The following is a 53,379-nucleotide window of genomic DNA, read 5'->3' as shown; positions in this document are numbered from 1 at the left end:
TACAGGTGATTAAAAACATGATAACCGCTGGTGATACTTTACAGTTACTTTTATTGAGGCAAAACCATAAAAGTCTTAACAAAGTATATGAAATGGGGAGAAACAATGACCAAAACCATAATTAAATGTAAACTATTCCATACACAAAAACACTATTATTTAAACACTTACATACATTATAAATAATAAGTTAATTTGAAACTTAATAATGACTTGACTGGAAACTTGTAACAAAGCTTATTAGAATTGTACTTTATCAACATGATATAAGAGCAAGAAAATGTTAAAGCCCAAACACTTGAAATATTAAACAAACATCACAGGCTTATCTGCAGGAGGAGTGTGTTTGAAATCAAGTGAACACCAAGAGTGTGTGAAGTTATTTAATATTTTGTTCTACTTAATTTTAAATCCTACACTAAAAATTTAACAGTGCAATTATTTTCTGTTACCATAACTTAACAATTTATACAAAAGAGCAGTACAATTTTTATACTGAAAAGTTAACAGATAAAGTACTTTAAAACGGCCCAATATTTAAAGAAAATGGAAAAAAAGTTTTTGGACCCTTAAATAATATGAAACTATTTCAGTAGACCTTCAGAATAAAAATATAAACCTGAAATTATGTAAAATATGGCCTGTTGGAACCAATATGGGTGTTTTTACTTATAAGTGGCATTATTAGAGAAATTGCACTCCAAGCGTTCAGGCGCCGATAATTACTATAGTGACTGTCCTTTCTCTTATATGCTAACATAGGCAGGGGGTACTCAATCCTGGTCTAACTATCCCTGCCCTACCTACTGCTGACCACCTGAATCAGGTGGGTTCAGTTGACCAGAAGCTGGAAGATACCAGTTAACTTAGAGTTTCCACATTCCAAACATTTTCTAAATAGGTATATTCCAGCTTCTGGTTGACGGAACTCACCCGATCCTGGTAATCAGCAGAAAGAAGAGCAGGGGTAGTTAGAAAGCAAGCACAACACGGATAGTTAGGAACAGTAGGTAGACCCTTCACATGTAAAGGACCTTTATCTCTGGATGACTGTTGTTGAATGGTGGGAGGCAGGTGTGACTGCAATATTATATAGTCCCAAACAAAAAGCCTGTGTTTCAAGTCATGTCTATCGTAACGTACCTTTGGAGATTCATGCCCACTGCAATCGACCTCCACAAACATTTATCAACTCCAGGTGAGCATTAAGAACAAAGTGTAGCCATTCATTGATAGTTGGGATGGGGGGACTGAATCAGAAGCCTAAGAAATAATTACCCTCATTGGTTGATTGAGAGTTGACATCAATTAGCATAGCTTAGCATCAAGACTGGAAATGAGGAATCAGACCTTACTAAGGCGTATAAATAATACTCACCACACTCCTAAACTATTACTAAAAATGTTTAAAAAAATATATATATTTTTTCCACCCTACTGTGGCTACATTCTTGTTGTAACCGAGTCATTTAATTAATTACACTCTTCATGCTGAATCTCTTACTAGAATAAATACTGTAAGGATGAAACATGGTTAGTGTATTTTCCTTTCAGCAGCCATAGTTTGGCAGACCTATTAAGATATTTTTTAAAATGATTAGTTCAACACAATAACAAACCCTCCATCATTGGTTCTGACTTATGTCAATAGTACCTATCAATGTATACAGTAAATGTTCCTATTTGTATTTAGGAAATGTAAAAGTGCTCAGAGTCTTTGTTCTCTTTTGTGTAGCGCTTAGTACCGTTGAGTGATGATGGAATCACTGAGGGATGTCTGTGATGAGGTGTTGCTTGGGTTGGCGCAAGACTCACGTAAGGAAAAACAAACATGACTTAGTGGTCCTTTTTCTGAAAAAGAACTCAACTTCATAGATTTGTTGTTTATCATGCTCCTGAAGGTGCAAGAGAGGAGTTCTTGGCTTGGTGCTTGATCATCGTTGTCCTTTTGAATGTCAGGTTTTGGACCATCATTCTTGGGTAGACTGGTGCTATTCGGACAGTTGCGGTGGGTTGAGATTGTTGTTTTTAGGTTGCGGTGAGACTGTGTAGGGCATTTAGACGTATCTGGATGTCTGTGCTGACAAACAGGACCTAGCTGAGGTGTCACTTTGTCCTTTAGATTGCAGTTGGCTTCTAACTTGAGGCGTTCCACTTCTCTTTGAAGCTGGTCAGGCTGGTTATTTACACTATCAGTCTCCAGAAGTGACCGACCTTCAGAGGTGTAACAAATTATATTTTGTTCTGATGGCCATGTTTGTGTTTCCACTGTGTGAATACAGAAGAAAGGTGTGCAATAGCATTATTTACTGAGGAATGTTTCCAGTTTACTTGGATCTAGTTTATCGTGGGTTTGATAATACTGTAATAATACTGTTAAAATACAGATTTTGTATTCAAACATTCTGTAATTTTCTTTATAATAAATCTCCCTATTTTTGAGGTTAACTCACTAACATGTTGTGCAAGTTATTGGCAAAGGGTTTTCTAATGTATGTTTGCTAAAATAGAACTAGTGGGCTGTGCTGTTTGTCATAGTGGCTTGTATCAATGTCCTTGTTTGGTGATGACCTGCCATCTTGTGGTGATAATAAATTACTGCAAAACGTTAAGCTCTTTCAGGCAAATACTATATTATTTTGGTGTTATATGACTTACCAGGTTTGCAACGTCTCCTCCATATGCTGACAGCCACTACACACACAAGTGCAGAAACTAAAATGGTGACTCCAACAGTGATGATGGCGGTGAGAAAGCAGGACTTCCTGAAGTCAGCTGGACAGACAATAAACACTCTGATGTAATCGTGATTTTAATAAATGTTCGATAAAGAAAACATGACTAGTCTGTGTACTGCTGACTAAGGTGCCAACTAAGTGAGTTCTACTGTACATGTAGGAGCCATGTAGTCAAAACATGTAAAACAAAATTATATAAATATTAAAAAGTTAAATACTAAAGTGACCAACAAACCTAGAAACATTTATTAATTGCATGAATTTTGTACAGCAAAAAGGGGTTAAACCACTACTGTGACACTATCTGAAGTTAAGCTTTATTTGAACCAGCTCCACTTTACCTGATACGCGAATCTCTGTGTGTCTGACCAGGTTGAACTTTGGCTGGTGAACTCTGCAGGTGACTCTGTCATGAACATTTCAGAATAAATAAACTAGAAATGCTACACAAAGGAAAACAAATCATAACCTTTTAACAGTTATGAATCTGTTTGATGGGTAACTACAAGTCAAATGAATGAGTAAAATGTAAGATTTTGTAGAAATTGATTTGAGAAATAAAGTGAAATGTGAACCTGTTGGTAGCAGAGTGGAGAGTCATTCTTCTTCTTATAGTGTAACTCCCACCGGCATCTTCATCTCTCTTTGGATCTTCGGCGGGAATTTTGTTTCCCTGATCATCCACAAACGTGATCTCAGGCTCTGGCAGTGAGTAGTTGGCCTCACACTGCAGAGTCAGTCCTCCCCAGTCAACTGAGACCACTGAGAGTTTCGGTTCAAAAACGGACCCTAGAAAAACCCGAAAACCAGCTCTATTAAAATCTATTTATTCTTTCAGTATTCATAATAATGATTGAAGAGCTCAGACTCATACTGGGGAAATAGGCATCAGGTAAATATATATTTTATTAGCTATTTAAGTGACTGCACGCACCCACAACCAGCTCCACTGTTGTAACATCTCGAGGGCCATTGCTCCAAAGCGTCATGCACTGGTACCTTCCTGCATCAGACAGCTGCACGTTGGAGATCCTTAATGAAATGTTTCCATTTTTCAGTTCCTTTGGTAGGAGGCTCGTCCTGTACTCAAAGGCCCGATCCTTCATCTCATACGTCTCGCAGCCATCCCGGTACAGGAAGACGATGTTTGGCTTCAGATCTTCCTTGGACCACTCCACTGTTGGAAAGTCACTGCTGGCAGTGATGTTGAAACTGCACGGCAGGATGACATCTCCACCCTCGAAGGCAAAGATATTCTCTGGTGGACCATGAGCCAAGGATTCACCTACAGCAATAGAAAATAGAAAAATCAAATGAACTGAAAAAGGGATCAACCATTTTAGGAGCTTTGATTATGCAAATGGAGCAGAGAGGTAGTAGGGAAGCTGGAGGGAAGTTTAATGGCAGTCATATACATATTCCAGTCAAAATAAAATGCAAAAGAAGCAAGTTAAATATCAGTGACAGTGTCCTTTAAGAGAGTTTGGTGAATCTGAATTAAAACAAACCTCATGAAGAAAAGTCTGATACATTTATTCCATGTTAAAACTATGCATAGTCCACAAGTGTGCATCAGGTCTGCGGCTCTGCTGTACCTAAGTCATATCTGTGACTCACTTTTCATGCAAAGGCATTAATGCATAAATTAGAATTAGAATCAGCTTTCGTTACCTTTGGGGGCGGTAAAAAAAGCAATGCAAGCTGCCCATCCTCTTTAAATTAAATGCTAAGCTAACTGGCTGCAGGTTCATATCTTTCATATTTAAAACAATAAACATAAAAACAATATCTTGAGGTGTGCAGTAGTTTGCGTCATAGTATAATGGCTCTTTTAATTGATGCACATTCCAAAGTCGTTGTTGGCATGTGTGCACAGCCACACAGTCATTTTACTTATTTTACTTTATTTTTATTATTATTACTCTTTACATGCCCTTATTGTATAGTGTCATTTATATTTATATTTGATCTAGATTTTTAAGCTCCACTGTTAGTATTATCTGTAAGCACCATGGATCCGAGAGTTGCACAATTTCAATTCCCTGTATGTATAAGTACTGTACATGTGGAAGAACTGACAATAAAACTTGTCTTGATTTTCTCACACGCAATAATTGCTCACACATCAACCAGTTTCACTTTCCTTCAGCTTTCTTTGTCTGCTTGTTGTGCAATCTTGGACTTTCCTCTATTCCAATCAGATGTCAGATCATCGTCAATAGTTAAATGTTCCTGACTTGTGATAAGATCGTCTTACACACACACACACACACACACACACACTCCAGCCCCCCCCCCCCCCCCCCCCCCCCCCCCCCCATCTATCTGTAGGTGAAAAGAGAGAGAGCATTTTTTTGTGGTGTCCTACTCCGCCCTTGTTCCTAGGTCGGTGTCTCTCTCATGTCAGTGGAATGAAGAACCGCCACGGAAAAGTACTGGCTCACAGATAACACACGTTACAAATACACTGATATGAAGGAGTGACGTTCGGCTTAAATAATTGAATGATTACAGTAGTTATAATTATTAAAATGTGACACACATGTATTGAATATCCTGGGATTTGTGTCAAGTCCTTTTTTAATTATGTCCTGTTCAGTGCTCTCTTGTTTTATTTGTTCTCCTGAACGCTGCATTAATATAAGCATGTTCTCTTTACTCACTCGCTGCAGGACTCTACTTTAAACCATCTCACCTACACACGGGGGTTTGAGAATGAAACACAAAAGACTTCAGTCATCATCAGTCAGTGTCCTCTGTATTACCAAGACACAGATCTGTAGCTGATATGTGGACCCTGGAGGACGACCCTGTGAATGACTACATTTAAAAGAAATTCTGAAAAAAGTCCCCACCTGTACAACCGAGCAGCAGAGCAGGAACCAGGAAAAGACGATGATACATGCCCAAAACACTTCCGTCAAAAAAGATAAAGAGTCATCATCCCACCAAAGAGTCTGCTTTTCTGACAAAGGTCAGTGTGTCTCTGCAGAGGCTGCGTGTGCTTTACCTCAGTGGGGGCGGACACACTTCACTTCATTCATAGTTGTTGTTTTTTTCTTTGAGTTGGGTCCGTGGTGCGTTCGAAGTCCATAGGAAGTTTAAGTTCTTTTGGTCCTTTGCAAAAACTTAAGTTGCTACTTTAAACTATTATTTAGTTTATTCTTAAATTACAGTACATTAAACACAAAGACACAGTTTTGTCTTTTAACTACTAACATTTATGGCTGAAAAAGTTGTGTGTTTCCCTAGTGTTTTTATGGCAAATGTCCACATCAAAGTCCTTGCTCACGAAGTAGTTGTCTTGCAGTCAAAATCCTTTATCACACAAATCATATCACTTCCGTAAAGATTTGATTTATTATCATATGTATTAGTTTTCAACCTCTAATCTTCTGGTGTCACTGACCTGAACAGATGGATGACTTTTTTTTTATGACATATGACTTTAAGAATAGTATTATCTGCAGAATTTACATAAAGCACCGAAAGCATTAGTATGTAGTATACTCACTTTAATGTTGCAGATAGTGAAGGTGAAGCTAAGTTTATTTCCTTTATTACTTATCTTAACTGATAATAGCACAGCATCATTGTTTTACTGATTATATTCTCTATAATTATTCTGACTCTCTAAGAATATAACTAATACAACTTGCTCGCCAGCAATAACATAACTCTTTCCTGTGATGCGTTAGTACTTAAATATTTTATTAGTAGTTTCTTCTGAATCATAGCATTTATGTTGTTGTCTAGAACCTGGTGTGACTTTGTTAGTCATCTGTGACTCTAACTGTATTTATCAGTGTGAGTGAATTCACTGTATGGTTGTGCGAGTCCTGATCTCTTGTCTTTACTCACTGTGAGGCGTTTTTTTTCTATTCGGGAATTTAGCTGTTGCATGTATCAGTTATTTCTTGTATTTGATGCTGTCTGCTTCTCCTATGCTGCAGCCTTGTGTGCACTTTGTCAGCATCTATGTGACAGCGCTCATACGTTTCACGGCTGTTTGTTTTTGGATAATGACTAACTCTGTGTTATTTCCCATGCAGGTTACACAGTAATACTGAATTGGCTCTTTCAGCACTTTTTAGAGAGAGGGAAGAAAAAAAACATACCACACATTTTCTAATAGTGTTTTTTTTTTATCGTGGTTTTATCGTTTTTAATTGTGCTGCTGCTTCTTTATCCTTACGTCCTCATATCATGTGACTGTCGTTCGTCAGGTTTCAGTGAATACTGGTTCAACCGGTCAAGCTGATATAAAAAACTATTGTGTATTTGTTATTATTGTATCCTATGTGTTGAGGCCTTACAGTACATGGAATGTACATTATTTATAGTCGTGACTCTAAAATGCAACTTTTTGATTTTTTTAGGAGGTTTGTACAAAGATTTGTGATTGTATAAATTTATAAGTGCATCACATGTTGTGACAAGTCAAACTCTCCACCCCACTACTTTCTGACACTCATAAAAACTATGCACATTTTTATGGAATGTGAGTTTCTACAAAATCAAAAGGTCCAGCAGTGGTGCAGAAATGTTTATTCTGCTGCCATGTTTCAGACCATGTGAGCATGATGATGATGTTGATGACATACAGCATTTCATTGTTCACTGTATAAAATATAAATAGTTAAAAATACATACGGCAAACTCCCTGACACTGTCCACACCACAAATGCTTACTACAGTCAATGAAATGGGACAGAAAACATCGCCATGTTTGTAAAATCTCCTAATGAGGTTTGAAACATGAGAAACTCATTATCATCAACACGTTTGTAAACCCAGAAACTGAAGAAATATTTGAAGCATTTGAAATATTTGGATAAGCTGCCTCGTGTACAAATTGAAATGATATGTTCTTGAACTGAATTGTCACATATTTTAAATGTCTACGTGTCACTCCAACTGAAAGCGAGGGCTGGGTCACCATGATTTGCTATACAGAGAAGAATAGAGTTGTGGTTTTTTTCCCCTCATCTGTGGAATGAAAGAGGAAGTGGTTCGTGTCATCATCAATGTTCACATGACTTACAGCACAAGAGCAGCATTCTACATACTAGCTTACAAGTACATACTACTTTCACCTCAGTGTTTCACCGCAGGCTCTTCATTAGCACCTGCACAGGCCTTAATGGTGAAGTCTCACGTTTCCTTCTTCACATTGAAATAGAATCTGCCGGTCTGGAGGCCTAACTGCAACCCGACCTGGTCATGTGGATTTTGGGATATCTGCTTGTGGTCTCGATGCACTTCTGGTGGTGTGGAGATTCCTGATTCATTGTATCAGTCTGCGTCATGTGATCTTTGTCAGTCAACATGCAGACCTGGCTTTACAGATGCCATGATCAGCTCATAGCATAGAGCTGATATGTCACATGAATTTATCCACTTCTCACATGTTAAACAACATTAGTGCATGTAATGCAATGATACATTCAAAGATAATCACACATCTTTAGGAAACACTTCCTTAAATCTTTAACCTTGCCTGTACATTTTCTTTTAATACCAACCTCCATCTCCTCCAACATTCCACAGTGTTGCTTCTCTGCATTTGTATTTAGCTTTTGGTGATGTCATCCCTGGTATTTAAGACACACAGCCGAGTTCATTCTGGCTCTTCAGTTGGACAATGGGCCTGTCATGGTTCTCCTCTTTCCTCTTTATTGCGCCGACATGTTTTTTATTGTGAGGCCTAAAAGGCTTTCTCTGGTTGCCATCAATGTCAGTTTTTCTGGCCTTTTTGACAACACAAATCGTATATTGTATTAGTATTTATGTAGTGCTTTTCATACAAACTTGACCTCAGTGGGCTTTACAGTCTGCCCCAAAATGACACTCTCTGCCTTTAGACATTTCTAGCTAAGATGAAAAATGAAGGCACTCTGATCTTTGCCTTTAGCCAGGTACCTCTTCCAAATAACCACAGACACCTTTACACCTACCTCTACATAAGACTCTTTGGTTAGAATTTGGCTTTCTACCTGATGATGGATATTAATCCTTAATTCGGTCTAACCTGGCCTTTATTTGCATCTTTCTTGATGTTTTATTAGGTTTATTCTTGAAATTACTTACAGTCCAAATAGTGCTGTAGCCTATTACTGATGCAACATGTTTAGGAGTGTAGAACTTAAAGTGAAAAAGCATTGGATTATACAGTGATCAGGCGTAAACATTATGACCACCAGTGCAATCTAATCCAGCAGCTCTGCCATGAATTCTACTTTTACAATGCGATGATACAAGGTGATAATTCTAATGTGTTTATTATAGAGGTCAACATGGGAGGTGGAGCCGTACTGAAGTGTATTATAAGAAGAGGTGGTTCTAAGGTTTGCACACCTCGTTCATTTTAAGTAGCGTGACCAAAACATTCTTATAATGCCCTCCAGTATGACTCCACCAGCCACTATGACCTCTATAATAAACACATAGTAGAATTATCACCTTTTTGGGCCTGGAAAACAATTTACAGGTCAAGCAATGAGCCACGAAATCAAGCAATGCAAAGCACCCAGTGTGTTTGTTTCGTATTTCTGCCTATTGGAACAACAAAAGTTTTTGCTTTGTTGTTATTTTCCTCACCTTACATCATTCCCTTTTTACTTCTGCAACTACTTTCTGTTTGGTAATAGTGTGATCTGCATAGATGTTGACATGCCTGTTTTGCTTCCATTGGGTTAGATGTTTTACGCTATGCAGTCGATCAGCTGATGCACTCAACAACAGCACCATCATGTGGACAGGCTGTGCTGCAAGCTGTCCCACAGGAGCAGCAACCAGCAGCTTTTATTGTAACACTGCTCACAGGTATGCAGGATACACAGTTAAAGTTCACTTAGACACATTTCTAGGAAAAAGCACATGTTTCTCTAGCTGTGTCTTGTTAGGAGCACTGATTAAATGTACACTGTATGGATGCTTAAGCTTTCCATTTAGCCGCATCATTATTCCAACACTTAAGTTTCTTCAATACATTGGTCAAAAATATTAAGCAGTAAACTGTAAACAATAGAAATATTCTTAACTTCAAGCTAATTGATAGTTTCAACATTTCCATGCATTTAAACATCAAACTGTAGTAAACATGATACATGATACATGCAAGCTGGTGTGTACATGAACAGCATATGTTGTATAATTCATTAGCAACATAAAACAAACAGTGGCCCCTCTCTACAGTGGGGATGGGCTAAATAACCAGAAAAAAATCTGAAGCATGTGTCTTCACTGATCTCCTTATTCCCTGTAATATTTATCAGCATATAAAAACACAGTTTAATATAGTTGCACTTTATCTTGTTGTGTATCATTCTGAATGTGACTCCTTATTCTTTGAAATGACCAGAAGTTTTCTTTTTGGCTCGAGCTGCATGAAGACAAGAACATATACTTTTCAAAATTCAATTTATATTTATCATTTTATGTGAAACACCTTTGGTAATTGACTGGAAACAAATATGAAAATAAGAAAAGGGGGGAAAAAAAGCTAAAATAGAATTACTAAACAGTTTTTTAGCTCTCAACAATCACAACCAGTGGAGGGAGATTAAACTACTGGACAGTCCATCCACCAACATATGACATTTACTAACTGTTATCAATCTAATAAAATAATTCTCCAATCTGTGAAATGCACATTCAGGCCTTCTCCAGTTGGTTCAGCTGGGACTTTAGAGGAACTTTACCAAAAAATGCAAAAAAGAGGTTTAGCACAAACGCTTGCTGAAACTGTGTTTTGTGTGTTTTGTTTTGTTTTTTTAGTTATCTGTCTCTCTGTATCTTTATATTTATTAAACATATTTTTGTTACATTTTTTAATATTGTATTTATATCTATCAAAATAGACATAGGTATGTATCTGTAAAGCCGCCCGGTAGGATTTCTTCTGAAATTCTTCGTTTTTTTGAGCAGACAGGTTTGATGTCACAGTTCGATGATCACTGCATTTGATTTGAAAAGCGTTCTTACCTCGAGTCCAGCGCCGGTATGTGTATATACACAGCAACATTGTGAAAAAGTACAGGAGGAACAGCATGACAGTACACATCACCTTGGGCACGGTCATTAAAGGAGGAGGAGGAGTATTGGCAGGGACACTTGTTGGCTGAACTCTGACTGTGAAGACAACAGTAAAAACAACAGTAACAGGCTGTTTACATTCACAGCATTTAAGAACATTTAGTGCTTTGCAGAGATATAACAAGAGCATCATGTCACCTTTCACTTGCAGCCAGCTCTGCAGTGATTTTCCTTTTGAGGGGTGTGCACACTGATAGAAACCCTCATCAGACTTGGACACAGCAGGAAAGACTTTTTTCCCTCCGTCCTCACTACCGAGGAAAACATCGTCTTTGAAGAAGTGAGCTAAGAAATTTGATGTAGATTCAGAATGATCTTGTTCTTTGTAGGAACAGCGCAGAGTCACTGTATCTCCCTCAGTCACAGGAAGGCAAGGACTCTCCAGGATCATAGAACCGGCTGGAATATGAAAGATAACTGGTCCATGTGTGTATTTTTTTATTGATTTAAAGCAACAATACTTAAATGATGTCTCACTCCAGCAAAATCATCCAGCAGCTCCATGAACGTAGGGCTATACCTGTCACTGTGACGTTGACCGAGTTGCTTCGCTCGCCGCGCGGAGACTCACACCAGTACACCCCAGTGTCTGATGGGTAGGCGTTCTCAATGGTGCAGAAGGACCCATTTGGGATGGCCCAGCCTTTCTGACATGGCTGAGACGTCTTTGAGGAGGTGTTTCTCTGCACTGTCCAGCCGCTGCAGTTTCCTGCACAATTCATGGAGATTTCCTCATAGTGAAAGAACTGAGATACGTTGGGAGTGATGCTCACTGTGGGATTGTGGGGAGATGAAATGAAATGATTCGAAAAAGATATTACTTCACAACTCGTGTTCAGGGTGCAGACTCACAAATTAATTTAAGCTGGTAGATGATAACTCTCAAACACTAAGTGTTTTTTACAATAAAGGTTTTTTACAACTATCCTTTCACACAACACAGTGTGGGTGTGGCGTGTGATGCCCCCAAAACACATACAGGTTTTGTGTACAGCTATTTAAAAAATCTCCAGGCTGAAGAGCAAAAAGAATGAGGATAAAAGTTAAAGGCTTTTTAGCCTGTACTGTACATTAGTGACCCAGAGCTGATCTTTCAGACACGGTCTCATGCCAACAAAATAAATAATGGTTGTGGTTTCTTTTTTTTTTTGACTCTCACAGCAGCAGAATCAGCACATTTCTCTGAATTAAGAGTAGCACGCGGTATTTCATTTATGATTTCTATCTGGTTAAACCTAAATAGTCTATGGTAAACTCTAATACTGTTCAGTCTCAGTGCTGTGCACCACCAGCCAACTAATGTTAGGCAAACAAGTCAGTAAACCGGGGATTCAAGCACAAAAGACAACACGGGACAGGAAGTGCAGAAGGAGATTTATTAACAAAGAATATGAATTCAAACTTACAGCAGGCAGGCAAAGGAAATAAAACAAGCAGAACACGCTCACTGCCAAAAGCAGTGATTCTAAAGCTGGTGGTCGGGGAAAACGAGTGAGAACAGGGAAAACAGGTTACATTGGGAGACTCACTAGCAACAAACAACAAGGATGGAGATCCTTATAAAACAAGAATAAATGGATGATGTGAACGTAAAGCCACGAGGGACTGGAGACAAACTGGGGTGGAACAGAGAGGTGGGAAGCCTCAGCTGGCAGGAAGGAGAACTGCGAGGACACATACAGACACAAGATGAAAAAAACAAAAGACACAGGAACAAATTAAATCTAATTAAAGAAGCGAAAAACGTCACTTCTGATAAAAAAAGATGTTTCTACACAACACATTCAGAAAGTTAATAAACTGGAGGATAAGTCTTAATAACAAGTGGAGAATCATAAGAAAAGCATATGTTCCCACACAGGTGCACTGCATCATGATCTGTGACACGTATAATCAATAATGCTTTTAAACGTCCCTATATGAAATATTCCTCTGCTTCTAGCTGGAAAACTAAAAGAGAAACAGATGACATCCCTCAGAGGAGTTTTTCATCATTAGGAGTTCAGAGGATGTCATCTGGAGGAGCTCTGGAAAAGCAGGTTGACCATGATTACAAACTCTGAACTGAACATGTAATAATCTGAACTGAAGTCTCCTCCAAGTGATGTCATCTGGAGGCATTTTTCAGCTAGAAGAAGAGAGATATTTTAATATAAGGAAGTCAGAGGGACATCTAATGGCATTTATGTGCATGTACTACCCAAGCTAGACCCTCAGAAGCAAGTTCAATATCAGTGAAGTCGTCCTTTAACTGTGATGTTTGTTCATTAGTGTGAAATGTACAGATTGACAGAAGAACAATGCTAACTAATACATAAAGAGGATTATTCTAGTGGGACTGCAATACATAAATCCTTCATTGTGAAGATGAATGCACATGTGAGAGTTCAGTGTGTGGTGTACTTTAAGATCTGGAAAAAGTGACGTGTTGTGATGAGTCACCTTCAGCATATTCTTGACAAGTGGGCGGATGTTGTGCTGTATTCTGAGGAACGGGTGCAGGGCTGAGTGCCTCACCCATCCTGTTTGGATGTGGGGGGCATCTTGCTGCTTTGGTCCACTTGTCCCCCTCCAGTCACCAGAACTCAACCCAACTAAACCCCCATGAACATTTTTAAATGACGTGCTAGACAGTGCTCTCCACCACCATCCTCACATCAACCAAATGCAGTAATATCTTTTGGAAAAAGCTGCAAAAACTTTTTAGCATCACTCCTAAAGAGCATCATTACCACATGTTTTTTCCCTTCATTTTTGTTACCTGTCTGCACTCTAATAGGAACTGGATTGCATTTTCTACTGCTATGTAATATAATATGTTATTAATTTGTATGGGCAAGTTGCAAATGTTGATTAGAATCTATCTTTAATTGTTCTTGCAACACAATATCACTTATATAATAGCACACATAGAAACCAGTCAGTCACAACATTAACACCAATTTCAAGAAACGTGGCTTAGATGCAAAAGAAAGAGCAGAATACAAATATTTTTTTGCAAATTACTCACAGAGCATTAGGCAGGCAGATGTGATCGCCATCCTGTCAATGTTTCTGTAAGTGATGTTTCTGTAAGTGATGTTGTACCACATCCGAAAACAATAACACAGGAAGTTATATGTATTTTCTCAACGTTGTTGGTATAATTCTGTTCTAAGGTGAGTCTACATCTGTCCTGCTGCTTAAAAACATTTCTCATGTGCAGGACCTGCTTCACAAAGGTCACAGCAATTGTTACAGGCTGATGGTTGTTCTCCTTTTTCAATTTTTGTTTGTGGACAACCACCCATTGATCTGAGATGTGCTATTGTTCTTGTTTTGGATGCAGTTGTGGCTGATGTGATAACTTTTTCACAATAAAATGTTACGTTTAGCTAGAGGTTATATTGCATTTGATCAAAATATAATTGAACATTATATAAAAACTATTTTTGCTTGACATACTGCATTTAATTAATTTCTGATATTATTACTATTTGTTTAAAGCAATGTGCAGTGAATCAGTATGAATCACTCTTGTGTGTGTGACCCAGTAAAAAGCCTGAAGTGAACATTTGGGAACTCTGTTATGCAATTAGTGACCAACTGTTTTACCCTCCAGACACGTCAGCGTTTGAATGGTGATAAAACACATTGGGAGATATCAGAAAACATATTGCAAACAGGCCTCAAACAGTGAAAATCCGTTTAAATAATGAGAGAGAGCTGTAATTGGTCTGGCTCTTGGGCGCCATCTGCTGTGTGGAATGTGTATTCTGGTTTCACGTTCACACCTAGAGAGAGTCCATGTGCAGAAAAATAAACGTGCTGGAACTGGAACAAAAATTGGTTCCTGAGACTGATGCCATATAACAATTTTCCAGGGGGAAATGGCCTGTTCAATATGCTGAACTATGCTGAAAAAAACAAAAAGTCCTTGAGAGAATAAAGTGTGAAATTATTATGTTATAATTATTTATATTATGATTATATTATTATTTTCAGTCCCCACAACATACACACAGTGTCACTTTATTTATGTATTTTTAATATACTGTAAATCAATATATCTGTTTTGACCTAAAGTGAATAAATGAATGATCAGGTTTCTGTATCATATATCAGTACCGATAAATGATACAATACGAGCGTCAGCATTTCTTTGCTTGTACGTGTGTGTCGGGGGGAGGAGAGACCCATGGTTCCTGTTTTTTTTTTTTTTTTCTTTTTGGGTAGTTTTGGCCAAACAGAAAGAGAAAGTGCATTTCTTTACCCGCAGCTGCTGTCGCCTTCACAATGAATCAAAACACTAATCAAGCTTATTTTCTCACTGCCGCAGGACTCCGCGTTCTTATTTCTCCAGCAATAATTCATTTAATATTAATCCATCAGTTGTGCGCTCCCTCCGCGGCACAAGTTACTGGTAGGTTACTCGTCTCTTTCCTCTTTTTTTTTCTAGCAACTTTTAGTAAAACATGTCGATCTTTTAATTTCGAAAGTAAAAAAAAAATGTGTTATGTGTGCGTTCGGGCACCGTTTGTTCAGTTGACCAGGCTGATGAACAGATGAACCGCTCAGTTTTCGGGCTTTAGGAGAAAACAAAACTGAAAAAAACGTCTCGCTGCTTTTTAGGAAGTCGTTTATTGAAACGGAAGGGTCAAAAAAACTTCAGCATGTTGTTAACTAACAAGCAGCTCCGTCAATGTTACCAGTAAATGATGATATTATCAGCTGTTGTGCATCTCAGCGATTGTTTACTGTGCTGTTTTTGGCCCCCATAATTAAAATGAATGAGGGGCTCATAACATTAGAACCACCTCTTAATATAATGCTCTCCAGCATGACTCCATCACCCACCAGCAAAAGCTGAACTATTTAGTCCAGTTTACTACAAATCTTAAAGCTGAGCAAGTTCTGCCGGACTTTCTGTCTGACAGGACCCCCCTCATCCCTCAGACCAGGGGACAGAGGATCATAGTGAAGTAGTAGTAAAATAGAAGCTCCTCTTAGTAGAACGCGACAAAATTCAACAGCATCTAACGCTACAGCCTCCAAAAGTATCATACTCCAGACTGTCAGAGACTAGAAATCTGTGTGATTTCAAGTGTTTGTGTGTTTCTGTACAGTTCTGCTTTAAAACGATTTACATCCATCATATGATAACTTATTCTTGCTCAGTTGATCTAACAAGGTGCTACTATCATTTTCAGGTTAAGCAGGTGAACGTGTGAATATGAATTTCCTTTTATTTTCAACACTTCCTGGATAACTTTGGTTTTGAACCTCAGAACATAAGAAACTATAATATATAAAATGTGTCTACACACATAAGCCACCAAACTCATGCATTTCTACAGAAAACATAAACACCGACTAAACACAGCTGAAACAATCTGGCTTCTCTTCACATCAACGTAAACATAGCTTACGTTTTCATGATCAAACAGATAAAAGATATCATGGCTAACACCGTTTTGAGTAGTATTCCTTTATCCCATATGTTCCTCTTAGCCCCTCTTAATGGTCTTTGTGTGTTTCCGTTGCGCAAAATGAACATGCACCAAATATGTTTTTAAGCAAAACATTAGGGTTAACATGATAGTCCTGGGAAGTATCCAATTAATATTAAACGGATACTTGGCAAAATAAGATGTAATAGCAAACTGTGGCTAAAGGTACAATCGAAGCAAACGTTAAAGTCATTCAAATAAATCATGATGCACAATGTACTGTACATGCCCACAACCATTTGTCATTGAGTACAGTAGCCAGTTCTGAATTTACATTTATGACCTTGATGTTCCCAACTCCTTATCCTTGTATAACGGTGTTATATGGTTGTGCACAAACATGTTGTTTAAATGAGCTTTAAACAACATTGAAAAATAAATGGTTAAATTATTCTGCAACTGTAGATTTAAATGCTGTGTTTCTTTTCCCCAGAAGAGTATGAAGTGGTTGGATCACAAAAACCAGTCACAGCAGAAGTCGGTGATGATGTTGTTTTGCCGTGCAAAGTGGAGCCTCCATTAGATGTGACGACTCGGACGGTGGAGTGGAAGTGCAATAAAACTGTTGTGCACATGTATAAAAGTAGGAGTGACAACCCAGACGCTCAAGACAAGAAATTCCGGACCAGAACATCTCTCTTCCGTGATGAAATGACCAAAGGAAACATTTCACTAAAACTGGTCCAAGTAAATGAAACAGATGCAGGAATTTACACCTGTTATGTTCGCAAACTGCACGATAAGGTCAAGAGCAGCACAGTGACCCTGATTGTTGGTGAGTATGGTTAACACATACAAAACAACATTTAAATGACAAAACACAAATAAATATTAGCAATTAAGCAATTTACTCCATTTTAATTTGCACAAATGTAACAGCTCCAGTGCAGGAAGATAAAAACGATGAGCTGCATGGTAATCCCAGTAAGTAAATATATTTCATTCTTTAAATATCTGTTATCACCAGAATAACTTTTATCAACAGAATGGCATTTACTTTTCCTGCATAATCGTATCACATATATATAAATTTTATTTCATTTTACTCCACAGCAACAAAGCCCAAGCCAGAAAACAGTAACTGTAAGTGAGGAAAGCTCCTATTGTTTAACTATTTTAGCTTAAAAAGCATCATCTTCCTGTTCTGGGTCCGTTCAACTGGGACAGGTCTTACTCAGCATGGTTTGAAATAACAAATGTGTTCAAATAAGGAATCAACTGGAGGGATTCAGAGAGGTCAGAGCACTGCAACTTAACAAAGCACATGCAAATCAACAAAACAGAAGCAAGTTAAGACAACTCCACCAATATGACAAATCAAAAAACGAGACTTAAGGAAGAATCCTCTAATGGCTCTTCTTTCTCTTTTTATGACTCTATATACATAGTATATTGATTGTGAATCTATATACATAGTATATTACTGCACAAAGTATTAGGTACACAGGTTAAAAATGTTCAGTATTTTCCAAATATTCTTTTTTTTTCATGTCCCCTACACCAGTAATGACTCTTGTGTCACCTATTTTTCCTTTTGAATTTTAGTAGAAACCTACCAAAAACATAAACTAAACAGAACAGAAACTAAAATGAGGCTGAAATGAAAATCAAAATGAAAATTGTGGTCTTGCAGTAGAAGCAGTACAAGAGCAAGCTTCTGGGAGTATAACAACTTGAGCAGGCCCTAGCATGTGGTTCCGAATCATTGCACTCTGGGTATTATTTGGTTTTTACATCAATCAGCCAAAACAATTTTTATCACCTGTTTTCTTTTTTTTCTAGCTTCTAAAAAAATATTCTGAAATGCTGGTGTCATTATGGGCTATATGAGCAAAATTATCTGTTGTGAAAACAAACTACCCATTATAATACATCAGCCTTAATTAGTTCAGCATATGGTTATACAAACTATGTAGTATTTAAGTTTAATCCACCATGTGTTATTAATGTTGTGGCTGATCAGTGTAAGTTGCAGTGCGTTGAGCCCTCGGTACCATCACATTAAATTACATTTAAGCTTCGGTGGGCGGATAGAAATGGACAGATGATATCTTGGCATCGTACACTAAAGAACAAATATTGTCTTTTCTTCTTTTAGGGTACTATCTTCTAATTCTTATCATTCCAATTGTTGTAGCTGTATTTTGGACGACCAGTAAGTTACAACTTTCTCCTCTCTTTACTTTACGAGTTTAAAATAATTTGTTGGTGTATGAAAAACAACATTCAAGTTCCTGTTGATTGTGTGCGGCTGTAATGTTTTTTTCTTTTACAAACTTCCCTTCTGAATACATATTGTGTATCTAGAGGTACTGTAAGGTTTGAGCAAGCAATTACATATGAATCGTTTAATGTCCAGTAATGTTTAGGACTCAACATACGTTCAGCCTGTTCAGTATACAGTTTGAAGACTAAATCTATATTTTGTTTTATCCGTACATGTACAGTACGAAATAACAAGAGATACAAAAGTCCAAACGATCAAGGCACTGTGAAGACAGGACAGGTGGATGACACTGACCCCTCAGACAATGCTGGAAACAACATGGAAAACACCAACATCACAGGTAATTAGTGACCCAGATTGGGAGGCATCAAGAAAAGTACAAATGGCTGCTGCTTTTCTGTGTAGTTATTATAAAAAGGTGCAAAATTTTCACTATTGTGTTCACATTTTACCTGTGAATGACAATATTCTTGATGCAGGTTGTTCAAAAGTTCCCAGTGCTCAGATCAATCACAACACAGTGTAAAATATGTTTTACTGCCAAGGCAGTGGTTCACATTGCTGGTCTTCAAGGTCCCCTGCAATGCTTGCTTTCGTGGTCCTCCAGGACCAGGAATGAGAACCACTCTGCTAAGATAAAAGTGAAACGTGCACTGCCAAAAAAATTAACAATGGCTTTATGTTTTTTTTTGGTACGTCAGGACAAAACTGTAGAGGACGCAAAGCCCAAACGGGGACCGTCTGGTGAAATAACTGGAGGAAACAGCTCTGAGGGGAAAGAGAAACACTGACAACACTGATACTGAAGTACATCTGTTAGTTCCTGGACTCAAATAACAGACTTTTACAAACTCTATTTCAAGAAAAGGACACTGTTTAAAATTTCAATAAGAAAGAAATGCAATAATTTGAAAATAATTTTAATTCTAATAAGCTTATAGTTCAAAGGCAACATATCAACAGTAATTGTTTTTTTGAATAATATATGTTCATTTTGAATTTGAAGATGTTTAAAAAGAGTGGAAACATGTGCAACGAGACTGGAAAAGACAGTGGTAAAACAAAAAAACAAAAAAAGGGTTGAATATTGAAGAGAATTGGCAACAGGTCAGTGACATTATTGGTTATAGGATGAAATATGGTGTAAGTTGGTGCATTACACATTAAAAAATACTTTATTAATTTAAAAAATATATAATATTATATTATATAATTTATAATATAATTTACATTTTATTATAAATAATATAAACATGCAGAGAAATTGGGAGTTCCATCATCTGTGGTTTACATTACCAGCAAAACATTAAGACACTATGTGATACATTAGCATTAGTAAACACACCTCAAGTAAATTTATTTTTTATGTATTTTCTGTAATTTTGGTGCTTTCTGCTTATCCTGCGAGTTCAGGGTCACCACAGCGAATCATGGGTCTGCAATCCACATTTTGCACATATTATTTTGCACAGCATAGCTCAATAGTAGTAGGCCTGCCTGCAGACCAGATCCAGGTAATTGCACTGGGGTAAAATGGGATACATGGTATAATGGGTAAAACGTTTTCTGTCCAGCTGTTATTTCAACTTTTTTGAACAACTTTTCATGATTAAAGGTACCTTACATACAGTTTACACTAATGTGTTCCTGTCGGTTCTTCCATACCATCTGTTGTGTACAGCATGTAAACAGTATGAACACAAATGCTCTTGACTCTACATGCTTCCTATGTTACACTCCCCATGCAGACAGGCAGTACCTTTAAACAGTAGATCTGCTTATGTTTAATGGCGTTGATTCGTCACATTGAGCAAATAAACAATTTTAATGAGAAATAAGTTGGAGTCTGTATTTTTACTTTCTGTGGTGATTCTGAAAAGTGTCACTACAGTAGCTGAGTGCTTCTACCATAGGTCAGTGGAGAAGCTTCGTCTCACCTTTGCCCCATCTCCATCAAATTTGAAGGATTTAAGTTTGGCAATGCTTTTGACTTTGCCATATTTCAAACATGACACGCAACAAATGTCTAGTTCAGTTCGATTTGTTCCATCAAATTTGCTTGAGACTAAACCTAATTCGTAAACGTGCGTTCTTATAAGGGGTTCCGTTCAGGGGGGAGGAAGATGATTGAGACTTTAGTCATCATTAAAAGTTTGCATTTTGTGTTGTGGCACTTTCCTTTTAATATTATTTATGTTTTATCATAAAAATGATCTTGCTGCTAAACAATAACGAGTGCAGGTCACGTCAAAGCCTTTCCATGCTACTATATAATTAGAGGGACTTTTACTGAGTGTCTAAGAGGACAAGTGGTGAAGATAATGGCTGTTTGGATGGGACTTCAGGCGAGAGCTGTGTCCATAGCAAGCTGTCACATGTACAAAGATTTGGAGAGAGAATATGGTAAAGTAAACCTTTAATAATCAACTCAGAGAATCTGAACACCAACAGATAACTCACGTATAGAGCAGGAAAACAAAGGGACAGAGATACTACAAGAAACTAATGCTGAGCTTTGCAACAGGCCACGTTAGGCTCCATTGTTGCTCCTTCAAGCTGGGAGATGTTACAAACTTCAAACTTTTGATTTTGGGGAGAGTTTTAAATAAAGGTTAAATGTAAACTAACACGATGTGCAGGCCGTTTTCCTTTGTCCTACAGGTTTGAAACATCTGCAGTCTTCAATGAAGGAGCCAGGTTTTCATACCTTAGCAACAGTAACTGCACACATTGTGTGATTAGGGCCCCACTCCCATTTAGTGGTCCAGTTGTGTTGTTATTGTCCTTTGGTCAATAGATTTATGAGCTTGCAGTATTGTCAACTGTGTTGGGCTCATTACTCAAAAAAATGTCATATTACTCATTGTTACACTGTTTAAAATAAACCTTGTTCATTTACTTATTACTTCCTGTCAAAGTAACTTGTTGCATTAGTTGTTAAGTTACTTTTCTGAAGGGTTATGGTCTGAAAGCTGGAGAGTTAGTAATAGGAACGAGAAACATTTTATTTATCACATAATCAACCCCAAGCTTCGATAATTCTTTGTTGTAGCTGCTGTCATCAATTAAATTCCAGTTTTAGGTGTTTAGCCATTGAAGGGCTACAGCCGTCCTTCATGGCCACAGAGAAGATGGATCGATAAATCATGTTTGGAACAGAAAAATCTACAACAACATCACAAAGACTCAACGATATCTCCTCAATCAAATGTAAACTTAAAGTTCTTTAAGAACAATCAACATGAAATGAGTCCCTCTAAACGATCCCTGTCCTTCTCTGTCCGCTGCTAATGGGGACCCTCTGCAGACAGCTTCAGCTGCCACAGGGTCCTGCCTGATTGGGAGTGTGTTTCAGTGCACGTTGTGTAGCATATACAGTTTTGCTTAACTTACAGCTTTACCTTAATGTACGTTAACATGTTTGTAGCAGTTAGCAATTAGCCAACACACTTGTTGTGGTTAAGGCACATTGGTGGATGGGAGTCTACAGGCAAAGAAAAAACCTTTTCTCCACATGTATAATCATCAGTGTTTTGATGATTTTCTCTTATTGGTTGTTAGCTTGGGCAGCGTTTTTAATCACATTGCCAGGGTGAGCACTGATTTTGTCCACACAAGTTGAGGAGTAAGTGTGAACTGTACCCGTGCTTCTACAGAGACAAGAGGCTGCACCAGATTTTTTCAGGTGTTTTAATTTCATTGGTTTTACGATGTACTGATATATTAGGAACTCAGGAGACAAATAATTTTTTATATGAATGCAACAGCATTGAAGCACTTTATATAGGAGGGTAACTCTACGGCTTCTATAGTCACTTTGTTTTAATTAGAAAAATTAGGTCCTGGTTGAGCACATATACAGTACATACATGCCTTTGGACTATGGGAAGTAACTGGAGAACCCTGTACCCAGTCAAGCTCGAGGAGAACATGCAAACTCCAGACACAAGAAGCCCCCGGGAGCCAAGAATTTAACTGGTGACCTTCATCTGTGTGTGTGTCCACGCTAATCCTTCCACTACCATGCTGCGCTCATAGGAACCAGAATGAGTGTTTATACAGTTACAAGAGATAATGGCCCCTCCTGAAAATTCCCCTGGGGACAACGCCTTCAGAACACCATCGTAGATTCAGTGAGTTGACAAGTGTGAACAATGTCTGAAATCTGTCACGGAATCAAGTCATATAAAAAAAAGAAAGTGCATAGTCGAGATGAACAGATGGTAAAGGTTTCAACAAAGTAAGTCATCTAAACATCCATAGCCTTGTACATAGCAGAGAAAAACTGTACAGGTGATGCAAATGTGGAAAAGCTTTTATCACAGCAGGTAGGTTCTAAGAACAATCAAACGTGTGCATACAGGAGTGAAACCATATAGCTGCGACCAATGTGGAAAAATGTTTAAGAGCCCGAGAGACACAAAAGAAGGCTACGTAAACCGTTTTTACATGCCCCAAACAAAACAAATAACAGCTAAATAAACTACTGCATATCAAATTTCATTCAGCGAAATACATCTCAAATGAAAGCAGATTTGGAAGATATATGTCAAAGCATTCTACACTAAAGCATCAGAGAGATAGAAGCCAAAGAACAAAAGCAATTGTGTTGCAAAAAGACAGTTGTAGACAGTAAATCCACATTACATCCTGTTACACCCATGTCTTTGTGTTACACTCAAACCATTTGGGCAGCAGAGCGCATAAATACTTCATCTCATCTTTTTCATTTTTCACTTCACTGTTGTGAATTTGTAGAGAAAAAATGCCAAAGAAGAGACTTCATAAATCTGAGGAAGTTATGAGACGGTTTGTGTCGTGTATTCATCTTTAGAAGACAGACATCGTGCATCCCAACTACTGCAATGACTGGTTACTGTCTTCCTTCATCGGAAATGTACAGAACTATAAATGTTGTATTTGTAGATTTATTGGGGTCAAATTCAATTCAATTTATGTAGAGCTAGAAGCTTCCTCAGGGTAAAATTGTTATGTTTGTGTGTTGACTTCCCCAGCACAGTGTGTGTTTTTTGCTTGTGTTTACGTGTAATTGCAATTTCAGAACCAGACCATTGAATGAGTCTATTGATTTTTCTACCACATTTGGGTTTACAGTGAGGGTGAGGATTACATGACCCCCCTCGTTACTGACCCAGGACCTTCATTGTCAACGTCTGAGGAGGAGGACAGGTGGCGTGCCAGAGAGGAGGAGGACATCGAACCTGAAACCTCCCAGATTTATGCCGGCCAGGATCCCTGGCCCCACATTTGACACCACCAACGCATGCTCCCCCATCAGCTTCTTCCAGCTTTTCTTTTCTGCTTCTGTTGTCAGAAAAATTACTGAAAACACAAATGTCAACGCTGCCAAAAGAAAACAAGCTGAGATGGTGTTCAAATGGGAAGCACTCGCGGTGAAGGACTTTTACACGTTTTTACCCATTATCGCTGTAGTCAGTTTCCTCTTAAACAAGGAGCTGTTCAACTTCAGGTAGGACCCCACCACCACAACCCCCCAGCCACATTCTTTGACAGTGAGGAAACAAGGGCCAGGAAGCATTGCAAGAGGTGTAAGAATGCTGGAAAACCCAGGGGGAAAACAGCAGTGTATTGCAGGAGGTGTGAGGTTCTCTGCCTGTCCTCAAAAAAAAAAAAAAAAAAAAAAAAACTGCTTCCAGCTGTGGCATGATATATAGGTGTGCGCTTGAATTTTCAAAATATTGCCAAAAACTGTTGAGATGAATTGAACACCATTAGTGATATAAAAATGAAATTCATAGTTTGGTACTTAAATTTTAAATGGCCAAACCTCGTAATTTTGTTCTGCTTCACTTTTTTTAAGAATCAACTTTACAGAGATAATTTGTTGCTGTTTGCCCTTTTCTATCACGCTTATGGTAAAGGGTGGACCCAAGTGAGGAGACTTTGAGAGGGATTGACTAAACAGAAACTATTTATTGGTTTTAAAAAAACAAAACAACAACAAACAAACAAACAAAAAAAAACAAAAAAAAAAAAAAAAAAAAAACACTTGACAAACAGAAATCACTCCCTAACAGGAGGGTACAAAGAAACAGGCTCAAGGCAGATAAGACTAACACAAATTCTCAAATGGACAAAACTTTATAGAAAACAAGATGAAAATAGAAGTAAGATCGACAACAGGAGGGAGACATATGTTACCAAAATTAACAACAAAAGGCTCAGGAATAAAAAAGACTAGGATACAAAAAAATAAATCTAAATGAACACACAGCAAGAGACTAGGAAACTAATACAACAGAAATACACTAAAAAAGTAGGTCACGGATAAAAACAAACTACCAAACAGACGAACACATGGAAAAGGCTAAAGAAACTAATAAACACAAATTTACCAAACCTCAGACGAAAAGTTGGTGGTAAACAGAGTCCAAAATACAGGAGTAAGGATTGCTGCAATCAGGTCAACCAAGAGTTCAGAGCCTTGGCTGGGAGTAAGACAATGAGGATCTGGCAGCGAACTGTGCGGAATGCTGCACTTAAATAGTGAAGGGAACAGGTGCAAACAATGAGGGATAACGAAAGGTAAAGTTAAAGAACAGAACTAGGAACAGGAAGTGGGGAAAAGGGGCTACAAAATAAAAGTCCAAAGGGAGGAAGTGTAACGGGAATGTCAGGTCATGACATTTTCTTTTACTATTTACCAGTAGTGCATCTGGAAAAGGTTTTCATCAAGGATGGTGGTTCCAAACGTCTCCCGTTTACGGATGATGGAAATGGGTTTAATACTGTGTTCACTGTGTCATTGGGACCTTCAGTGCTGCAGAAATGTTTCTGTACTCTTCCCCATATCTTTCCCTCCTATACTTTTATATTGTAATCCCTCAGTCCCATTTCCTGTTCTTTAGTCATTTCACTGCCACTTCACTACAAAATTAGTCGAGCTCACTTTACGTGTGCCTCCTTCCCTCCCTATATAAGCTGCCATGTGTTTGTCAGATTGTGTGCCTATCCACAAAGAATCTGCTTTACCCCCTGGACAATCTGGATTCTGAGCTTTGCCTCTTTCCCATGTTAACTTTCTAACTATTTGACTAAATATTTCTGGACATTTTGACCCTGTGTTGTTCTGTTATATTGGAATTGGACTGAAATTGTTATATTGGAGTTTTGTTTTATTAATTAACCAGTGTGAGTGTATTGTACTAATATTTAAGAGGATTAGTATGTTCAAAAAGCTGAACAAACTTCAGACCACTTTAAAACTTAAAAAGTTCTATAGTTATAGCCTTCCCAGGCTCTACTCGTTGATTCCTGGAAACCTGTAAACCTGAAATTTTTATTCCATTACGTAGACATCCACAAGATTCTTACCTTTGGTCTCTTCTGTAAATCTGAACGGTGCCACCAAGTGAGCTGAAGGAACGAACCCCTGCGAGTCCCCTCACTACTTATATTTACTTGCTAACTTTCTCCTGTCATCAGAGGTACTGTGAAGTCTGAGATAACGCTGATATGTGACCAGTCAAAGGAAGCTACAGCAGGTGTAAGGTGGCCACATTTGCTGAATTTAGTAAAAGGCTTTAGTCTGACTGTAAATAAAAAATAACTTGCTATAAGATCTACTATTGGAAAACACAAAAAACACTAGAAAATCCTTTATTGTTAGTTTAAAGGTTAAATACAGGAAACACATAAGCAAGTACAAAGGTTTCTATGCATCATTATTGTAAATTCAGGCAGGTATTGTATCATTCTTTCATTTAGTTTTTGATGCGTCTTTAAAGCTGTTTAGACAAATGAAGTCAAACACTGGTATATACACACTAAATTATGCAATGATACAATGTCTACAGGATCAAGCTTACTGACACTGTTTAAATATTAAATGCATTAGTTGCATGAATTAAGTCTTTCAATAACAGTTTTTATTGCTTAGCATTTAGAGTAATTATTAAATGGACACCTAATTTTAATACTGTCATCACAGCTACAAATTTATATATGTAATACATCATTTTAAATTCTGGATAAATAAAAGATCTTGCCTTATTCCCATAGTGGTCAGCATAGCACTTTGCTAAGCAAAAACAAGAAAAAACAGTGAAGATGTCCACTAAACAAAAGCATTTGAAATGATAGAAGTTGACAGTTCAATGTATATGATTTACTGTAAGGAGACATCACACAGCCCTTAAAAATCAAAATTAAAAAAAATTAAAAAAAGAAACAAAAGCTAAACACACAGATCTAGTGGACATCTGGATGTTTTTAAGGTGTCCAGCGTCCAAAGATCTTGAACCAATGGGAGAAAGTAGAGCAATGAGTAATAACATGCTGCTGTTCACTGCTTCTTTCCAACAGAAACCAGGACTCATCCATTCACTTTGAGATGATCAGAAGTTTTTCTGGCAGCAGCTCGAGCTGCGGGAACAGCAAAGATAAGTTTTTAAAAAAAATCATTTTACATGGTTAATTTAAAGCTACTGTATAACTTATCCATCATGTGATTTCAAATTCCTCTCTGCATACAAAATAGAAAAACAAAATAGAAACTTGTTAAAAAGCAGAAGAAATGTGGTATGAAGGAGGAAACTAATAGGTGCCTTAATGCAGCTTGTGGACTTGTGTTTGTCGCTGGTATTATAACCATTATTATTATTTGATTGCCTTGAAATTGAATTTACCGATTGTGTTCTCTTTCCTGTTGTGTATTATGTACAATCTGTAAATTTGCACTTCAGTTTTAAAGAAATAGGTTTAGAATAGGTTCAGAAGAACAATTTGATTTATTGATTTCTGGTGCCATATGAACATTTAAACAGTTTGATTCCAAAAACAGAAGAGGTGTCACTCTGTTTTGAGAGTATTTGCACTACATATAAGGTCAACAGAAATTGTTTTTTCCTCCATCTGTTTGCATCACATTAAACACAATTTATCAGAAGAAATTAAAAACAAATACACCCAACTTAAATGAACATGATGAATACTTGATGAATATGGAAAATGAATTAATTATTTCAAGTAATTTAAAACAAACAATTAGCACTGAGCATATCATGTTGGATGCTGATGAGTTGTGTTCTACTAACAGAATTTTCTGGTATTTATTTTACTACATCTGCATCGATTTAGATTTTTTTTAGATTTTTTTTTTATATAAACAGTTCAACATCAGATTCTTAATGATCATACAACAGCTGAATCAACTCCTCTAAAACCGTCTGAAATTAAATGAGGATAAACTGAGGATTTATTGTACAAGTGTTGGTTCAAACTGACTTACTTTTAGGTCTAAGTGTCCCTAATAAATACCAAAAGAAAATCAAAGAAATGAATATGTATTGTGTTATTGTGATATATATTATTTTTGAGTTTTGTGGTTTCCTCTTACCTCGGGTCCACTTTCGGAAGACGCGTATACACAGTATCATTACCAATATGTAGAGGGTGAACAGCAGGACAGTACACACCAACTTATGCAGATTAAAGAAAGGAGGAGTGGGTTTAGATGTGACTGTAAGGAAGAAACAAAATGTGGCATTACTAAACCTAGTATTGTTAATGTGGTAGTAGACACGATCCACCAGACAGGGGTCAGTGCCGCCCAAAAGAGGCATCACAGCAACTGGGGCTGTGTAGCTGTGTAAAAGTTTTTTTACTGCCATAACTCTTTTTGATTGTGCCTCATGTTTTGTTCCTGGGGTTTGAAGTAGAATGTTTGCGTGTTGATTTATGGGAATGTGACCCTGCGTGTTAGTTTTGGACCTCAGTGTTCACACTGGAGTCAGATACATGCCACTTACATCAACATGAAGTGATCAGATTGGACCCAGAAATTTAGCAATTGTGCATTAAAACTTTAATGTGAATGTAGCTTAAGATACGCAGGTATGTAAAGACAACATCATCATCACCTGTCACAGACAGCCAGCTTTCTGCTGACTCTCCATCTGTGGGGTGTTTACACTTGTAGTAACCTTCATCAGACTGTTTCACTGATGGGAGGATCATCTTTCCTTCAGCCTCAGTTCCGATGAAAACACCATCTTTGAAAAAGGTGGCACTGAAATCTGAAGTAGGCTGTGGATCAAATCTTTTCTTGTGTGAACAGCGAAGAGTCACTTCATCTCCCTCTGTCACAGGAAGTGCAGGACTCTCCAGGATCACAGCACCAGCTGAAATTCAGGAAAAGTCGAGCTGGAGTTAATGTGTATGAAGCTGGTAGGGTAACTGAATCCTGATTATTACATGCCCAGGTCAGTTCAGCACAGAATATATTCTTTTTTATAAGACAATTTAAATAATGTCTGTATCTGTCAAACATGTATAGTATAAAAACCACAACAACAAAAAAGACCAACACACCAGCCACTGTGATGTTCAGAGTGTTGCTGCACTCATTCCCGTCCTCTGACTCACACCAGTACAAACCACTGTCTATTGTGTAGATGTCTTTCAGGATGCAAGAGGACTCCTGAGGGTCCCCAAAGCCTCCCCTGCAGGGCTGAGAAGTCTTAGTGGAGGTATTTCTTCTGACTGTCCACCTGTTGAAGTCCGCTGACCCTGCACAGCTCAGAGAAATATTTTCATATCGAAAGAACTGAGACCTGTCAGGCTGGATGATCAGTGTCACGGCTGGTGGTTCAAAAAGGAAATGAAATATGTTTTTGTAAAAACAGCTTGACACCTTATTTTTTTTACTCTTTGATGAAATGTAAACACCTAAGTGCTGATGCAAAAGAACAAAAAGTTTCCCACAAGATAAATGTCCGAGGCCATTTTGTAAAATGCACAAGTATTTTAGATTCTGTAAAACATGCAGTGCCAGAAAACACTGACAGTCACTGGAGCAGTCATCTTGAGGCCAATAACAAGGCTAACAGAGGCTATAAGCTGCATCATTTTAAAGGACGTGCATCCGTAGTGTTGATGAAAATGCTGGATTTAGACAAAAGATACAGACCCTGAAACTGAGGTAAACGGCACCATGTTGCTGGTATTTTAGATAAGTAGCAGATTAAGTTAAGTGATAAGGTTAAGTAGGAGGAGGAAGAGTCTGGGTAAGGGTCAGAGCAAGTAGCACATTTTGTGTAAATAATTTCTATATGTGATGGCTGTGAGGTCATGAATATAAAATGGTGGCAGCTTCAGGACAATGGTGGTTGAGCTAATGACCTTAGAAACAAGGTGTTTGTTCAGTTTAAATTCCCATTTTGACAGAGTCATCATCAACTGGTGGGAAATGGAAAGTGACGGACATGAACAATTCCTCTCTGTTCCACACTTTTCCACATGACAACTGATTGTGCCTGTCTCTAAATATTGATGTTCACGTTGCTGGCAGACTGTTTAAACGAGATCTTATTCTTCTTAACACATGTAAATGAAATTAATGTAAATTCTTACAAGTCAGATCATATAATAACAACTGAGTGACCTCAATTAGAAATATGAAGAGACACTATTTAAAAAAAGAGAGTTTCTTACTCAGTATGAGGCAGAGAGAGGTGATCTCCATGATGTGTCGATGCTGTCTGGCTTCTTGCTGCTCGATACCAACAGTATCTGCCCACATCCTGAGCTTCTAGGAAATGTTCAACAATTCAAACAAAGCAGATCAATTAAAAACAAAACACTAATGTCATAAGCTGAAATGCTTATTCACGTGTTTTGATGGAAATATGAGTCAAAAGGTTCAAAGTTTATCGCACAGTGAAACCAACCATTTAGGTTTTTTCGGTTTCCTTTACGAAAGTTTCCACTTTGCAAATATTTATTATTATTTCAATGCATCCACATAAAGTCCTGATTTTCAATTGCTCTACATGGTGAGACATGCAAATAATTATAATTAAATGTGTAATAAATTGTAGAAACTGTAGCTTTTCTCATTTTGTCATTAAATCAGCTTCAAATGCTTTTTTACTGTGCAGCACTTTCCCTGAATCTGATGTTCTTCCGTTCAGTTCAAAACAACACACACGATGGATGACATCAACAGGCTTGAGTGTTGTTGTGCTGGAGTGCAGCACAATGACTCACTGCCAATCTAAATATGTGCATGCAGCTTCCAGCTGCACAATTTTCAGCAGCCACAGAACCTTTTCCATTAGATGCAGCAGATGCCACAAAGGTGACATAACTGTGAAAGCTGGGAAAATGACTCTGCATCGCCAAATAATTAGTGATGTTTATTATTAGTCTTTACATTAGTGTATTATTGATCAGTCTGTTGCAATATTACATCATCTAAACTGTTAATATTATTATTACATTTCAGTAAATGTCCAGTAAACCAGTGGGTGTTTTTTTTCTCACATTCCTAGACAGATTTTACAGGGAACAACATTTAACACAAAAATGTAATGATGGCAGAAAATAACTTTCTTTGCCGCAGCTTCCATTACATTGGTGCGGCAACATGAAGAATATGTTTTGTTTTGTTTTTTCAATAGGTTGCACTGCCATTGGCTGGGGGTTAATGTGCAGGCCACACCTTCAGCCAATCAAAGTATTCATGTTAACTTCTGAAACAATGGCCCTGAAAGCTCAAAACATTTAAATGTAAGAAAACAAGAGCGAATAGACACAACCACAACACAAGCAAATGGACAAATGACTGCAAGGACCATGACAGTTGTCTAGATGTCCCGTCGTTTCACAGTTAAGCACAGCGTGAAAGTTGTTTACACTGTCGGGGGAAGGAAGTTTTTTTTCCGTCACAAACTAGGGCAACAAGTGTGTCCCACAGGTTTCAGACTAGACAATTCTCTTAAACTTGTAATTACTGCAATAAAGAGCCTCTAAAGATATTTGCTGGGTGTAATTAAACACCCACCTTTACAGTGCTTTTGTTTTGTAACCTATCTGATTGCTTTGGGTCAAACATCAAGCCACTTGTTCCTTGAAGAAAATGAAAGTAAGCGGTGCTAGTAATCACAGAGCCATTTTGTGAATCACGCTTAATATCCTTCAATTTTTTCTGTGATGCAGTAAGATTATGTTAATCTGTAAAACCTAATTTAATAATGTTTTGAGGGGCATCCCATAGAAAATAACATAAAAATAAATAAATAAATTATTTGATTCAAACATACAGAAAAGGCTCAAAGTACATAATGTTGTAGATTGTCAGAGGGCATAAGGGCGACACAAAGGGTGATTGAACTCTATGTAGAGCGAAACAAAAAAAAACCTTGATAGCAAAGCATATTCAGTGGGTAGAGAAAGGAATCACGTTTATGTTGTAAAAGAATAAAAGTTAAGAACTTCCAAGACGGTTGATTATTTTATATACCCAGTGTATATAACAAAAAAGGTTTGCACTGTCATCTATAAACATAGACACAGACTGAGACAGAACTTAAGGAGACTGATTGTACTTACAAAATAGTGTTCAAAGTTGTTTAGTGCAGAAATTTGCAGCAATAATATCTTTACGTCTTCATTAAATCTCTCTTCTAAATGATTTAACTATTTTCCTACTTTCTCCTTGTTTTAGTTGTGGCATCAAATGAAGCAAGTTGCAAAGAAACTGGTAAATATTTTCTCATCAGCTGCACAGAATAGCAATGTCTTTTGTTAATATTAATATAATTCTTAATATAAAAATTGTTAAACTTTGTATATAAGTGTATATTTTATTACGTTTTCATCTCGCTGCTAATTTCACAACACTTCCAGTGATACAAACTACAGTCCTGCCGAGTGTAGCAAATAACTTGACAGAAAATGGTCTACATCTTCTTTTCCTTTCGGCTGCTCCCTTTCAGGTGTAGCCACAGTGAATCATGTGCCTCCATCTAACTCTGTCCTCTGCATCCTCTTCTCTCACACCAACTAACTTCATGTCCTCCCTCACTACATCCATAAATCTCCTCTTTGATCTTCCTCTAGACCTCCTGCCTGGCAGCTCCAACCTCAGCATCCTTCTACCGATATATTCACATTTTCTCCTCTGAACATGTCCAAACCACCTCAATCTGGCCTCTCTGACTTTATCTCCAAAACATCTAACATGAGCTGTCCCTCTGATGTCCTCATTCCTGATCCTGTCCATCCTCGTCACTCCCAAAGAGAACCTCAACATCTTAAGCTCTGCTTCCTCCAGCTCTGCCTCCTGTCTTTTCTTCAGTGCCACTGTCTCTAAGCCGAACAACATCTCTGGTCTCACCACCGTCTTGAACACCTTTCCTTTCATTCTCGCTGATACTCTTTTATCACACAACACACCTGACACTTTTCTCCACCCGTTCCAACCTGCCTGCACTCGCCTCTTCACCTCTTTTCCACACTCTCCGTTGCTCTGAACCGTTGACCCTAAGTACTTAAAGTCCTGCACCTTCGTCACCTCTGCTCCCTGTAACCTCACCATTCCACCTGGGTCCCTCTCATTGACACACATGTATTCTGTCTTGCTGCGGCTAAGCTTCATTCCTCTGTTTTCCAGAGCAGACCTCCACCTCTCTAGATTTTCCTCCACCTGCTCCCTGCTCTCACTACAAATCACAATGTCATCTGCAAACATCATAGTCCAGGGAGATTCCTGTCTAACCTCATCTGTCAGTCTGTCCATCACCAGAGCAAACAAGAAGGGGCTCAAAGCCGATCTTTGATGCAGACCCACCTCCACCTTGAACTCCTCTGTCACACCTACAGCACCTCACCACTGTCTTACAGCTCTCATACATGTCCTGCACCACTCTAACATACTTCTCTGCCACTCCAGACGTCCTCATACAATACCACAGCTCCTCTCTCTGCACCCTGTCATACACTTTTTCTAAATCTACGAAGACACAATGCAACTCCCTATGACCCTCTCTGTACTTCTCCATCAGCATCCTCAAAGCAAATACTGCATCTGTTGTACTCTTTCTAGGCATGAAACCATATTGCTGCTCACAAATACTCACCTCTGCCCTTAGCCAAGCTTCCACTACTCTTTCCCACAACTTCATTGTGTGACTCATCAGCTTTATTCCTCTGTAGTTGCCACAGCTCTGCACATCTCCCTTGTTCTTAAAATTTGTACCAGTACACTTTTCCTCCAGTCCTCAGCATCCTCTCACTCTCCAAGATCTTGTTAAACAAACTAGTCAAAAACTCTACTGCCACCTCTCCTAGACACTTCCATACCTCCACAGGTTTGTCATCAGGACCAACTGCCTTTCCGCTCTTCATCCTCTTCAATGTCCTCCTCACTTCACTCTTACTAATCTTTGCTACTTCCTGCTCCACACCAGTCACCTCTTCTACTCTTCGTTCCCTTTCATTTTCCTCGTTCATCAACTCTTCAAAGTTCTCCTTCCATCTTCCCATCACACTCCTGGCACCTGTCAATACATTTCCATCCTTATCTTTAATCACCCTAACCTGCTGCACATCCTTTCCATCTCTATCTCTTTGTCTGGCCAACCTGTACAGATCCACCTTTCCCTCTTTAGTGTCCAACCTAGCATACAAGTCCTCATATGCTCTTTGTTTGGCCTTTGCCACCTCTATCTTCACCTTACGCTGTATCTCCCTGTACTCCTGTCTACTCTCTTCAGTCCTCTCAGTGTCCCACTTCTTCTTAGCTAACCTCTTTCTCTGTATACACTCCTGAACTTCCTCGTTCCACCACCAAGTCTCCTTGTCCGCTTTCCTCTTTCCAGATGACACACAGAGTACCCTCCTACCTGTCTCCCTGATCAAATTAGCTGTAGTAGTCCAGTCATCTGGAAGCACCTCCAAACCACCCAGAGTCTGCCTCAGCTCCTCCCTGAAAACTAAACAACATTCTTCCTTTTTCAACTTCCACCACTTCGTCCTCTGCTCTGCCTTAGTCCTCCTTATCTTCCTCACCACCAGCATCATTTTACACACCACCATCCTGTGTTGTCTGGCTACACTCTCCCCTACCAATGCTTTACAGTCACTGATCTCTTTCAGATTACAACGTCTACACAAGATGTAGTCTACCTGAGTGCTTCTACCTCCACTCTTATATGTCACCCTATGTTCCTGCCTCTTCTGAAAGAAAGTGTTTACTACAGCCATTTCCATCCTCTTTGCAAAGTCAACCACCATCTGACCTTCTGCGTTCCTGTCCTGAACACCAAACCTGCCCATAACAGTCTCATCACCTCTGTTCCCTTCACCTACATGCCCATTGAAATCTGCACCAATGACAACTCTCTCACCTCTGGGGATGCTCTGCATCACTTCATCTAACTCAGTCCAGAATTTCTCCTTCTCTTCTAACTCACATCCTACCTGTGGGGCATAACCACTCACAACATTGAACATCACCCCTTCAGCTTCCAGCTTCAGACTCATCAACCTGTCTGATACTCTTTTCACCTCTAGAACATTCCTCACAAAATCCTCTTTCAATATAACTCCTACTCCATTTCTCTTCCTATCTGACCCATGGTAAAACAACTTGAACCCTGCTCCTAAGCTTCTAGCCTTGCTACCTTTCCACCTGGTCTCCTGGACACACAGTATGCCCACCTTCCTTCTCTGCATCATGTCGATCAACTCCCTAGCCTTCCCTGTCATAGTACCAACATTCAAAGTCCCTACTGTCAGTCCTACATTCTTAGCTTTCCTCTTCTCTCTCTGCCTACGAACACACCTTCCTCCTCTTCTTCTTCGTCTTCGACCAACAGTAGTCCAATTTCCACCGGTACCCTGTAGGTCAACAGGACCGGTGGCGGTCGTTGTTAACCCGGGCCCCGACCGATCCGGTATGGAAGTTTTTGTCACGATTCGCATGTTTGATTTGGCATGTGTTTTACGTCGGATGCCTTTCCTGCCACAACCCTCTGCATTTATCCAGACTTGGGACTGGCACAAGAAGACACTGGCTTGTGCCCCCTTGCGGTTGCATTAACTTGACAGAAAATGGTAAATATTTCAATTGTTACCAAAAAACTGTTGTATGTCATATTTTAAAAAGCCCATGAAGGAAGTTTAACCGTTTGCCCCTAAAAGTTCGTCGAATTTGTTGACTTATTAAAGCAGATTGTAAAAAATAACAAACTTAATATTTCTTATATGCTTTCAGTAATTAATGTTAGAGTTGCCGGGCCTTTTGTTGGTGTTGTTACTGTTGGTGTTGGTCTTGTTGTTTGTATTGACTTCACTGCACAACACAAAAGTGCAGCACGTAAGTCATTCATTTCCATCCCACTTATTTCTGTACTACAGCTGCCGTGTGACGTTGTAGAAAACTGCAGAAAAAAAGTAATGATTTTATGATCTCATAAACAGGCCGACCAGTGAAGGAAATTGAAATGGAAGATTTGAACCCACCCACTGCCGTAGAGAGACCACAACAAAGACAACAAAAGATCTTTTGACCTGTCAGAGGTCTACAGAGCCTAATTGGAGATATGATGAAAAAGGTACTGTGTCATGTGCCTGTGGAAAGCCCTGCTACTCACTCCCCAATCAACCACACAATTGTGATGAATTTTAGAATTTGCTGGATATCTTCAGTGTTAGAATGTGGCAAAATACGGTTACTAAAGTACTGTACTAAGAGTAGGAGTGAAAAAATAAACTTGATATGTTAACAGGAGCACAGCTACTCAGTCTGGGACAGCCAAAGAAAAGTTGGAGCGAATTACACACAACCAAATACAATCCAATTGCAGACTGGGAGGGAATTTGATCAAATTATTTATGTCTCAAAACGTACAAAAAGTTACCAAAACTGACCTAAGTACGAAAACACTTCCATGTTCAGGCACCAGAACAACAACAACCTCAGGCAAAAAGTGTTCATTCTTGTGTCATAGCAAAGAATTATTTGGGAAAATTAAAAAGTGACTTTATGTCTTAGTTAAAATAAATAAAAAGCATAAATATCATTCAAGATCAACTTTTCTTTTAAAAGTACTAAACAGTAACTAACAGAGTTTTAATTTAAAAAGCTGAATATCCCAAATTTGCTTCAAGAGGCTGTAGAATCAGTCTTTTGCTGCTTTTTATCTACTCAAACACTAAGGCGGAGAGAAAGAACCTGTAAATGTAAACAAGTGCAAATATTTCAGAAGGAGGTTATAAAGCTGCTGCAACAACCAAACGACATCAGCATTATGACTGAAGGAGCTGAGTTCCCTACACGTGTGAGAAAAATATTAGCTTAAAATAGGAAAGGTCACATATTAGTTAATATAATAATAATAATAATTCATATAATAATTATTGTAGGGGTTTTTCATAGTACACTGCCTAACGTCCTTTTTGTCTTCGCCTTGACCAGCCGCACACAGAAACGTGATGTTACTATTTTTATTATCCACCTACAATGTTCATAACGTTGCTTCTTGAAAGATAATAATTAGTAGAAACAATAAATCTTCCCTGACCTCGAGGTAACACTCATATCCTTACAGAAAGTCAGACCGTGCAGAGAGGACAGGTGTTGCGGTCAGCTTTGTGTATTGAGCATCACAGACTTCAAAATTTAAAACACCATACCATCTTGTTTGGAACTTATGGGATTTCTCGGAGCTCATATACTTATTAGCACTGCCATCCTCAACTTCTCTGGACTTTACATGGAGGAACTGTCTGAGTCAGACAGCCTGGGCTTCCTCCGTTGAGTATCCGTTGTACAATGTCTGGGTAGACCAGCAAACAATGCTGAGAATTTATTGCGAGCAAGTGGGCACATTAACGAATTTAAATCATGAGCTGCACTGTCTGTCGTCACAGTTTCGGATCCTATTTACTGATGTCTTTTCCGTCGATCCACATGAAGATGTATATTTAGCTACTTTTCTTAATAAAACATAAGCCAGCTGAGCAGTCTTCCTTCTGTCATCTGTACTCCAACAATGAAACCTCTATTAGAGTAACTTGGACCCTGCCTTGCCAGCTTGAAGTATTTATATGTGGCACAGACCATGATTAGAGGGTAATTGCCTTGTTGTAATATGCAGTGCATCTGCAGCCTTTATATTTCTCCAAACATTTATTCAGATTTTGTTTATATGAATAAAAAAATGTAAGCAGAATTTTCCCTGCTTTCAGCTTTCACATCAACAAAATGTGTGTGGTTGCACACTGACATGTTTAAGGATTTTCATTCCTGTATCTTAATGTAGTTGTGGCTGTTTATTACATGCCACAAAGAACAGACAGGCTGTCCTGCTGATCAAGAAAACTTTGAGAAGGGTGACCCCCAAAAAGTTGGAGATGATGTTATTCTCCCATGTGTAGCAAAATTCAGTATAAATATGGAAAATGACAATGTAGAGTGGAGTAAAGGTAACAAAGAAATTTACATCATCAGAGGAAAGCCTGCTGGAAAGTATAAAGACAGAGCACATGTATCTATAGATGAACTCAAAAAAAGAAATGCTTCACTTAAGCTCTTTAATGTGAATGACGCAGATGAAGGAAAATACTGTTGTTGCATTTTAACAGACCAGAATAGAAAATGCATTGATGTAACTCTTGGTAACAACACATACATTACATATTGCAGAATAAGAATGTATTATCTGAAACATTGTAAGAATTTAAAATAGACTCAAGTGACACAAGAGGACATTTTCTTCTCAAGAACCACATTTCAGGAGTTTATGAAAGACTGAAGAGTTTTATCATAAAGTGAGAAATCAGTCATTTGAAAATTACTAAAGAAACTACTAATACTATGCAACAATATCTAGTAAATAAGTTAGAGTGCATTAACGTTTAAAGTTTGCAGTGCTTCAGTCTTTTCAATTTTGTTATGTTCCTGCCTGTTGTTTAAGTAAATAGTTTTCTCTTTAATCTACACTCAGTACCCTATGATAACAAAGTGAAAACAGAATTTTAAAAATGTCAATTTTCCAAATTAAAAAACTGAAATGCCAGAACTTGTATATAGGTATTCAGACCCTTTGTGACAACACTTGACGAGATGTTTCTAAACCTTGACTGGAGTCCATCTGTGTTAACTAAATTAATTGGACATGATTTGGAAATTTACCCACCTCGCTATAGAAGTTCCCACAGCTGACGGTGTCTGCAGAGCTCAGACAATTGATTATTGCAAGGCACAGATCTGGGGAAGAATACAAGAACTTCCTGCTGCCCTGCAGGTTCCCAGGAGCACAGGGGCCTCATAATTCTCAAATAGAAGATGTTTGGCACAACAGGACTCCTCCAAGACCTGGTCGCTGGCAAAAATGAACAATCGGGGGAGAAGGGGCTTAGTAAGAGAGGAGACCAAGAACCCCATGATCACTCTGACTGAGCTCCAGAGATCCTGTGAAATAAGGTTCCTAAAGAACCACCATCACTGCAGCCCTCCAACGATGTGGGTTTTATAGCCGAGGGGCTAGATGGAAGCTTATCATCAGTCCAAACACATGAAATCACCTGAAGGACTCTCAGACTGTGAGGAACAAGAGTCTATGGTCTGATGAAACCAAGATTCAACTGTTTGGCCACAACTCTAAATGTCTGGAGGAAACCAGACAGTTAGCATGTCTGTCCCCATCCAACCTGACTGAGCTTGACAGGATTTGTAAAGAAGAATGGAGGAAAATCCTCCAATCCAGGTGTGCAAAACTTGTTATCATAACTAAAAGGACTCAAGCCTGTAATTGCTTCCAAATATGCTTCAACAAAGTGCTGAGTATAAAAGGTCTGAATACTGAATGTGATGTTTCAGTTTTTTCTTTTTTAAATACATTTACAGACATTTCTAAAATTCTGTTTGCACTTTGTCATTATGGCTACTAAGTGTAGATTAATGAAAAAAAAAAGAATTCAAAAAACTGTAGTATCAGGCTGCAACAGTTTAGAGATTTAAGGAATCAAGGGGACGACATAGATGCCAACGCAGGTCAGAAAATGACCTGATGGGCTTTTGGTTAAAACCCTTGTGCGCTTAAATGTTAACATTTGTACATCATGTTTGTATAATTTGGTGAAGACAGACTGAATTAGGTTTTGTGAAAAAAGAACAGCTCAGGGATGATAAAATGAATACACATTTTACAAATCAACATGGGAGCTTTAATGCTGAAGTCTTTACCATTAATATTTACATGTGTTTAACAGTCATTTACAAATATTTTTATGTTTTTTGTAGTCATGGAAAATTTGACAGAAAATGACAAAAAAAAGAAATCATCGAGCCCAAATGGCAATGACAACTCGGCAGCTGGTAAGTTACTTCTTTGTTGTTCCACAAAAAAACAGAAAAAAAAATGATTCTGCGTTTATTTCTTTTGAGTACAATATGATTTGGGCTTATGAAACCCCTAGTTCTGAGTTTATTTGTATAATACAAGTATCGCTTTAGTAAATGAGGCTGGATTGAGCACATCTATTTATATATATGTATAGTAAAATGTCTCCGCAATCAAAACAGTTGTAAAGTGTGATAATGGCTCCACAGAATCTTTTTCAAAGTAGCACAATAAAAAAGTGTTAGTAAAGTTAGTAAAGTAATGTAAAAAAATACAATCCTGCAGTACAGAATCCTTATCTTCCACTGTTTCTCTTCCTCTTTTCTTCCAAATAACTACTTGGGATGGAAAAATTAAATGGAAAATAATGAGGCAAAAGTAGAGGCAGAAATGTAGTAGACCTAAGTTACTGTATTGTACAACAATGATATGCAGATGCATATAAACACTTTATAGTTAATAGTTAATAAGTTAGTAGTTGAGAAAAAACGGGAAAACTCAATTCTTTTCTATACTCACTGAATTTAATAACCTAAATATAATTATGACCTCTGCTGCAACTACCAGTAGGTAGAAGTTGCCACTTATGTGATGAAATTCCATAATTTCCAGATAAAAAACCCAATAAAATACTTTTTATCCAGTGTCACCATGACATTTATAGTAACACTGGTGATCCCCTGACTTTATGGATGTTTGGTTATCAGCTAACTGCTACGCTACAATTTTTGCAAGCCTCAACTTTGTTAATGGTCAGAGGTGGTAGAAGTACACAAATTCAAAGCTTAAGTATGTAGCAGAGTAGTAGTTTTAACTACCACCTCAAATGCTTTACTCAAGTGAGCCACCTCCTTCTAGCCTCTAAACACACCCATGCTGCAATAGCCTCAGGCTATTCAGGCCTCAGTGTTCCCAGCCTGTCAACAGAACAGCCTCTCCAGTGTTTTATTGCAGTCATATCTTGTCTTCCACTGCCTTACCTTGTACCATTGTTTACTGAGTTGCTTGTGATCACCATAGCAACTGTTCTTTGACCTGCTTCCTGCTTATTGTTACAATGATTGTGTGTGTTTGGGTGTGTGCGCGCACAGTATTGAGCAACAGCTACTAGCCTTAAACATGTCCTGATTCTGTTAGCAGTGTATTATGAAGCAGAGTTTGTGGAAGAATGAAATATTTTTTTTCTCTAGGTTTGAAAAAGGGAATACTCTAGATGCTGCTAACAAAAAAGTAGTTGTCCTTACACAGTCACATAGAATTGACCTTCTGTTGAGCAGGTAAAAAAACATCTTTAAACATCTACAGTACACCAGAGAAAAGCCACAGGACTTACACTGTGCCCTTATTTTGAAAAAAAAAAAAAAAACCCAAAACATTTGCACATGAGCTTGTGTGGTAATATATTTTTCAGTGTTTTATAAATACCCATGAAATCCCAGAGATAAGAAAGCCAAAACCCTAAAGAACACAGTGATTATTGTTCTGTAGCCTTAACGTTGTAAACGTTATAAAAACTTTTGATCTGTGGAGAGCAAACTTGACCCTTATCAATTTTTATATGAACAGAATTATAGTACAGAGGATGCAGTGACGACATCCTCATCATCATCCTGCGTCTCATCATCTCATGATTTTAAATCAGCGTTCCACAATATTCAGCCAAACCTCCCAATGTACAAAATGATTCAATAGAGGTTAATCCCCATCTCATTCTAAAGTGCCATTAATTTTTAAAGCCATGAGTACGGATGGTTAAAGGTAAACAGACATATACAAATGTCATTCTTACTAATTTAGGAGCAGCCCAGGGATGTATGAGCCTCTCTACTCTTTACATCATATAGGGAGGAGCATAAGAGTGATAGTTCAAACACATTTATATTGAGGTTTGCAGGTGATACTACATTGTTGGTTTTAGCAACTACTGAAAACGACTCATATATGTATCTGCATTCTACAGACAGACTAGTGAAGTACTTGTCATTTTTCAGATGAAAAAGAATAGGATGCATCCAAAATAACCATTTAGATTTAGAATCTGTGGGGGATTTATCCCAACATTGGCTATGTGGAACTTAGTTCCAAACTTTTCGATGTGTTGAGAACCGGCTGTCATCTCAGCAACTGGCAGCCCGAGACCAGAGACGACCCTGTCAGCAAGCTGTGTGTAAATTTAGTGCTGGCTTTGCTGTAGGATGCATTATGATATACATTATAATTCATTTCATTAAAACACTGTGCAAACATACACACAGACAGAGCTGAGCTCTCCTTCATCAAAGCACTATACTATCACCAAACAAATGACGTCATCTAGCCTAACAGAAGCAAGCAGTGCACATTTTTACAGAAGCAGTAACTTATTTCAGTCTGTGACATGTTATGAATCTTATGAGTGACTGCTGCTGCACACAGTTTCACACATCTTGCAGTGAAACAAATGGATGACACCAAGCTGTCGCTGCATTTGCATTACATTTAAGTATAAACCAATCACCACGCGAAAAAAAACAATAATTCTCCAGATGAAAAAACATTGACTAAAATTCAATTTGCTGCATTTCCCGTTTCCCTTTTGTTTGCGCTTTTGAATTTGTATGTGTTTTCTGCTTTGCAGCTCCTTGACTTTTTGTTTGTGCTTTCATATTTGTACGTGCTTTGTCCCTGGGGGCCACCGTGGTTTAAAGGTAACAAGAACAGATTCAATATCTGCCCTGAATCAGAGTCCATTCTACCACTATAGTGGTTGAATATCATGGATCACTTCAAGTTCCATAAGTTCTGTTGTAATATTGCGTATGTGATTTGTGTTTAACTATTTGTTATTAAGTTATTGTGTATGAAATGTGGCTTGAGATGGAAGACAATTTTCAGAATAATATTCTGACAAAAATCAAATTAAATCAAAGTAGAAGTACCTCTTCAAATTGGTAGAGGTACTTACTCAAGCACAAAGGATACACTCGCAAAAGCATTGTATTTAAAATAGTTTAGCAATAATTTGATGCTCTTGATAACATAAATCCCAAAGCTTGGCCAGGTTTATTTTAGAAACTATCAAAGTGTAGCACACTTGACAAAACACACAGACAGGATCTTGTGGTTTCTCTCTCTTTACTGCAAAAAACAGTACACTGTTGTTAACATCGTTCTGTCTCGTGTCTCGTCTCAGCGTTATATGACAGTGTGTCGGCGCTGCCTGTAAACTCCCGACCTGAGCATATTTAACACATACTCGTAACAATTATAATAAATGTTTGGCACCAAAAATGAAACAGCACTACTACAACTTCAGTCCTTACACCTGACATCTTTACAGTTACATGCAATGCAATTGAGATGTTTCTCAATCAAATGTACCAGGTGCTTCTGCTCTCAAATAACCTTTGACCCCTTCGCCACTTCTTGCTTGTGTTCTGACGATGGCTCTCCAGTCATCCTCCTCATCAGAGCTCTTTTCCTGTTCCCTATGTCTCTGTTTGTTGACTTTCACTTTTTCACTCACTTTTCTCGGTTCACCAGGTGACTTCACTTCTTCAACTGGGACAAAGTCACATGGTAGCAGAAGGTTCCGGTGAATGACCCTAGTGCGTCCCTTCCCATTTTCAGGCTTAAGCTCATACACTGGGCTATCCTGGTGTTTCCTATGTATTACGACATGCTCAGGAAATAAGGTGCATACTGCAGCCTGTGGCCTCGCTGCGTGTGCATTTGTAAGCGTGGATCAATTTTATCAGCGATGCCTTCCAATCTGTTTTAGCAGTCTCCGGTAGGTTTCTGAGCATTGCCAGTAGTGTCCTGTTGAATCTCTCCACCTGGCCATTCTCTTGTGGGTGATATGGTGTGGTCCGGGACCCTTTAACTCCACTATACTTTTGTAGCTTCTCGAACAGTCTGTTTTCAAACTCCTTTCCCTGATCATGATGGAGTCTTGTGGGAAAACCAAATCTCAGTGCAAAATCTCTAAATATTTTCTCATCAGCTGTTTTGGCAGCTTTATTTCGGCAGGGGTAAGCTTGAGCGAACCGTGTGAAGTGGTCCATTATAACAAGAATATATTCATATCCTCCCTTACATTTCTCCAGGTGTAAGAAATCAATGGACACCAGCTCAAATGGATATGTAGTAATGATGTTAGAGAGAGGAGCTCTAGTTGGTTTTGTGGGGCGCTTGTTTTTCAGACAGCTGCACACCTGCGTGACGTGACGCTCAACAGCTTTCTGCATATGAGGCCAATATAAGCGGTCCCTGGTGGTATTTCTTTGGCAGAAGTAGTTGCATTCGACCGGCAGTTTTCCGATATAGCAGCCCATTACTGTCCATGTGTAGTCTTGGTTTTTGCCTCACCAGTGCAGCTATTTTCTTATTATTGTGGAGTTGTTTTCTACTCTTTGGCCACTGTTCTGACAGGACATGTTTGAGTACCTCACCAATCACGGGGTCCTCTCTTTGGGCTTCCCTTAAGGTGATTTTATGGATTTCTGCTACTGATGTTTTCATGTCATTATTTTCAGTTACTACTGTTGAGATGATTGCAGGGCACAGCCAGGGCTCAGTTGTTTGGGACTGAACAGCCACCGCTTGTGTCACGCTGTTCATTACCTCAGGCATTATTGTGTACGTTTCCATGTACTGCTCCATATCAAATGGCATACGTGAGAGACCATCGGCGTCATTGTTTGCTCTGCCGGGACGGTACTTGATGGAGAACTGGAAGTCGGCGAGTTTTGCTACCCACCTATAGGTGGTTGCGTTCAGCTTGGCAGTAGTGAGCACATATGTGAGATGGTTATTGTCGGTGTAAACTGTGAATGCTGGTGCATAGTACAGATAGTCCCTGAACCTCTCACATATTGCCCACTTCAGAGCCAGGAACTCCAATTTTCCCGAGTGAAGGTGGTAGTTTTTCTATGGGGCTGTTAGAGTCCGGGTACGGTATGCAACCACAGCCAAATTTCCCTGCTGCTTCTGATAAAGCACGACTCCAAGCCCCTCCTTCGAGGCATCGCAATGTACGGTAAATGGCTGCTCGAAGTCAGGATATCCTAATACGGGCGGCTGAGAAACAAGGTCAATGAGCTGGCACAATACCTGCTGATGTACCTTTAACCATGTAACTGGATGACTTGATGACAACTGGCCTCCACTGTTTCGCTTGTTTTTGTCCTGTTTTACTCGTTTGTGCTTTCCTTTCACCATTTTGTTTGAAGAGAGGAGGTCATAAAGAGGCTTGGCTATGCGAGAGAAGTTTGTGATATAGCTGTGATAATATGAAACGAATCCCAACAACTTTCTTAACTCTCCTATAGTGGTAACTTTCCTTTGCTTCAACGCCTGAACAGGGGCTATAACTGTGTAATACACTTATCAGGTCACTGAGATGGTCATCAAATGTCTTAGAATGGACTTAGAATTTGGATTATCATCCAAATATGGTAGGCAGATCTCATCTCGCAGTCCCCCTAGACACTCTTCCATCGACCTCTGGAACTCTGCGGGTGCGGATGACAATCCAAAAGGGATCCTCATCAATTCGTACAAGCCCCAGGGTGTGATGAATGCAGTGAGAGGGCGGCTTGACTCTTCCAGGAAGCCTTGGTGGTAACCCTTCCCTTGGTCGAGGACAGAAAACCAAGAGCTTCCCTTCAGACTGTTGAGCAGATCTTGTATTCGGGGTATTGGGTGGGGATCTGGAATGGATTTCCTATTTAGCTCCCTATAGTCACAGGACAGACGTAAGCTTCCGTCCCTTTTCCTCACACATACAATGGGACTGGAGTAAGAAGATTTTGATTTCTTGATCCAGCCTCTGTTCAACAGATCCTCCAGATATTCTTTTACCTCCTTATGAAGTGGCTTGGGGACGGATACATATGTCTTCTTCACCGTTGTGGGGTCACTCAGGCGTATTTTGAGCTGCAGTGATGGAATGGTCCCCACGTCATATTCATCCCGAGAAAAAGCTCTACACTCTTCCCTCAAGAGCTGTTTGACCTGCTGCTGTTTTGCTAAAGAGAGATGACTGAGGGGGACTGGGGGGTCCCAGCTATTTTTATCACCATTCGCTGTCATGTCTCCTTGCGCTGTCTCCTTAGCCTCCATTTTCTATTTTTCGTGAGGCTTTTGGTTCACCCTTCGTGTTTGACACTTTCCCACCGGTTCTGCAGGTGCAGGGGAGATAGATTTAACTACCTGGGTCTGCCCCAGTATGGTTCTTGGAGGGAGATGGATATCATGAGCAGTGTTATTCGTCACTGGGATAGTAAAGCGGAACCAGGTGCCTCTCTGTAACCGCACCACACTCTCTTCAATATGCAGCCCCTCCGGGAGCTGTGGGTGTGAGTGGGGTTCAAAAAGGACATCTTGTTGCTCTGGGAGGGGGCCTACACGTACACTGCATTTAAGTCGTTTTGTCTGACCTGGGGGAATAGTCATAATGTCTTTACCTCCTTTGACCATGCCCTCTCCTCGCCTATCGTCTCCACTTCTCATTAATTTTAGAAAGACTTCAGCCCTTTTGCAGTCAAAAGAGAATGCTGCACTGACAGCCTCGGTAACCCCACGGGGTGAGTCTATGCCCTTCTCTAACAGATGTTCAATTACATTATACCCAATAATTGGTTCTTCAGCCACACCATCTTCATTAGCTACCAGCATTGGGACTAAGAGTTCCAATTGTGTGGTGTGGTCTGATGGCAGTTTAAATTTAACTTCCACCCACCCGGAGAAGGGGATTGGTGTCTGGTTCACTGCTTTTCCATCTAGTGTTCCTGATCCAAGGATCTCTGCAATACTCTTCACCATGGTATTTGGGATGTGCCGTTGTCTCCATTTCTCATTTATCAGGCAGACTTGTGACCCAGTGTCCCACAGTGCTCTTGTCTCAACCCCGTTCAACAGGCAGGTGATCATCAATTTCTTCCCAATCAGGCTGAGCAACCGTGCTCTGCATCTTGGAGAGAGAAGACTTACACTGATCATTTCATTTCTCTGTGATCCAATGTCTTGTGCTCTAACATCCCTTTTGTTCTCTAAATCTTGGATACTGTCATCAATCATCTTGTAAGCATCTCCAGATGGCTTACTTTTCTTGTCTGCTGATAGTGTTGGTGTTGCAGTGCTTGCTGACAATTCTACCTGTCCTGTTTTTTTTTTACGTGCTCCTCCTTCCTACACCCACGGGATAAGTGACCGCTTTGCCCACATTTGAAGCAATGGTCACACTGTTCTCCTTTTTTGTTGTCCTGACATTTTCTGCAGCTACGTTCGCTGCTTACTCGTTGCTGTACTGGAGGCTTAGAAGACCCATGGATAACTTTTTTTATTTCTTCCATCTCTTCTTTCAGTTTTTTGATTGTATCCAGAAGTTCAGCTTCCATTTGAGTGGTTGCTGGTGGTGTTTTTTGCATTTTAATTTTGGTGCTCTTCACCACCAACTGCTCTCACTGTTGTTTCAGGGACTGGTGATCTTTCTGCTTTTTATTTCTCTCACCTTGAGTTCTTTACTGTTCTTTCTGAATTTCTGTTGCTGTTGGCTGCTTCATTTGTTTTTGCAATAAACACGTCATCAGTGACGGCTGGGTCATCCACATAGTTTTTTAACTGGTATTTCACACTGTCACTAATTAGTCCCGTCCGCACAGGTCTCAGAAAATTTCTCTGAACCAGCTCAGGGCTGTACTGCTCATCTGTACCAGGCTCTCTGGAAGAAGCTAACAGTCTCTCTTTCAGCTCCATTGCCCTAAAGAGGAAGTTTTATGGGGACTCCTGATTATCCTGGGTGATGTTTATCAGTGATGGTAAAGATCTACAGAGCTATCCTCCTTGTAATGTCCCTTTAAGATGGTGCGCAGCTGGGAAAGAGTGAGGTCTGTTTTAATCTCCAGCATATGGCGGAGGTTCAGCCCAGGGCTTATAGCTCGGACCACTGCCTCAATAATTTCCGCCTCACTATGGTTTTTCTTTAGTCCCATGTCAATCTGGTGGATGAGGTTAGAATAAGACAGGTTGTCCCTCTGCCCTCTTTCTCCAATCTGTCCATTAATTTGGAACTCCCTCTGAATAGTTACTTCAGGTGACTGTGTAACTGTGGACAAGGCTGGTTGGTGAGGGGAAGCATGACTTTGCTGCTGACTAGTTATTATGTTAATTAGCTTCAACATTTCCTCCTCAAGTTTCTTGGTAGAGGTCTGAAAACTCAGTTGTAGTTCTGCATATTGTTCTTGTAAGCTGGCCAGTATAGCAGCACCTTTGCTTGCCCAAGCCCTGTCCCCTGTGCTGGGTCTCCTCTTTCCTTCACCTCTTTAGCATTTGTTAATAAGTGGACCAAAAACTCATGAGCCACTTCCTCTTCCTCATTTTCAACAGCTATTTCTGCTGCTTCGGTTATTAACCTGATCAGCATGTGCTTTTTGGACTGTTTGTCAGTGGAGATTTTTGCTTGCAAACACACCTCTTGTAGCTGCTCCAACCTAAGAGATACCAGGGTCTCACTCAACTGGTCTTGCAGGTGCTCCAGCGCCATTTCGTTTGTGTTGCCTCTGCAACCTCACACTGTCTTCTCAGTAGCACAGCTGATCCCCGTACGGGCCACCAAATTTTGTAGCACACTTGACAAAGCACGCAGACAGGATCTTGTGGTTTCTCTCTCTTTACTGCAAAATTACAGACAAACAGTTCACTGTTGTTAACATCGTTCTGTCTCGTGTCTCGTCTCAGCGCTATATGATTGTGTGTCGGGGTTAAATAACAATATGTGTTGGGGCTCTAACCTGTTTTAATTCACTGCCCTCACAAAAGGTTTAATTAGGGCTAGGAAAAGTTCTGTTTTCGTTCGGTTTCAACGAAAAAAAACTGCAGAGCTGGTAAAGTTAAAGCAGATTTTACCCATTTTTTGTACTGACAGGTGGTTAATGCATCATAATCACAATAAAGGGGAATGCTCATAAAACGTACTTGAATATTCTTGTAGCAATTTTACTTGTACTGAAATACGGTTTCACCACAGTAATAGTACTTTTACTTGAGATAAATAATTTCTAATACTAATCCTTTTTCAACTAAAAACAGATAAGGAATAAAAATAACTAAGGCTGAACTTGGTAGAAACATGGGCAGCCTGGCAGGGCATGAAAGAAAATGACAGGTGCACATGATGTTAAAAGTGTTCAAACTAGGATTATCCTTAATAGGTTTAGATCAGATTTACATCTAGCTGATAACTTAAATGCATTTTGAACAAGATGTGATACTAATTATTTTACTACTGAAATCACAATATACACGAAAGGACAAAGTCTTATCAGACCATTGCCATAAAAACAAGTAGCACCAGCCAGGATTCACACATCAGTTTAACTCACATTGCCTTCACAAAAGATTGAGACACATCTAAAACACGTGTATTTAATTCATGAGAGGCTTGTTCAAATAAATCAACATGAAGCCAGTGTTCATGTCTGTCCCTTAAGTTTCCAGCAGAACAGTATTTACTATGTGGCACAGTAAAAGTGGGAAACATGGCATCCGAGCTAAATGAAAGTGTCAGAATTAAAATTGTTCTAGAAAAAGTGCAAAATCTTAATTTTCCATGTCATAATTTTCTTGTGTTTCTAAACCCTCAAGCTTTCTGAAAAAAATCAGGTTTACATGGAAATGTCACTCAATTTCTCAATTACTCATGTGGTTTCTGACTTTTTGACTCCACATTAAATTTACCTGGTGGTTTTATCGTTATGGTGGACAGAGGTCAGCAGATGTACTTTGACCTGTCTGATTATAGCTACCATTAAATCTTACGATTGTTGACCTGAAGATCTTCACTGTGAGGAGTGATAGCTAACAGAGCTCACTACCACCCAGTAGAACTGGACCAGACTGCTCTGGGCTTGTGTGTTTTATTTGGCCAGTGCAGTATATTTATTAAACTGATTGTCATTTTGTCTTCCTGACTAATAGGGAGGCTACTGGGAGCTGTGCTCCTGAATCTGCTCCTCTTCTCCTCTCTGTTGCCTGCAGTGTTACTGCTGTTAGATTTGCGCTGTACTGTTTTTAAATTACATTTATGACAAATGAGTCACCAATAGCTGCTGCTGCTGCCTCAGTATTTAATGATTGTAAAAATACACACACAAATTGTATAAACTTGCCATTTTCATGTTATTTCGGACAGTTGTTTGTATGATTACAGTATATTCATTACTTTGTTACTTTGGTTTTAGTAATCAATATTGTGTGTATTATAATGTTGCAGTTTATTTGGTGTTGACCAAAAGAAACTTCAATTTCAATACAATTTAGCAACCACCTTATATCTGCAAGGAACATTTTAGACAATAACAAAAATAAAATAAGACAGTGCTCACGACATGACAAAGGGGGATTATAAACACAATAGGATTAAACATGTTGAGATTTATTACAAAACTAAAACATTTGTTTTGATCTCTTCTATGTCACTCTAATCATATATTCATATTTTGTGTTATTTTAGCTAAAATCACCATTGGATGTGTGTTGCTTGGTGCTTTGGTGTTGGTGTTGTGTACTATTGCTGATTGACACTGGAAGCAAAAACATAAAAGTAAGTCTCATTACTTTCATGGTTATAGTGTTACGTAACATTCCTAATCAGATTCTCATTAATACCACAAAAAGAAAGTAGAATTACCTCCCTGGTTGCCTCTAACAACTCGTCCAATTGCAGCTTACTTGTACATCTGTCTAGATTCATTGTGAATTTGAAATTAAGTAGAAGTTTATTTATTTATTTTTGGCTAAACATGAGTATATTATATGGTTGTAGTTATTTATTCTTAAGTAACCTGATGTTTTTACTTAAAAACAGTCATGTTTGTGTTGAGCAGACGACTCAAATCCAATGCAGAGAGAAGGAGTATAAAGTCAAGGTACTTTAACCTAAAACCACTGCAACAGAATGTGAGAAGGGAGCAAAAAAGTCAGTCAGGACGGAGGCCAAACACCAACAGGGGCACACTAAAAGAAATTAACTCAACATAGAGGCCTCAGGAAATGACAACAGTAAAGCCAAGGGGTGGGAGAGATTTCACAGTGGTGCCTTCGTTTGTCCATGTTGTAGTCACTAGTGTGTCCAAAATCTCCCCCTACTCCCCCTCCATTTTGTAGTAGTGTCCAGATTTGGAATTGAGTATGTTGAGTAATGTACATGGCATGTATCCTACTCTCAGCTAACAATCCCACTAGGCAGGGCTCCTCATTTTAGAGTTGAAAACATTACTGTTGGGTGACTTAAACCAACTGTTAGTAATGATGCAATGTACTGAGTGAGTGAGTAGGGGGGATTTCAGACACAGCCAATGTCAGCATTATAAGAAATCTGAAAACAAGTCACAGACTTCTTGTGAGGTAGACCTCAGTTATGTAGTTACACAAAACCCCAAACCGACAATGAAAAGTGAAACTTTACCTTTTACCCATATGTTGATCAAAATGGTAGAAAACCAAAAAATTCTCATCAGCCATTGGATGCTACTGACAATTTTTTACAGTGTGTTCAACACAAGACAAGGATGGACACAACAGGTCAAACACAGTCAACACACAGGAGCAAGTACCTCTTAACACCACAAACAACACTAACAACACTGACAATGCTGACAATGTGGACAATGTGGACAACACTGAACATGTAGACAACGAGGACAATGCTGTCACGCAGAAAACGCTTATGAAAAAGCATTTTATGCAAAGTTAACAACAAATTTAGTTACATATGAGGAGCCAAATATTCTGAGTGCTGAAATCTTTAATTTGTAACACTCTTGGACTAATTTGAAATACATTGAGTCCATGATGTGGAACATGTGTCTCAGATCACAGTTCCATTTCGATTACAATGAGCCATTTAGTAGACATTTTTTCATGTGTCTAGAAGGAACTGGAGTTCAAATCCTGCGATTGAACATGATCCATAGATGCCCTACATTAAGGAAAAGTGCTTAATTTGTCATTATACATAAAAAGTGTACAATAAAATTGCAGATGGAGGGTTAATGCTGACCTGCTGCATCCAAGCCTGATCTGGTCCCTACCACCGTCTAACTGAGCCTTCTCAGCATCATTTTATCCTGTTTAACTTTTTTATTACTGTTCTTTTCATGTTTTTGTCTCAATATACCTTGTTTTTAACTATTTGTGATGAAAACATCTGTTCTGTAAACCACTGTATTGCATATTTTTATTTATGTTTTCCCGAGAAGATGCAAACTAATCATCCAATATCACTGTTAATGTTTTATTCACCAGCTAAATTCCACATCATCAGTTTTGTAAGGTGTTAAACATGTTGATACAGACCCTGAGATGTGATTGTATCTGTGATTGGTTTTAATAATAAAAGCTTTATACGTTTATTTGATTTTTTTTAGTCCAACATTTCTTCTGTCATTAAACAAGATTCGGTTGGTTCGGCACATTAAATATTTGACGGGTGATGTGTTGAGCCTGGAGAGAAAGAAAAACCACCAATTCCTGATCAGAAAACCTGGGATGCTGCTGTAGCTCAGTGCTTGAAAAGTCCGAATTTTACTAAGAAACAAAAAGTTGTTGTGTTGTTCCTGTTCTTTGTCTTCTATAGCAGAAAACAGGGCTCATGCTTCCACTGTGAGATGATCAGAAGCTCTTCTTGTGGCAGCAGCTCGAGCTGCAGGAACAGCAGAGAGAAGAAAGTCTTTGTAAACTTTTTACTGTACTAACAGGAGTCCAGCTCAGTCCACTCCGTTCAACCTAGGTCTCCCTGTCCCTGTTCTGCTTTGTGATTGAATGGGTCCTTATATAATAAATTAAAAGAAAAAGAACTTATTGAAATTGTTTGATTAGTGAGCAGAGAGGAGGGGAGCATAATTCTATTAAAACATATTCACAAATGTTCCATGTAAATTGAAACTATTTGTTAAGTACATTCTTTGAAAAAGAAACTGCATGTTGTGACATTCTCCTTCATCTCTAGGGGGCGCTGGTGTCAGTAAACATTAAGCTCTGTTGCTGTTACTAAGGCAAATTCAACCAATTTTGCCCATAGCTTTAGTTTGGAGTGTCAGTAATATAATAATATTTGCAGCATATGATTGCAAAAACTTGATAGATTTTATCATCTACAGTTATTAATAGAATTCAAAACTCACAAAATACTGTCTGAATGAGGTAATTGCTTTCCCACACTTAAGAGGAGGGCAACCATGTGAACCATCTGTTATCAAAACAGTTTTTTCTCAGCAACACTCCGAGCCACATTCTTCACGTATTACAAAGCCCAGACAGGAAATGCATGTGGGGGCCAGAGCATGACAGAACCCTGATCACCCCCACCCACTCCGTTACTTGTCTTTGGCCTGCTGCTGGTGGGGGTAAGATATCATGGGCAGAGTTGATTTTACGGCTACGTTGAGAGCACATGGTGTTCAACCTGTGCTCTAAGACTATTTTACTGGCTTTGTTACTCACTTTTTGCACTGATCCCTGTACAGTAGTAGATGGTTCTGTTTTTGTAAAAACACGGTTTAACTTTCACGTGGGCTGCAGATTAATTTCAAATGTCAAAGACTGGAGTACAGAGACAGTTACAGAGTTGTGACAGAGTGATACTTCTTAACTTGTTAATACAATCTTAGGCACAG

The 53,379-nt window shown here is 38.8% G+C and overlaps 4 protein-coding genes and 1 long non-coding RNA gene across 10 annotated transcripts in view; 2 read left to right on the top strand and 3 right to left on the bottom strand.

Moving 5' to 3' along the window:
* The window catches only part of LOC137138376 (butyrophilin-like protein 2), a 13,355-nt gene extending 7,623 nt beyond the window's left edge, over positions 1-5,732 (bottom strand). The window contains exons 1-5 of the mRNA XM_067525503.1: positions 5,594-5,732; positions 3,673-4,023; positions 3,314-3,527; positions 3,080-3,144; positions 2,659-2,775 (exon numbers count right to left, since the gene is read on the bottom strand). Coding sequence (XP_067381604.1) covers positions 2,659-2,775; positions 3,080-3,144; positions 3,314-3,527; positions 3,673-4,023; positions 5,594-5,642 — 796 coding nt within the window. The 5' untranslated portion in view covers positions 5,643-5,732. The remainder of the gene's footprint in view (positions 1-2,658; positions 2,776-3,079; positions 3,145-3,313; positions 3,528-3,672; positions 4,024-5,593) is intronic.
* Positions 5,733-9,473: 3,741 nt separating this feature from the next.
* LOC137138377 (low affinity immunoglobulin gamma Fc region receptor III-A-like) lies at positions 9,474-14,256 on the bottom strand. Of its 4 annotated transcripts, none has more exons than XM_067525507.1 (5): positions 13,846-14,256; positions 13,278-13,429; positions 11,356-11,607; positions 10,974-11,234; positions 9,474-10,871 (listed from the first exon to the last, which is right to left on the bottom strand). In XM_067525507.1, exons 2-5 carry the CDS (start codon positions 13,354-13,356, stop codon positions 10,438-10,440), a joined length of 1,026 nt encoding a protein of 341 aa, XP_067381608.1. In that variant the 5' UTR covers positions 13,357-13,429; positions 13,846-14,256; the 3' UTR covers positions 9,474-10,437. The 4 variants fall into 4 exon arrangements, with proteins under 4 accessions (XP_067381608.1, XP_067381606.1, XP_067381605.1 ...); XM_067525508.1 differs by lacking the exon at positions 13,278-13,429 and having other exon boundaries at positions 9,478-10,122; positions 10,725-10,871; positions 13,846-14,249; XM_067525505.1 differs by having other exon boundaries at positions 13,278-14,256.
* Positions 14,257-15,034: 778 nt separating this feature from the next.
* On the top strand, positions 15,035-20,386 carry LOC137138220 (myelin-oligodendrocyte glycoprotein-like). 3 transcript variants are annotated; one of them, XM_067525253.1, is made up of 7 exons: positions 15,035-15,237; positions 16,761-17,099; positions 17,204-17,248; positions 17,378-17,407; positions 18,423-18,479; positions 18,772-18,891; positions 19,253-20,386. In XM_067525253.1, exons 1-7 carry the CDS (start codon positions 15,111-15,113, stop codon positions 19,297-19,299), a joined length of 765 nt encoding a protein of 254 aa, XP_067381354.1. In that variant the 5' UTR covers positions 15,035-15,110; the 3' UTR covers positions 19,300-20,386. The 3 variants fall into 3 exon arrangements, with proteins under 3 accessions (XP_067381354.1, XP_067381356.1, XP_067381353.1); XM_067525252.1 differs by having other exon boundaries at positions 15,038-15,237; positions 16,758-17,099; XM_067525255.1 differs by lacking the exons at positions 17,204-17,248; positions 17,378-17,407 and having other exon boundaries at positions 15,036-15,237; positions 16,758-17,099.
* A 5,790-nt stretch (positions 20,387-26,176) lies between these two features.
* On the bottom strand, positions 26,177-30,167 carry LOC137137133 (sialoadhesin-like). Its single transcript, XM_067523065.1, has 5 exons — positions 30,027-30,167; positions 28,905-29,174; positions 28,454-28,714; positions 27,931-28,053; positions 26,177-26,957 (listed from the first exon to the last, which is right to left on the bottom strand). The coding sequence occupies exons 1-5, from the start codon at positions 30,112-30,114 to the stop codon at positions 26,908-26,910; spliced, it is 792 nt and encodes a 263-aa protein (XP_067379166.1). The 5' UTR covers positions 30,115-30,167; the 3' UTR covers positions 26,177-26,907.
* A 7,452-nt stretch (positions 30,168-37,619) lies between these two features.
* Positions 37,620-51,543, top strand: LOC137137132 (uncharacterized). Its single transcript, XR_010915683.1, has 4 exons — positions 37,620-37,997; positions 39,625-39,699; positions 50,217-50,306; positions 51,253-51,543. It is a non-coding gene; the product is annotated as an uncharacterized lncRNA (long non-coding RNA).
* The last annotated feature ends 1,836 nt before the right edge of the window (positions 51,544-53,379 follow it).

Source organism: Channa argus, chromosome 12, assembly GCF_033026475.1.
Source record: "Channa argus isolate prfri chromosome 12, Channa argus male v1.0, whole genome shotgun sequence".
In the NCBI taxonomy this organism is placed as follows: domain Eukaryota; kingdom Metazoa; phylum Chordata; class Actinopteri; order Anabantiformes; family Channidae; genus Channa; species Channa argus.
This window is presented reverse-complemented; position numbering and strand designations above follow the sequence as displayed.

What these genes read in the sequence shown, in the direction of transcription:
- LOC137138377 (XM_067525504.1), bottom strand. Translation starts at nt 13,927, where the DNA reads ATGTGGTACAACATCACTTACAGAAACATCACTTACAGAAACATTGAC. An exon ending in ATCTGCCTGCCTAATGCTCT is followed by an intron (nt 11,608 to 13,845) that starts GTGAGTAATTTG and finishes ACAATCCCACAG; the next exon opens with TGAGCATCACTCCCAACGTA. An exon ending in GAGCTGGCTGCAAGTGAAAG is followed by an intron (nt 10,872 to 10,973) that starts GTGACATGATGC and finishes TTGTCTTCACAG; the next exon opens with TCAGAGTTCAGCCAACAAGT.
- LOC137138220 (XM_067525252.1), top strand. Translation starts at nt 15,111, where the DNA reads ATGAATCAAAACACTAATCAAGCTTATTTTCTCACTGCCGCAGGACTC. An exon ending in CACAGTGACCCTGATTGTTG is followed by an intron (nt 17,100 to 17,203) that starts GTGAGTATGGTT and finishes CAAATGTAACAG; the next exon opens with CTCCAGTGCAGGAAGATAAA. An exon ending in GGAAAACACCAACATCACAG is followed by an intron (nt 18,892 to 19,252) that starts GTAATTAGTGAC and finishes TTGGTACGTCAG; the next exon opens with GACAAAACTGTAGAGGACGC.
- LOC137137133 (XM_067523065.1), bottom strand. Translation starts at nt 30,114, where the DNA reads ATGTGGGCAGATACTGTTGGTATCGAGCAGCAAGAAGCCAGACAGCAT. An exon ending in TCTGAACATCACAGTGGCTG is followed by an intron (nt 28,715 to 28,904) that starts GTGTGTTGGTCT and finishes CCTGAATTTCAG; the next exon opens with CTGGTGCTGTGATCCTGGAG. An exon ending in AAGCTGGCTGTCTGTGACAG is followed by an intron (nt 28,054 to 28,453) that starts GTGATGATGATG and finishes TCTTCCTTACAG; the next exon opens with TCACATCTAAACCCACTCCT.